Genomic DNA, 62,255 nt, shown 5'->3' with positions numbered 1-62,255 from the left:
TGGAAGAAGTGAATGTTTTCAGATATTTGGATGAGGTTAACTGTAGAACTGATGAAGGAAAAAAGGTGAGTGGTGCGCTGAGGTATCTGTGGAGACAAAAAACATTATCCATGGAGGCAAAGGAGGGAATGTTAGAGAGTATAGTGGTACCAACACTCTTACATGAGTGTGAAGCTTGGGTTGTAAATGCTACAGCAAAAAGGTGACTGGGGGCAGTGGAAAAGTCCTGTCTAAGGGCAATGTGTGATGCAAATATTATGCAGAGGATTCGTAGTGTGGAAATTAGGAGGAGGTGTAGACTTACTAAAAGTATTAGTCAGAGGGCTGAAGAGGGGCTGTTGAGATGGTTTGGTCATTTAGAGAGAATGGAACAAAGCAGAATAACTTGGAGAGTGTATAAATCTGTAGGGAAAGGAAGGCAGGGTAGGGGTCAGCCCCAAAAAGGTTGGAGGGAGGGAGTAAAGGAAGTTTTGTGGGCGAGGGGCTTGGACTTCCAGCAAGTGTCCATGAGTGTGTTAGGTAGGAGTGAATGGAGATGAGCTGTTGGAGTGTGAGCAGGGTAATATTTTGTGAAGGGATTCAGGAAAACCGGTTAGCCGGACTTGAGTCCTGGAAATGGCAAGTACAATACCTGCACTTTAAAGGAGGGGTATGGGATACGTATTGGCAGTGTGGAGGGACATCTGAAATGTCATATCTGGGCATCTCTGCAAAGACAGTGATTATGCATGAGTGATGGTGAAAGTGTTGAATGATGATGAGTTTTTTCTTTCTTTTTGGGTTTTTCTATCTTTTTGGGTCACCCTGCCTTGGTGGGAGATGGCCAACATGTTAAAAAATTTAAGTATATGCATACAGCCAACAACTGACGACTCAGACTTATGACAGGCTCTCTGACCAGTATGCATACCTAAATAATGTACATTAAAGCTGATTTCCTCTATTGTGTTTATTAAAATACAGCCTCTACTCACTTAATGATGGAGTTCTGTTCCTAAGACCACATCATTAAACGAATTCATCGCTAAGTGAGGAGAATACTATAATGGTAGTGAGTTTGTGTCAACCATCACTGATACTGTTTTAATGCCACCTCTGTACCATTTATAACATTTCTGGTATATATTTAAATGTTTATAGTGTACTGTATACTGAAATAAACAGAATAGAGGAAATCAGCTCAAATATACATTATTTAGGAATGAATACTGGTCAGAGAGCCCGTCGTAAGTCCGAGGCATCGGTAAACAAGTACGTCACTAAGTGAGGAAAGGCTGTATTTAAAAAAAAAATTAAATTGTATAAGTTTCAAAATTCTCTACAATCCTGTAGAAAAACATTATCTTGTGTTTTTTAAGATAGTCCTATTTGATGAAAATTCAGGTGCAAAGTTTTAAGTGCACTGACAAATGTGCTCATACAGAAACTAAACTGAATGGGCACTATTCTGGTCATAAGATGTCACCCACTGAATACCGAAGCCATTCACAAGACTAAGATACATATATTTTGACTTTTACAATTAAACTGGAATCAAAATCTCACACATAAATGGTCAACACTACACCTACACACTCGAATTTCACTCTCCACTGTAGTCCAGTTAGGAGGCAGCTTTACTGAATGTATAAAGCTGTGCCGCAAAGAATTTTTTAAAGTTATTTGAACTATTACAAAATGATGGGAATGGGTTTAGTAACTCTGGTCACAGGTCAACTGTTCTCAGAATTTGGTCCTTATTACCATGCATGTGTTCAAAATTTGAATCTGACAGAATGATGGATTCTTGAGTTATGAGCGAATGAATACAAAAATGGGAGGCAGAAAAAAATCAAGACAACCACTAGCAGGTCATCATTCAGATTTATTTATTTCCATTGGGTTAGCTCTAAACCCATAAGGGTCATATAGTGCTTGGGAACTGGAAGGTATACGGGACTGATCCAAGGAAGGGCTGGATATATCCAGTTCCTTGGATCAATGGATACAAAAAGACTTAGCAAGCATTACATTACTGCAATTAAAAATTTTACATGATAAATTAGCTCAGTTCCTGTAGCTACAAACAAATAATTACAAATATGTTAACAGATCCCTGGTATATATTGTAAATAGTAGCACATTATAACTTTTATGGGTTTAGTGCTTCCCATAAATATGTAGAGTATATAAAATTAGTGCATATTACATAGATTGTAATACTCACTTGTGCTTAGTTAATCTTAAGTTAATTTTAAGCCAGCCCGTAATGCTATGCATAGTATAAGTGGCTTTGGCATGCTGCTCTTATCTGTATTTTTTTGTACCTCTGTATGTGTGCTCAAATTGGAAATAAAATAAAATAAATTGTAAATACGTAGAGAGTATTAACCATGGTGTCCTTACATGGGCTGCCACTGATATCTTCTGCCTTGTATCAGTGATTTTACTCTCCTGTACAGATAGGTGGGGAAAGTCTCTGAGGCAAGGCAGAAGACTGTCTTCCAACACTACATAGCTCCTGATGATGCAACTGAGTGCAAAAGATCTAGAACTAAAGATTTCCATCCCCATGTGGTTTGTTCTGCATTGTTAAGATCGCCTGCTTGCGATTGTATTTCAGTATACCATCAATAATATGATAAGAGCCAGTATAGATTTTAATCTGGAGGAAGAATATAGTGAAATAAAAATAATGTATATTTGCATCCTTTATGACTTAAGAAATCGTAATGACACGATTGCAAATAAACCATACCCCCGGCCGGGATTGAACCCGCGGTCATAGAGTCTCAAAACTCCAGCCCGTCGCGCTAGCCACTAGACCAGCTAGCCACAATAAGATTCATCCAACTAGGTATATTTCTACACCATAGGAAAGTTAGCACAGGCAGGTGCCTGTGCTAACTTTCCTATGGTGTAGAAATATACCTAGTTGGATGAATCTTATTGTGGCTAGCTGGTCTAGTGGCTAGCGCGACGGGCTGGAGTTTTGAGACTCTATGACCGCGGGTTCAATCCCGGCCGGGGGTATGGTTTGTTTGCATCCTTTATTTTTAAAATATTATGTTCAACTCTTAAATCATTTTTTTAAATGTACAGTCATCAAAATACATTTCCAACCGTGCATTAACATTGCATGAGATACAAGCATGATTCTCCAGCTTCCCACAAGTACAAGTGTGTTTGTTATAAATGGTACAAGACCAATTGTAGCGAACCTTGCAAGTTTACACAGATATATTTAAACCTTATACAGGTATACAAGAAATACTGTAATTAAGCTTTACAGGTACACACTGAGAAATACTTAATATCAAGATTATATAGAGATTATCTATTTTTCAGATAATGTGAAACTGCTATCTCACTATTAGTTGACATACACTTGTGACTTTACACTGAAAAATACCAAGATGTGACTGATTATGTGGTTTCTCCTCAATACATCTAGAAATCTGAAATACTATACAAGAACAGAGCACACAGTGCACAAGCAAGATCAAAAATGTGACCTGTTTCAAGAGTTTTTCTACTCTTGCAGCTTAACCTGAGACCAAGCTTAACTGATTAGCCCAGCTCTTGCTGCCATTACAACCTGGCTGATAAGGTACCTTCACTGGAATTTCTAAATGTTGAACATAATGTTTTTCTATGACATAATGAAAGACTGAAACGTGGAGATGATGTGAGACAGTGATGGAGTGAATGATGGTGAAAGTTTATCTTTTTCGGGCCACCCTGCCTTGGTGGAAATCGGCCAGTGTGCTAATAAAAAAAAAATAAAAAAAATATTTTATTACATATGAACTACATTTTGTTTGTTTTTTAACATCTGATTATAATTTCTCAGGGTATTCTACCTAGTAAAGATAGAGATAGTACCTGGCAGAACTGAAATCTATTAGAAATTTGATCTGTTAGAAATCTGTAAATTCACTTCCTACCTTATAGCTGTTATTCCTTTTGATCTCACTTCATAAACCATCACTCCATGGTCATATCTGTTATATGATTTTGTAAAATCCATGAATATTACACAACTGTATTTTTGTTCTCTGGCTCCTTGGTGATTTTATCATAGTGTTAAGTAACTGGGAGATATATAATAATTTTCCTAGTTTAACCCAATGATGGCTTGGGGTATAAGGCTTACTGTATATGTCCTCATAAAACTGGTAAATTCACTTCGAATGATTTTTAATGGCTTTCATGTGAGTGATGCTAATGCATAAGGCTTATAGTTTTCCATAGAATTAATCTAATGCTGTGGCTGTAGTTTCTAGGATCTTTAGCATCTAAACTGACTTGGCTCTCTCCATGACACAGAGTACAGGGAGCAGAAGCGGACTTGGTCATAAAACCAGCGCAGGCATCCATCACCTATCAGGTTGGCTCATTAACTGCTGAGGGCCAGAGGCATGTTTTCACGACTCAGCTAAGGCGTGTTCCATTTTTGTTTCAATCTTTGTGCAGCAACTATGACTTCAGTTTTTTGTGACATCTTTTTCATTTTTTTTTTCACCCAGCCCAGCAGCCCACTGAGCATTGCCCAAATGCCCGTATGGCCAGTCCGCCTCTGACAGGGTGTGCCTATACTAAAGGAAGTACTACTGTGGTAGAAGGTTACTCAGCAGTCAGAGCCATAAAAAATATATGCAACACACACACATAATAAAAACAAAGAATATAACAGTAAAATCAATAAACAAACACTCAACACACATAAATACTATCATACCTGGTTAAAATAATCTGCATTAATTAAATGCCCCATTAAAGCATTAGTAATGTCTGTAACCATTTCTTCTATAATGTCTGTATGTATTGCCTTTCAGTTAATTTTTTTTTTGCTCTTTCTCAGGGGTACATGTTTTGTACAGACTATAAACTTTTATATTCAACTCTTGCATGCAATGACTCTGAATTTGTGTGCTGAGGACACTTTTCTAGGAAATGTTTGATAGTTTCTAGTGTACAGTTTACTGTCTTCTTCAATGCCTTAATTTCAAGTTTTATAATATGTAAACCATTAAACAGCGGTCAAGTTCTTGAAAAATACATAAAATTGTCAACCCTGAGTAAATTTCTCAGTCTACACAGCATGAGTATTACTTACATGATACCGGCAGATCCATCCTCAGCCCTGACTCGTACCATCTCATGAAGGGGCGAGGATGAGAATACAGACAGGCCAGGGCAACTTAACATACAGTACAGGCAAGGCCAAGATAATTAAATGTAAAAACAAGGCCTGGGCAACTTAATGAGAAACTGAAACAAAAACAAAAAACTTGGTGTCATACTACTTTAATGAAAATAAAATTATTTGAAATTCTTAAAGATGAAATTCTTCAGGAGACAAGCTAACATATCAAGTTCTCATTGTATGAAAATTTGGTACTTTCTTTATAACCAGTAACAAAACTTAAACTATAGAGGGGGAGACTATATTTTCTTCAACTTTACACAGAGTTATCAAGGAACAATGATGAATGTGCTCAATTAAGACTACAAGAGAAAAAGATGCCAGAAATTTTCAATACAAGTACATATACCTAATAAAAAGGAATTCTCTGGCCATTATCACTTTTATTCTAATGTACTTTCAGTTATGCTTTTATATACAGGTACATCTACCTTGTTAATACAACACTCACTTTGCAGCACTTCGCTTATATGGCGCTTTTCAATTATACTTATGTTCGTTATTTTCAGCACTTGTCTTGCTCTTAAGATGGTTTTCAGCAAATTTAAAAAATATATATTAATTTTACTTTTGCATCGTTATTTTATGCCTAGTGGTATTATGCACTTAACAAGTGATAGTGTAAACATGTTTTTAGGCTTTTATATGTACGGGCAAGTGAAAAAGACTGTGATTCACTTTAAGGTGATATTCACTTTACAGCAGCAGCCTAGAACCTAATCTGCTGTATAAGTGAGGCATGCCTGTATTACATTAACTTCAAATAATGGCCTGCCATGCACTATGCAGGCATTAGCGCATGAAGAGTAATTATTTGTTTATTTACTTATTCAATGACTAGTTATTACCAAGTGAGAGAGTAATTGTGGTAGGGGACTTGAATGCTAAAGTAGGAGAAACTTTTAGAGAGGGTGTGGTAGGTAAGTTTGGGGTGCCAGGTGTAAATGATAATGGGAGCCCTTTGATTGAACTTTGTATAGAAAGGGGTTTAGTTATAGGTAATACATATTTTAAGAAAAAGAGGATAAATAAGTATACACGATATGATGTAGGGCGAAATGACAGTAGTTTGTTGGATTATGTATTGGTAGATAAAAGACTGTTGAGTAGACTTCAGGATGTACATGTTTATAGAGGGGCCACAGATATATCAGATCACTTTCTAGTTGTAGCTACACTGAGAGTAAAAGGTAGATGGGATACAAGGAGAATAGAAGCATCAGGGAAGAGAGAGGTGAAGGTTTATAAACTAAAAGAGGAGGCAGTTAGGGTAAGATATAAACAGCTATTGGAGGATAGATGGGCTAATGAGAGCATAGGCAATGGGGTCGAAGAGGTATGGGGTAGGTTTAAAAATGTAGTGTTAGAGTGTTCAGCAGAAGTTTGTGGTTACAGGAAAGTGGGTGCAGGAGGGAAGAGGAGCGATTGGTGGAATGATGATGTAAAGAGAGTAGTAAGGGAGAAAAAGTTAGCATATGAGAAGTTTTTACAAAGTAGAAGTGATGCAAGGAGGGAAGAGTATATGGAGAAAAAGAGAGAAGTTAAGAGAGTGGTGAAGCAATGTAAAAAGAGAGCAAATGAGAGAGTGGGTGAGATGTTATCAACAAATTTTGTTGAAAATAAGAAAAAGTTTTGGAGTGAGATTAACAAGTTAAGAAAGCCTAGAGAACAAATGGATTTGTCAGTTAAAAATAGGAGAGGAGAGTTATTAAATGGAGAGTTAGAGGTATTGGGAAGATGGAAGGAATATTTTGAGGAATTGTTAAATGTTGATGAAGATAGGGAAGCTGTGATTTCGTGTATAGGGCAAGGAGGAATAACATCTTGTAGGAGTGAGGAAGAGCCAGTTGTGAGTGTGGGGGAAGTTCGTGAGGCAGTAGGTAAAATGAAAGGGGGTAAGGCAGCCGGGATTGATGGGATAAAGATAGAAATGTTAAAAGCAGGTGGGGATATAGTTTTGGAGTGGTTGGTGCAATTATTTAATAAATGTATGGAAGAGGGTAAGGTACCTAGGGATTGGCAGAGAGCATGCATAGTTCCTTTGTATAAAGGCAAAGGGGATAAAAGAGATTGCAAAAATTATAGGGGGATAAGTCTGTTGAGTGTACCTGGTAAAGTGTATGGTAGAGTTATAATTGAAAGAATTAAGAGTAAGACGGAGAATAGGATAGCAGATGAACAAGGAGGCTTTAGGAAAGGTAAAACTTTGTCCTTAGTTATTTATTTACTTATTTATTTAGCATATCATTTTCAACTTACAATGGGTTTATTTGAATGTAACCCCATCATAAGTCAAGGACTACCCTTAACATGACTCTTCTCTTCCTGTACTATAATCCACATACATAGTACCCCATGTACTCTAGTGTATTTACCTGTACTATAATCCACATACATAGTACCCCATGTACTCTAGTGTATTTACCTGTACTATAATCCACATACATAGTACCCCATGTACTCTAGTGTATTTACCTAACACACAATAAATCTGTGGATTTATTTTTACAAGGTTAATTAGTTAAAGTATTCATCCATCAAAATTAAAATCCTTTCACTAAATAATGATTTTAAATTTAGGTTACTTTGCTACTATATTATAACTAAACTCAAAATGTAACTAAAACTACCCAGTATTGCTATTATTATTTATAATTCTTTGTTGTGTATAACTGGACCTCTTATAAGTTGTCGTGTGACAGGTACTGGCAACAAGCATAGTAGAAAGACACAGCAAATGTTATCAAATCATGACTTGACAAAGCTTTACATAGAGCAGAACACTGTCACAACAAAAGCTTGTCCACCAACATAGGTTTTGTCTTCTTAACTTACAGGTTAAAGGGATTTGATTTATATTTCCCTAATGCATTCTTTGCTATAGTGCTCTGGTTTTGTTTTCTGTATAGTGTTGTAAATATCAAACACTTATTACCCATAAAACTTTACAACTAATTCTATTACTGTAATTAAATGTAGTTGAAACTTTACCAGAAATATTGCACAGAAAATGGTCTCCAGTTTGACTTTTATTTGTAGTTTGGCAAACAACAATTACACTGTATACTATATTTTTACTGCTGTTATTATTATTATTATTACTGATGATAGTAATAATAAATAAAAACAACAATAATAATAATAATAATAATAATAAAATAATTATAACATACAGTTCAATAAAATTGTATTAAAAATGGCTAACATAACTATAATACTGTACCAGTACAGTACTATCATACTACTACTACTATTACCCCAGTACTATTATTATAGTAAATACTACTACTACAGTACTACTGCTAGGACAAAAGATCACCGATTATCCAGCATTCTCGGGGATGAAGGAACAAAGGATTTTCGACTACATTTATCAGATGATCACTTTTTGTTTAATAATCCTTTTTGTTACACATTCCTTTTTACCATTATCCGTGTAGGTGCCAGAGCAAACAAGACCACCGGATAACATTAAATGCCGAAAAATCATTTGCAGATAATCAATGATCTACTGTGCTGCAGTACCACTCATACAATTACTTTTGCTGTAACTGCTGCTGCTTCTAATACAGGTACTACTGTAATAATAATGATAATAACACAGTGAAATAATAAGAGACTGAGTGTGACACTGGCCATACCGAGGACTTACATCGCAGTGTGAATATCATCTTATGCTGGCATATCTTCATGACTGTGGACTTACTTCCACTGTCATAAAACCTCATTGGTGTTACCATTCCAATACTTATGAGGAGAGATGTCAGATACAGCATCGCAGGGAGCCTTACTTTGTGCATTATTGACTTTGGATTTCCTCTGCAAGAACTGTGGAAGAGAATTCTGGTCCAGACGGTGCATGTACGAGAGGAAGATGGTCCACATAAATGATGCTATGGAGACAACAACTACACGATTCTTCTCCGCAACATATGCAAAGTTGACAGTTTGTAACACTGGCCAGATGCAGACACCAGTCTGAAGGGAATGGGTAAAATAAGTATGTACAAAAGAATGAGAATCATTCTGAATATACAGTATTTATTATATTTTAGTATTTATACAGCACATTATTTATACTCTAGTAATATTCAAATATACAGAAAACATTCATAATTTGTGAGGGGGTTTTGCTCCTGAAAACTGCTCTACCAATGGATTCCGCAACTTATGGACTGAAAAACATGTAAAAAATAGGGTTGTGTTCATCGCACCTACTTTTCTAAGGCCTGGGGAAAGTAAGTTGTTGACTCAATTATAAGAGTTGATTTCTATCATAATATTATTGGTATAAAAAACAAGAGGTTGATGAATTAGACAAAAGTACAACACTTAGATACCTTTATTTTGAGATTTCATCAACCAGTGCCTTTTTCAATTCAACAGAACTTATTAACTGAGACAACATATTCTTTCCACAGAAAATAGGAAGCATGAGCATGTATGGCCCACACAACATCCAACAGTTGATGCGTTACACAAATTCTTGTTTGAAATAGAGTAAAGAGTAAAGAAATAGCTTTATCTTACCTTCCATTCCTTACTCCTTGTCTTTATTGGTACAGAAATGTGTAGATATAGTTGATGTAGCTCTTATCAACCAAAATGACTACCTGTGGCCTCTGTCTTCACTACATTAAACTACACAGTTTCTCTTAGTAACTTGTTCACACTTTATTTTTATCGCCAAGATATTCAACAATGCAGCTAGGCTAGGTAAACAAGGGTTATACTGTAAGTATAGTGTAATTATGTTAACACGAGCTGTAGCAACATACCAGCCATAACCACCACCACCGCCACCACCATAATCACCCACCTCTACTCTTGCTGAGAAATTGTAAGAGTTTCACACCTAATTCTCTTCTTGGCACCTCCATCACCATTTTTATTCCTTTTGGGTGCCATGATTAATTTCCAGAGATGAAGCAAAGTGATGATACAAAAGAAAATAGAAAAAAAAGAGACGACCACAGAGAGCCTATCACATGGTACCTGTCTAGAGAGACTGACAAATATGTAATTTATTAACCCCAGAAGTGATGGAAGGGGCACTCCATCACTTCTGGGGTACCACTGGAAATGAAAAAGTACATTTAAATCTCAGACTATTGAAAACAATACAAAAAAATACTTTAACTCTCTTCACTAGACAAGTGCCTTATGGAAACAAAAGCGAGAAACATAAATAGTGATGATAATGGTACTGTCTTCACTTATTTATCAATAAAAACTTATAAAGAAATTTTAAGTCATAATATATATCTCATTCTGCTACATACACAACACTCAGAATAATTTGAATATCAATGCATGGACATTATGCTACTGCAGAAAATGTCATATTTAATAATGTCCATTTTTTTAGTACATACTCTGTTCAGGTTCAGACCAAAATCCTAAATATTGCAAATGTTGTTTTATTATTGTACTGTACTGTATTAAAAATACAGGGGTAATAGACTAACAAAAGTTAGCCTATTACTCTTGTACTAAAGCATTATCTACAATGATTATCTTATTAATTCTTACATTTTAATTATTAACACTACTGTATGCTCAGTACTCATATATCACTAAGTACATCCTTTATGATACAATGGACGGGATGACAAAGAACTGTACCTTCCAAGTAGGTATGAGTTTCTCCCTCCACTCCTGCACACACTTAGCCCATGGCTGGCCCTCCAGTATGGTGATGCCCAGGAAGAACTGCGAAATACCCACTGGTGCAAACAGAATTTGCTCCAAGCCAGCCTGGAGGATGCAAATTCTTACCCATATATCTCATCAATTATTGAATTTAGAAACATTACAAATAAATACCTACACTCTGATCTCCTTACATGTCAAAAGTTATAGTACGGTACCTCACATAATCAAAATGTGACCTAATTATGGTCAACAATTTGCGAATACCATTAGCTTTGCTCACTATTTGGGGCAAGTCTCAGGATGAATTCTGTATAAATAAAACTGACCATTTAAAAATTCCTTAAAAGAAAAAATGGTTAATTTCTTCATATACGAACTGAAATATTTTTTTCTTTCTTTTTTCTTTTTTAACACATCGGTTATCTCCCACAGAGGTAGGGTGACCCAAAAAGAAAGAAAATCCCCAAAAAGAAAATACTTTCATCATCATTCAACACTTTCACCTCACTCATACATAATCACTGTCTTTGCAGAGGTGCTCAGATACGACATTTCAGAAATCCCTCCAAACTGCCAATATCCCAAACCCCTCCTTTAAAGTGCAGGAACTGTACTTCCCATTTCCAGGGCTCAAGTCTGGCTAACTGGTTGCCCTGAATCTCTTCACAAAATATTACCCTGCTCACACTCCAACAGCTCATCAGGTCCCAAAAACCATTCGTGTCCATTCACTCTTATCTAACATGCTCTGATATGCTCTGTTGCTATCCACCTCAGTACATCTTAAAATTAATCCCTGTTCATTCCAAACGCAAAAATACCTCCATTTTGACTTTTTTTTTACACACCAGCCATCTCCCACAGAGGTAAGATGACAAATTTTGTCTTATTCTCTTGTATCTCTACACACTCTTGTCCCTAATATTTATTAGTAATTTTATGGCATTCAATTTATGTCAACTACTGCATATACTCATCAAATTACTTCTTCTACAATAAAACATAAATATAATGACCCCTGTGTCCCACAGGAAAGTGTCCTTGGCCCTCTTCTCTTTCTCCTGTACATAAATGACCTACCAAATGCTTCGCAATTACTCAAACCCACACTATTTGCAGACGACACTACATACGTCTTCTCTCACCCGAGCCAAGTCATGCTAGCCAATACTGTAAATACCGAACTACAGAAAATATCTACCTGGATGAGGACTAACAAACTTACACTAAACATTGACAAAATCTACTTCATTCAGTTTGGTAACAGAGCTACAGATGTCCCTCTTAACATAATGATAAACGGATTCCCTATCACATAGCTAACAGAGGGAAAATTCTTAGGAATCCACCTTGATAATAGACTCAAATTTCATACACATATACAACAAATTTCTAAGAAAATTTCCAAGACCGTAGGCATATTATCGAAGATACGGTACTATGTTCCACAGTCAGCCCTCCTGGCCCTATATCACTCTAATTTACCCTTATCTCACCTATGGAATTTGTGCATGGGGCTCAACAACAATTAACCATCTCAGACCACTAATTACCCAACAAAAGGCTGCAGTCAGAATGATAACAAATTCCCACTACAGGCAGCACACTCCACCAATATTCAAAACACTAAACCTACTCACCATACAAAACATCCATACTTATTACTGCACCTATTACATACATAGAACACTTAACTCTGATATTAACCCTCCCCTCAAACATCTCCTTACCAACCTCAACAGAATACATGATCATAACACAAGGCACAGATCACTCTTTGATGTTCCTCGTGTCCATCTCACACTATGCAAAAACTCAATGCACATAAAAGGCCCTAAAATCTGGAATTCATTACCTGTAAATATAAAAGAAACTCCATCTGTTTATAAATTCAAGTCTCTTCTCAAAGATCACTTACTCACCCAAATACTGAATAACTGACCCTTATAAATTGTATATCTTAAATGTTTCTCATAATTATATCACATAAATGTGATATAACTTTGTTATTTTTTTAAATACACTACCTAACAGAATACTTTCTCATAATTATATCACATAAATGTTAAACCTAAGACCCAATCTAACTTTGTTATTTTTTAAATACACTACCTAACAGAATACTCCATTCTACTGAATGTACAGCAATGCAAGCAACCATATGACCTGTCTTTGTAATACTCATTTGTGCTTTATTGTTATCTGTTTACAATAATGTTTTATCACTGATTACATCATTGCTTAGTTAATCTTAAGTTAATTTTAAGGCTGCACGTAATGCTATGCATACAAGTGGCTTTGGCATACTGCTCTTACCTGTATTTTTTTGTACCACTGTATGTTCAAATTATTAAATAAATAAATAAATAAATAAATTCTGATACAATGGACATAATATTTAGCCAGACAAAGGCTTGATTTAACAAACTAAGTCATTATGCCAAGACTTTATTTTTAGCAGTAGTGTGTTTGGTAAGCTCTCTGTACAACAGACCAAGTCTTTTACATTAAAATTTTGTCTGTTCAAGAAGAATCAATTTTATAATTTTGATGTAACATACTCAATTCATTTCACACCCCATCCCCCTATTAGTCCATTATATAGTAAAACGATACAAAATATGATTCAAAATTACATGGAGCATTTATTCATATACATTTTTCTTTTTTGCTATTGCTAGGATAATTTGTTACTGTAAATATCAAGGTTGGCAGTTCTTTTGATCAACTTAAAAAAAAATTCTAGGTTCTGTCTGTTTTATGGTATTCACTGAAAATTCTTTCTTCAGCTATTATGACTCACCACTTCGTTTCATACCATCTTTCCATCAACAGACAGTGATGCAGCTCACCGGGCCGCAGGGGCGCTGACTCCTATAACCCTCTCCAGGTATACTCCAGGTATACACCTCAAACTTCTTTCTACAGCAACAGTCTAGCATAATTATATCACATTATCTATTAATGAGTAGTTGAGTGGGGAAGTCAGTCAATACTTAAACTTTGGCAAACAATGCCATGAAATCCAAAAAAAAAAATCTACTGAAGGTAGCGATGGGTATAAAAACAATTAGTGATGACAATATTGTCAGGAGCAATAAATTACTAAATGTAAAAATTACTAAATGTATAAAAGAAGAAAAACTTTCTAACGAAAGGATTTCTTCTTGTTTAGGTCACTTTCCTCAGTGGGAGACAGCCAGCGTGTTAATATTGCACTAAGAACTCAATATACGTACTGTATAAAAGATTATTCTGTATTACATGTCTGTGTACCCAATACACAAATAACCAGCACATAGAGGAGAGAAAAACTTATGATGACATTTTAGTCCGACTTGGACCATTTACAAGTCACACTGACTTGTCAGTGGTCGAAGTCAAACCGAAACGTCGTCATAAGCTTCTCTCTATGTGTGGATTATTTGTGTATTGTGCCAGTCATGGTACTGTGCCTTTTTGTTCTATATACTAAATATTTGGAGGAATTTTTATTTTATTATTTTTTTACCATTACTATGTTAGGTTCACTGCGATTATCCACAAGTCTCAATTATTGTATGACAAAGTAACTAGCAAAGACCTTACCTTGACGACTGCATGTTTAACAGTGTTCCCTCTGACGATTTTACTCGCTAGCCTCACCCAGACGTACACTGTTGGAGCTGTGACAAACGTCCCCAGAACGAGGTAACGCAGAGACTCTACTGGATCGTACTTATCACGGGTTTTGTCAAGGGACTGTTGTACCAAGTTAGACGTGGGCCACAACACAGAGTATGTTACCATCCCTCGCAAAACTGGGAACTGCTCTCCAGCTCTTTTAATTGCTTTCAATAGTTTTGCCATTATTGAATCAAAGCACTTTTTTTTACAGAAGTAGCATTGAAAAAATAAAAATATTTCTAATTTTGTGAAAGTCAGAAGTAAATCCTAAGAAAATGTAACACACTACTTGTATTACTGTATCAGTTTATAGTGTTCTGGGATGGAGTGTATTTTTTGATGTCCACAGATATCCACATAGTACATATGATGTCCATGGAACTGTTACCAGAGTCTCCTTCACCTGGGAAATATAAATTTCAAACAAGGGCAATGGAGCAAAAATCATGAGATCCACAAAGATCTGTACTGGATGTGATGAGGATCCCAATTTATTTAAATGACTTACCTGTTGTAATTATTATATTCATTAGGAAGAGCTAAACCTGTAGGGGGTCACACAGTGTCTGGGGGACTGGGAAATAATGAGGCTTAATTCAAGAGAAAAGTAGCTCCAAAATTCTTGGATCAAGAGCCCTTTCCTAGCATGCCGGGCTCCAAGAGTAGAAAGACTTGGAACTCATCAAAGATTCAGAAGATATAGCATCAAGTCATCGCCATGAAGAGTCATGACAGGTACAAAATTACAGATACTGGCAGATGATGATAAACTTTATTTCTGTAATGTATGGCTTATATTTAGTTCAAGAAAAGTGATAGTACTGACGTGCTTTATAGAAAGTCCCTGGTTATGCAGAGCATTTCCGCCACTGAAACATCTGCGCAATGAACATTAATAAATTTTATTTCAGCATGATACAATGTTCGTACAATGGTGAACGACATTTAGGTGTGCAAGGTGTGAGAGCAAAACAGAAATGCCTAGTCATGCTAGGCATGATAGTGGCCCTCTCTGTAATTAGTATTTCATAATATGTAAACCACACGATATCCTATAATATGTAAACCACGCATTGTAATCTTTATAGAGAATAAACTTGACTGATTGACTGATGAGAGAAAAAGAGCCTTTGAGATGACATGGATAAAGTACTTAAGTAAATGAAGTCAAATATGCATGATTTAATATTAGAGTAAATTGTTATTACACACATTACAAAGGCTATAATTTTTACAATTATCTTACATAGTAAAGTGGGTGTTAATTATTTGGTATAACCTAATATATATTCAAACAGAATATTGTAAATACAGCAGAGTGGGTATGTTATATTAGAAATACAGCAGAGTGGGTATGTTGGAAATACAGCAGAGTGGGTATGTTGGAAATACAGCAGAGTGGGTATGTTGGAAATACATCAGGGTGAATACTATAGACCTAGTCATGCCAGTACTGTGATTATAAATAATATCTGATAAAGAGAAAGATAATGGGCCGATTATAGATAGCAGATTATTGTGAGACAAACATGTAACCAGTACAGTTAACAACCACCAGTACATAGTTAACAACCACCAGTACATAGTTAACAACCACCAGTACATAGTTAACAACCACCAGTACATAGTTAACAACCACCAGTACATAGTTAACAACCACCAGTACATAGTTAACAACCACCAGTACATAGTTAACAACCACCAGTACTTAGTTAACAATGACCAGTACACAGTTAACAACCACCAGTACACAGTTAACAACCACCAGTACTTAGTTAACAATGACCAGTACACAGTTAACAACCACCATCACACAGTTAACAACCACCAGTACATAGTTAACCACCATCACACAGTTAACAACCACCATCACACAGTTAACAACCACCATCATGCAGTTAACCTCCAGTACACAGTTAACAACCACCAGTACACAGTTAACCACCAGTACACAGTTAACCACCAGTACACAGTTAACAACCACCAGTACACAGTTAACCACCAGTACACAGTTAACCTCCAGTACACAGTTAACAACCACCAGTACACAGTTAACCACCAGTACACAGTTAACAACCACCAGTACACAGTTAACAACCACCAGTACACAGTTAACCACCAGTACACAGTTAACCACCAGTACACAGTTAACAACCACCAGTACACAGTTAACAACCACCAGTACACAGTTAACCACCAGTACACAGTTAACCACCAGTACACAGTTAACCACCAGTACACAGTTAACCACCAGTACACAGTTAACCACCAATATACAGTTAACAACCACCATCATACAGTTAACCATCACACAGTTAATAACCGCCATCAGAAATAACAAGCACCACCACAGCTAACAAGCACCATAACAGCTAACAAGCACCAGCACAGCTAACAAGCACCAGCACAGCTAACAAGCACCAGCACAGCTAACAAGTGCCAGCACAGCTAACAAGCACCATAACAGCTAAGAAGCACCAGCACAGCTAACAAGCGCCAGCACAGCTAACAAGCACCATAACAGCTAACAAGCACCATAACAGCTAACAAGCACCATAACAGCTAACAAGCACCATAACAGCTAACAAGCACCAGCACAACTAACAAGCACTATAACAGCTAACAAGCACCATAACAGCTAACAAGCATCACTGTTAACAAGCACCACCACAGGTTTTTAAAAAGCACCATAACAGCTAACAAGCACCACCACAGGTAACAAGCTCCACCACAGCTAACAAGCACCACCACAGCTAACAAGCACCACCACAGCTAACAAACACCAGCACAGCTAACAAGCACCACCACAGCTAACAAGCACCACCACAGCTAACAAACACCAGCACAGCTAACAAGCACCACCACAGCTAACAAGCATCATTGTTAACAAGCATCACCCCAACAAGCATCACCACAAGCACCACCACTGTTAACAAGCACCACCATAGCTAACAAACACCAGCACAGCTAACAAGCACCAGCACAGCTAACAAACACTAGCACAGCTAACAAGCACCACCACAGCTAACAAGCACCACCACAGCTAACAAGCATCACCACAGCTAACAAACAGCAGCACAGCTAACAAGCACCACCACAGCTAACAAGCACCACCACAGCTAACAAGCATCATTGTTAACAAGCACCCCCACAAGCACCACCACAAGCACCACCACTGTTAACAAGCACCACCACAACAAGCACCACCACTGTTAACAAGCACCACCACAACAAGCATCACCACTGTTAAGCACCACAACAAGCACCACCACTGTTAACAAGCACCCCCACAAGCACCACCACTGTTAACAAGCACCACCACAACAAGCACCACCACTGTTAACAAGCATCACCACTGTTAACAAGCACCACCACTGTTAACAAGCACCACCACTGTTAACAAGCACCACCACTGTTAACAAGCACCACCACAACAAGCACCACCACTGTTAACAAGCACCACCACTGTTAACAAGCACCACCACAACAAGCACAACCACCGTTAACAAGCACCACCACTGTTAACAAGCACCACCACTGTTAACAAGCACCACCACTGTTAACAAGCATCACCACTGTTAAGAAGCACCACCACTGTTAACAAGCACCACCACTGTTAACAAGCACCACCACTGTTAACAAGAACCACCACAAGTACCACCACTGTTAACAAGCACCACCACTGTTAACAAGCATCACCACTGTTAACAAGCACCACTGTTAACAAGCACCACCGCTGTTAACAAGCACCACCACTGTTAACAAGCACCACCAGTTAACAAGCACCACCACTGTTAACAAGCATCACCACTGTTAACCAGCACCACCACTGTTAACAAACACCACCACTGTTAACAAACACCACAACTGTTAAGTACCACCACTAGCACCACCACTGTTAACAAGCATCACTGTTAACAAGCACCACCACTGTTAACAAGCACCGCCACTGTTAACAAGCACCACCACTGTTAAGCACCACCACAACAAGCACCACCACAGTTAACAAGCACTACCACTGTTAACAAGCATCACCACTGTTAACAAGCACCACCACTGTTAACAAGTATCACCACTGTTAACAAGCACCACCACTGTTAACAAGCACCAACACTGTTAACAAGCACCACTGTTAACAAGCACCACCACTGTTAACAAGCACCATCACTGTTAACAAGCACCACCACTGTTAACAAGCACCACCACTGTTAACAAGCACCACCACTGTTAACAAGCACCACCACTGTCAACAAGCATCAACATTGTTAACAAGCACCACCACTGTTAACAAGCACCACTGTTAACAAGCACCACCACTGTTAACAAGCACCACCAGCTAACAAGCACCACCACTGTTAACAAGCACCACCACAAGCACCACCACTGTTAACAAGCACCACCACAACAAGGACCACCACTGTTAACAAGCACCACCACTGTTAACAAGCACCACCACTGTTAACAAGTATCACCACTGTTAACAAGCACCACCACTGTTAACAAGCACCACCACTGTTAACAAGCATCACCACTGTTAACAAGCACCACCACTGTTAACAAGCACTGCCACTGTTAACAAGCATCACCACTGTTAACAAGCACCACCACTGTTAACAAGCATCACCACTGTTAACAAGCACCACCACAGTTAACAAGCATCACCACTGTTAACAAGCATCACCACTGTTAACAAGCACCACCACTGTTAACAAGCACCACCACAGTTAACAAGCATCACCACTGTTAACAAGCACCACCACTGTTAACAATCACCACCACTGTTAACAAGCATCACCACTGTTAACAAGCACCACACTGTTAACAAGCACCACTGTTAACAACCATCACCACTGTTAACAAGCACCACCACTGTTAACAAGCACCACCACTGTTAACAAGCATCACCACTGTTAACAAGCACCACCACTGTTAACAAGCACCACCACAACAAGGACCACCACTGTTAACAAGCACCACCACTGTTAACAAGCACCACCACTGTTAACAAGCACCACCACTGTTAACAAGCACCACCACTGTTAACAAGCATCACCACTGTTAACAAGCACCACTGTTAACAAGCACCACCACTGTTAACAAGCACCACCACAGTTAACAAGCATCACCACTGTTAACAAGCATCACCACTGTTAACAAGCACCACCACTGTTAACAAGCACCACCACAGCTAACAAGCATCACCACTGTTAACAAGCACCACCACTGTTAACAAGCACCACCACTGTTAACAAGCATCACCACTGTTAACAAGCACCACACTGTTAACAAGCACCACTGTTAACAACCATCACCACTGTTAACAAGCACCACCACTGTTAACAAGCACCACCACTGCTAACAAGCATCACCACTGTTAACATGCACCACCACTGTTAACAAGCACCACCACTGTTAACAAGCACCACCACTGTTAACAAGCACCACTGTTAACAAGCATCACCACTGTTAACAAGCACCACCACTGTTAACAAGCACCAACACTGTTAACAAGCACCACTGTTAAGCACCACCACTGTTAACAAGCACCACAACTGTTAACAAGCATCACCACTGTTAACAAGCACCACCACTGTTAACAAGCACCACTGTTAACAAGCACCACCACTGTTAACAAGCACCACCACAAGCACTGCCACAACAAGCACCACAAGCACCACCACTGTTAACAAGCACCACCACTGTTAACAAGCACCACCACTGTTAACAAGCACCCCCACTGTTAACAAGCACCACCACTGTTAACAAGCATCACCACTGTTAACAAGCACCACCACTGTTAACAAGCACCACACTGTTAACAAGCACCACCACTGTTAACAAGCATCACCACTGTTAACAAGCACCATCACCACTGTTAACAAGCACCACCAGTTAACAAGCATCACCACTGTTAACAAGCACCACCACTGTTAACAAGCACCATCACTGTTATCAAGCACCACCACAAGCACCATCACTGTTAACAAGTACCACCACAATAAGCACCACCATTAACAAGCACCACCACAAGCACCATCACTGTTAACAAGCACAACCACAACAAGCATCACCACTGTTAACAAGCATCACCACTGTTAACAAGCACCACCACTGTTAACAAGCATCACCACTGTTAACAAGCATCACCACTGTTAACAAGCACCACCACTGTTAACAAGCACCACCACTGTTAACAAGCACCATCACTGTTAACAAGCACCACCACTGTTAACAAGCACCACCACAACAAGCACCACCACTGTTAACAAGCACCATCACTGTTAACAAGCACCACCACAACAAGCACCACTACTGTTAACAAGCACCACCACTGTTAACAAGCACCACCACTGTTAACAAGCACCATCACTGTTAACAAGCACCACCACTGTTAACAAGCACCACCACAACAAGCACCACCACTGTTAACAAGCACCATCACTGTTAACAAGCACCACCACAACAAGCACCACCACTGTTAACAAGCCCCATCACTGTTAACAAGCACCACCACTGTTAACAAGCACCACCACTGTTAACAAGCACCATCACTGTTAAGCACCACCACAAGCACCACCACTGTTAACAAGCACCACCACTGTTAACAAGCACCACCACTGTTAACAAGCATCACCACTGTTAACAAGCACCACCACTGTTAACAAGCACCACCACTGTTAACAAGCACCACCACAACAAGCACTACCACTGTTAACAAGCACCACCACTGTTAACAAGCACCACCACTGTTAACAAGCACCAGAACAAGCACCATCACTGTTAACAAGCACCACCACAACAAGCACCACCATTGTTAACAAGCACCATCACTGTTAACAAGCACCACCACAACAAGCACCACCACAACAAGCACCACCACTGTTAACAAGCACCACCACTGTTAACAAGCACCACAACAAGCATCACCACTGTTAACAAGCACCACCACAACAAGCACCACCACTGTTAACAAGCACCACCACTGTTAACAAGCACCACAACAAGCACCACCACTGTTAACAAGCACCACCACTGTTAACAAGCACCACAACAAGCACCACCACTGTTAACAAGCACCACCACAACAAGCACCACCACTGTTAACAAGCACCACAACAAGCACCACCACTGTTAACAAGCACCACAACAAGCACCACCACTGTTAACAAGCACCACAACAAGCATCACCACTGTTAACAAGCACCACCACAAGCACCACCACTGTTAACAAGCACCACCACTGTTAACAAGCACCACAACAAGCACCACCACTGTTAACAAGCACCACCACTGTTAACAAGCACCACAACAAGCACCACCACTGTTAACAAGCACCACCACAACAAGCACCACCACTGTTATCAAGCACCACAACAAGCACCACCACTGTTAACAAGCACCACAACAAGCATCACCACTGTTAACAAGCACCACCACAACAAGCACCACCACTGTTAACAAGCACCACCACTGTTAACAAGCACCACAACAAGCATCACCACTGTTAACAAGCACCACCACAACAAGCACCACCACTGTTAACAAGCACCACCACTGTTAACAAGCACCACCACAACAAGCACCACCACTGTTAACAAGCACCACCACAACAAGCACCACCACTGTTAACAAGCACCACCACTGTTAACAAGCACCACCACAAGCACCACCACTGTTAACAAGCACCACCACTGTTAACAAGCACCACAACAAGCATCACCACTGTTAACAAGCACCACCACTGTTAACAAGCACCACAACAAGCATCACCACTGTTAACAAGCACCACCACAACAAGCACCACCAGTGTTAACAAGCACCACCAGTGTTAACAAGCACCACCACTGTTAACAAGCACCACCAGTGTTAACAAGCATCACCACTGTTAACAAGCACCACCACAACAAGCACCACCACTGTTAACAAGCATCACCACTGTTAACAAGCACCACCACAACAAGCACCACCAGTGTTAACAAGCACCACCAGTGTTAACAAGCACCACCACTGTTAACAAGCACCACCAGTGTTAACAAGCATCACCACTGTTAACAAGCACCACCACAACAAGCACCACCACTGTTAACAAGCACCACAACAAGCATCACCACTGTTAACAAGCACCACCACAACAAGCACCACCAGTGTTAACAAGCACCACAACAAGCATCACCACTGTTAACAAGCACCACCACAACAAGCACCATCACTGTTAACAAGCACCACCTCTGTTAACAAGCACCACAACAAGCACCACCACTGTTAACAAGCACCACCACAACAAGCACCACCACTGTTAACAAGCACCACAACAAGCATCACCACTGTTAACAAGCACCACCACAACAAGCACCATCACTGTTAACAAGCACCACCTCTGTTAACAAGCACCACAACAAGCACCACCACTGTTAACAAGCACCACCACAACAAGCACCACCAGTGTTAACAAGCACCACCACAACAAGCACCACCAGTGTTAACAAGCACCACCACTGTTAACAAGCACCACAACAAGCATCACCACTGTTAACAAGCACCACCACAACAAGCACCACCAGTGTTAACAAGCACCACCACAATAACACTTGTAAATAGGTCAAGGACAGGAGCCACGTATTCAAAACACTCCAAATTATTTTCCTCAGCACCTCCAGGTTTAGCGCTTCAAAGTCTAACCAAAGATACTAATTATTTTTTCTTCTTTTCGATGATCATTGATAATTTTTTTAACGAAATTCAAAAAGAAAAAATTCCTACATTATAGAAATGAACATTGACCAGCTGGAGCCTTTATCCGGGTTCATTATCACCAAGCTGAGGTCCATGAAGCTAATGTTTTTTGTATATTCACGGTGAGGGCTTGATCCGTATGGGTCTACCCCCTCTGGAGAATGAGGGCAGTCGAGGTTGATCCGAGGAAGTGAAAGGTAGGCTCTAGTTCTTGGGACCAAGAAACTCTAATCTGCTTTAAGGCAGCTCCCCTCAGGGGACCGAAATCAACACTTATTGAACCTTTCAGTTAATATTTTTTTATATATGTACACTTATATGTGGATTTGCAAGAAAATTCTATTCGTGTACGAAAATGCTGATGATCTTATAGACTACTGCCTGAAATTGTACAATATTTGCTTAAATCTCTTATTTAAATTAAGTGAAAAGTCATGATACCGAAACTCGGACACCGTCACGATCACTCCACTGGACCGGTCCTTCAAGTAGTACCTAGTGACGCTCATGGTACCTACTGTTGTCAGTGGTACTTAGTGGTGTCAGTGGTACCTAGTGGTGTCAGTGGTACCTAGTGGTGTCAGTGGTACCTAGTGTTGCCAGTGATACCTAGTGGTGCCAGTGGTACCTAGTGGTGTCAGTGGTACCTAGTGGTGTCAGTGGTACCTAGTGTTGCCAGTGATACCTAGTGGTGCCAGTGGTACCTAGTGTTGCCAGTGATACCTAGTGGTGCCAGTGGTACCTAGTGTTGCCAGTGATACCTAGTGGTGTCAGTGGTATGTAGTGATACTCAGTGATTAGGAAGATACTGTAGAACATGTCTTAGTCTATGGTATCTTACTAGGTATCCCTCAAGGAAGACCTTAAAAGAGTTGTCTGCATTTCTTTTTTTTTTTTTTTTTTGCTTTTCTTTATTATTTTACTCGTAACTCGAGAACCGCTCATGCAGTCATCTTAAAAACTGCAATGTGTGTGTACGGTAATAAGGACCAGATTCTGGGACCAACTGGTATGGCAATACAAGGACCCCAATGAAAAAATACATGGACCTTAATGGAGGTAAGTCACTTTAACTTGACTCACGAAATCATCATGATAGTCTGGAATTTTGAGACTCTGACCGTGGGTTCAAACCCTATCCGTAATATGGTTTGTTTGCAATCGTGTCATTACGATTTCGTGAGTCATGTTTACGGCTTTGAGGGGACTTGAGCTAGAGCTCGTCACGGCCACGCTAGCGGGAGATTTGCCTGTAAAAATCTTGCATTTGTGGACATAGTGGTGCCTATGTTAACCTTCCTATGGTGTAGAAATACATAGTTGGACGAATCTTATTGAAGCTAGCTGGCCCAGTAGCTAACGCGACGGTCTGGAGTTTTGAGACTCTCTGGCCACGGGTTCAAACCCTACCCGTGATATCTACCTGGAGTCTACCTAGAGGACATTCTGGGGATCAACGACCCCTCGGCCCGGTCCATGACCAGGTCTGCCAGTGGATCAGTTCCTGATCATCGAGGCTGTTACTGCTGGCCGCACGCAATCCAACGTACGAACCACAGCCCGGCTGATCCGGCACCGTCTTTAGGTATCTGTCCAGCTCCTTCTTGAAGACAACCAGGGGTTTTCCCATAATGCCCCTTATTGCTGGTGGGAGGCTGTTGAACAGTCTTGGGCCCCGGACACTTATTGTGTTTTCTCTTAGTGTACCAGTGACGCCCCTACTTTTCAATGGGGGTATGTTGCATCGCCTGTTAAGTCTTTTGCTTTCGTATGGAGTGATTGCTGCGTGCATATTAGGGACCAGTCCCTCCAGAATCTTCCAGGTGTAGATTATGATATATCTCTCTCGCCTGCGCACTAGTGAGTACAAGTCAAGTGCTTCCAGTAGTCAAGGTGTTTGATGGAACTTATATGTGCAGTAAAGGTTCTCTGTACATTCTCTAGCTCTGCAATTTCACCTGACTTGAATGATTTGTTAAGTCACTTTGTCTGACTTTTTTGGGCTGTCTGACTTTTTTGGGTATATCCTCCCTCCAGGAGGGTATACCTGGAGGGTGTTCAGGGGTCAGTGCCTCCGCAACCCAGTCCATGACCAGTCCTTGTGGTGGATCAGGGCCTGATGAACCAGGTTGTTACTGCTGGCCACACACAAACCAACATATGAACCACAGCCCAGTTGTGGATAATTTACGCTATGTATGATAATTGTACATACATGTATGTGTGCCTGAATATACTTACTGCAGGAGTTTTGTGACCAAAGTTATTGAACTCATTCCTAGTATTACCTGGAGTTTACCTCGAGAGAGTTCCGGGGGTCAACGCCCCCGCGGCCCGGTCTGTGACCAGGTTTCATGGTGGATCTTGCAATGACTCAGATAACTTGCAAAACTCTCAACAGGACAGCTTCCAAAGTTCAATAATTGAACGACGGTGGAGAGTGAAAGTCAGGTGTGTAGTAGGTACATAGTTGACCATTTTATGTGTAAAATAGTGCAAAAGTTGGAATACTGTTTAGTCATCAAGATTAAAATATATGCATCTTCATCTGAATGGCTTCAATATTTAATAGGTGATTCATCTTATGGACAGGAAATTTGCCAATGCAATAAATGTTTCTTTAAAACTTGGAATTATTGGAATTTTTATCATAGACTATCTTAAAAAACACGCAAAATAACAACAAATCTTAGATTATTGCAGAAAATTTTAAGATTGGTATAAAAAATGAAAGAAAATTAAAAAATGCATTGAAAAACTTTCGTTTTCATAGCGTATTTAAATTTTTTTGAGTTGAGTGAACCCTTATATACTGGACATTATGGAAGAGCCATCCATCTGTTAGCTACAGTTTTCTTAGTCCATCCAAAATATTCTCCAATAAACAACTGGAGTATATCTGAATGGCTTAAAATTTTATTGGTTGATTTATTATAAAAATGAATAAAATTTTGGAGGGTTTAGGCTTTATAGGTACAAATTTAATAATATTTTAACCTGGTTAATAAACTTAAAATTGTTGGAGGTCTGTGTAATAGTTGAGGAACACAGCTAACACAGCTAACACAGCTAACACAGCTAACACAGCTAACACAGCTTGTGGTCAGCTTTAAGCTTTTAGTGCTGTTGTTTATCTCAGAAGCTTCATCTTTCATCAGAAAAATAGTTTCATGAAACAAGTGGATAATGTCCTTCTTGATAACAAGTCAAAGTTTGACTGCGTGATACCTGCATGATACCTGCGTGATACCTGCGTGATACCTGCGTGATACCTGCGTGATACCTGCGTGTCACCTGCGTGATACCTGCGTGACACCTGCGTGACACTTGCGTGACACCTGCGTGATACCTGCATGATACCTGCGTGATACCTGCGTGATACCTGCGTGATACCTGCGTGTCACCTGCGTGATACCTGCGTGACACCTGCGTGACACCTGCGTGATACCTGCGTGATACCTGCGTGATACCTGCGTGATACCTGCGTGATACCTGCGTGATACCTGCTTGACACCTGCGTGACACTTGCGTGACACCTGCGTGATACCTGCGTGATACCTGCGTGATACCTGCGTGATACCTGCGTGATACCTGCGTGATACCTGCGTGATACCTGCTTGACACCTGCGTGACACTTGCGTGACACTTGCGTGACACCTGCGTGATACCTGCGTGATAAATGCGTGATACCTGCGTGATACCTGCGTGACACCTGCGTGACACCTGCGTGATACCTGCGTGATACCTGCGTGATACCTGCATGATACCTGCATGATACCTGCGTGATACCTGCGTGACACCTGCATGACACCTGCGTGATACCTGCGTGATACCTGCGTGATACCTGCGTGATACCTGCGTGATACCTGCATGATACCTGCGTGACACCTGCGTGATACCTGCGTGATACCTGCGTGACACCTGCATGATACCTGCATGATACCTGCGTGATACCTGCGTGATACCTGCGTGACACCTGCGTGACACCTGCATGATACCTGCGTGACACCTGCATGATACCTGCGTGACACCTGCGTGACACCTGCGTGACATCATGACCTCTCCAACAAATTTGTATATTACGCATACCTGACTTCTCAGATACCTGACTTCTCAGATACCTGACTTCCCAGACACCTGACTTCCCAGACACCTGACTTCTCAGATACCTGACTTCCCAGACACCTGACTTCCCAGACACCTGACTTCCCAGACACCTGACTTCCCAGACATCTGACTTCCCAGATACCTGACTTCCCAGATACCTGACTTCCCAGACACCTGACTTCCCAGACACCTGACTTCCCAGACACCTGACTTCCCAGACACCTGACTTCCCAGACACCTGACTTCCCAGACACCTGACTTCCCAGCCTTGCTTCCCAGACACCTGACTTCCCAGACACCTGACTTCTCAGACACCTGACTTCCCAGACACCTGACTTCCCAGCCTTGCTTCCCAGACAGCTGACTTCTCAGACACCTGACTTCCCAGACGCCTTACTTCCCAGACACCTTACTTCTCAGATACCTGACTTCCCAGACACCTGACTTCCCAGACACCTGACTTCTCAGACACCTGACTTCCCAGACACCTGACTTCCCAAACACCTGACTTCCCAGACACCTGACTTCCCAGCCTTGCTTCCCAGACACCTGACTTCCCAGACACCTGGCTTCCCAGACACCTGACTTCCCAGATACCTGACTTCCCAGACACCTGACTTCCCAGACACCTGACTTCCCAGACACCTGACTTCCCAGACACCTGACTTCCCAGACACCTGACTTTTCAGACACTTGACTTCCCAGACACCTGACTTCCCAGCCTTGCTTCCCAGACACCTGACTTCCTAGCCTTGCTTCCCAGACACCAGACTTCCCAGACACCTGACTTCCCAGACACCTGGCTTCCCAGACACCTGACTTTCCAGACACCTGACTTCCCAGACACCTGACTTCCCAGATACCTGACTTCCTAGACACCTGACTTCCCAGCCTTGCTTCCCAGACACCTGACTTCCCAGACACCTGACTTCTCAGACACCTGACTTCCCAGACACCTGACTTCCCAGACACCTGACTTCCCAGACACCTGACTTCCCAGCCTTGCTTCCCAGACACCTGACTTCTCAGACACCTGACTTCCCAGATACCTGACTTCCCAGACACCTGACTTCCCAGACACCTGACTTCCCAGATACCTGACTTTCCAGACACCTTACTTCCCAGACACCTTACTTCCCAGATATCTGACTTCCCAGACGCCTGACTTCTCAATCACCTGACTTCTCAGACACCTGACTTCCCAGACACCTGACTTCCCAGACACCTGACTTCCCAGACACCTGACTTCCCAGCCTTGCTTCCCAGACACTGACTTCCCAGACACCTGACTTCCCAGGCACCTGGCTTCCCAGACACCTGACTTCCCAGATACCTGACTTCCCAGACACCTGACTTCCCAGACACCTGACTTCCCAGACACCTGACTTCCCAGACACCTGACTTCCCAGACACCTGGCTTCCCAGATACCTGACTTCCCAGACACCTGACTTCCCAGACACCTGACTTCCAAGACACCTGACTCCCCAGACACCTGACTTCCCAGACACCTGATTTCCCAGACACCTGACTTCCCAGACACCTGACTTTCTCTCTCCTCTTTATCAGAGGAACACTCAAATTCCTCACACACTAGTTTTTTTTACCACCTGGCTTTAGAACCTTGATTCATTACCTGGCTTTAGAACCTTGATTCATTACCTGGCTTTAGAACCTTGACTCATTACCTGGCTTTAGAACCTTGACTCATTACCTGGCTTTAGAACCTTGATTCATTACCTGGCTTTAGAACCTTGACTCATTACCTGGCTTTAGAACCTTGACTCATTACCTGGCTTTAGAACCTTGATTCATTACCGATTCATGGCCCGGTGGCCTGGTGGCTAAAACTCCCGCTTCACACACGGAGGTCCCGGGTTCGATTCCCGGCGGGTGGAAATTCCGACACGTTTCCTTACACCTGTTGTCCTGTTCACCTAGCAGCAAATAGGTACCTGGGTGTTAGTCGACTGGTGTGGGTGGCATCCTGGGGGACAAGATTAAGGACCCCAATGGAAATAAGTTAGACAGTCCTCGATGACGCACTGACTTTCTTGGGTTATCCTGGGTGGCTAACCCTCCGGGGTTAAAAATCCGAACGAAATCTTATCTTATCTTATCTTACCTGGCTTTAGAACCTTGATTCATTACCTGGCTTTAGAACCTTGATTCATCACTTGGCTTTAGAACCTTGATTCATTACCTGGCTTTAGAACCTTGATTCATTACCTGGCTTTAGAACCTTGATTCATTACCTGGCTTTAGAACCTTGGTTCATCACCTGGCTTTAGAACCTTGATTCATTACCTGGCTTTAGAACCTTGGTTCATCACCTGGCTTTAGAACCTTGATTCATCACTTGGCTTTAGAACCTTCATTCATTACCTGGCTTTAGAACCTTGGTTCATCACCTGGCTTTAGAACCTTGGTTCATTACCTGGCTTTAGAACCTTGATTCATTACCTGGCTTTAGAACCTTGGTTCATCACCTGGCTTCAGAACCTTGATTCATTACCTGGCTTTAGAACCTTGGTTCATCACCTGGCTTCAGAACCTTGATTCATTACCTGGCTTTAGAACCTTGGTTCATCACCTGGCTTCAGAACCTTGATTCATTACCTGGCTTTAGAACCTTGGTTCATCACCTGGCTTTAGAACCTTGATTCATTACCTGGCTTTAGAACCTTGATTCATCACCTGGCTTTAGAACCTTGATTCATTACCTGGCTTTAGAACCTTGGTTCATCACCTGGCTTTAGAACCTTGATTCATTACCTGGCTTTAGAACCTTGATTCATTACCTGGCTTTAGAACCTTGATTCATTACCTGGCTTTAGAACCTTGATTCATCACCTGGCTTTAGAACCTTGATTCATTACCTGGCTTTAGAACCTTGATTCATCACCTGGCTTTAGAACCTTGATTCATCACCTGGCTTTAGAACCTTGATTCATTACCTGGCTTTAGAACTTTGATTCATTACCTGGCTTTAGAATCTTGACTCATTACCTGGCTATAGAACCTTGATTCATTACCTGGCTTTAGAATCTTGACTCATTACCTGGCTTTAGAACCTTGATTCATTACCTGGCTTTAGAACCTTGACTCATTACTTGGCTTTAGAACCTTGACTCATTACCTGGCTTTAGAACCTTGACTCATTACCTGGCTTTAGAACCTTGATTCATTACCTGGCTTTAGAACCTTGACTCATTACCTGGCTTTAGAACCTTGATTCATTACCTGGCTTTAGAACCTTGACTCATTACATGGCTTTAGAACCTTGATTCATTACCTCGCTTTAGAACCTTGATTCATTACCTGGCTTTAGAACCTTGACTCATTACCTGGCTTTAGAATCTTGACTCATTACCTGGCTTTAGAACCTTGATTCATTACCTGGCTTTAGAATCTTGACTCATTACCTGGCTTTAGAATCTTGACTCATTACCTGGCTTTAGAACCTTGACTCATTACCTGGCTTTAGAATCTTGACTCATTACCTGGCTTTAGAACCTTGACTCATTACCTGGCTTTAGAATCTTGACTCATCACCTGGCTTTAGAATCTTGACTCATTACCTGGCTTTAGAACCTTGATTCATTACCTGGCTTTAGAACCTTGACTCATTACCTGGCTTTAGAACCTTGACTCATTACCTGGCTTTAGAATCTTGACTCATCACCTGGCTTTAGAATCTTGACTCATTACCTGGCTTTAGAACCTTGATTCATTACCTGGCTTTAGAACCTTGACTCATCACCTGGCTTTAGAACCTTGACTCATTACCTGGCTTTAGAACCTTGACTCATCACCTGGCTTTAGAACCTTGATTCATCACCTGGCTTTAGAACCTTGGTTCATCACCTGGCTTTAGAACCTTGGTTCATCACCTGGCTTTAGAACCTTGGTTCATCACCTGGCTTTAGAACCTTGGTTCATCACCTGGCTTTAGAACCTTGGTTCATCACCTGGCTTTAGAACCTTGGTTCATCACCTGGCTTCAGAACCTTGGTTCATCACCTGGCTTCAGAACCTTGGTTCATCACCTGGGTTCAGAACCTTGACTCATCACCTAGCTTCAGAACCTTGGTTCATCACCTGGCTTTAGAACCTTGGTTCATCACCTGGCTTCAGAACCTTGACTCATCACCTGGCTTTAGAACCTTGGTTCATCACCTGGCTTTAGAACCTTGGTTCATCACCTGGCTTTAGAACCTTGGTTCATCACCTGGCTTCAGAACCTTGGTTCATCACCTGGGTTCAGAACCTTGGTTCATCACCTGGCTTCAGAACCTTGGTTCATCACCTGGCTTTAGAACCTTGGTTCATCACCTGGCTTTAGAACCTTGGTTCATCACCTGGCTTCAGAACCTTGGTTCATCACCTGGGTTCAGAACCTTGGTTCATCACCTGGCTTCAGAACCTTGGTTCATCACCTGGCTTCAGAACCTTGACTCATCACCTGGGTTCAGAACCTTGACTCATCACCTGGGTTCAGAACCTTGGTTCATCACCTGGCTTCAGAACCTTGGTTCATCACCTGGCTTTAGAACCTTGGTTCATCACCTGGCTTTAGAACCTTGGTTCATCACCTGGTTTTAGAGCCTTGGTTCATCACCTGGCTTCAGAACCTTGGTTCATCACCTGGGTTCAGAACCTCGTATCAATACTGTTATACCATTATTACTTAATGGGGGATTTTACAGCGCCTTGGGTAAGTATGGAAGACATTTAGGCTTAATTCAGGGAATTGGAGAACAGACCCAATTCCCTGGATCAAGAGCCCCTCATCAGCATCAATGAACCTCCCTAGAGAGGGTCAATAGCCAGTTTATTCAGGAACCAGTACACTTAAATACATTACATAAATTATCATATATAGCAGTATATATGTACATTACCTACCAGGGTAACTTATTCCCTTATAAGCTGGACAGGCCCATGAGTGGGTGTGGCTTAGGCCTACCTAATATGGACCGTTAGGCCTATAGCAGTGTTCCTTTGTTTCTGTGGTCTTGTGTGACTGTGGTAATCTGGTACTTGTGAGTCAGTCTATTAATTTATATCTAAAAATGTCTAATATCAAGTTGGTTGTTGTGATGGGTATTGTTTTATGGTAAGTAACCTAAGTCAGTGTAAAATAACGTGATGAAGCAACCTTTCTCCGCCAGGGGTAGATATGGGACTGACATACCTCTACTTGTTGATAAATGGTTCAAAGAACCGTCTAGTTGATAAATTAGCCACATGTGTAACACTTGGGTGTCTTTATTGAGGAAATGTTTCGCCACACAGTGGCTTCATCAGTCCTGTATGAAGACTGGTGAAGATCAGGAGTTTGAGGTAATCAGTTCCTCAACCTGGAGTTGATTACATTAACTCCAGGTTGAGGGACTGATTACCTTAGACTCCGCTTCACCATTCTTCTTTGTATAGGTGACCCCGTGGCCTGGCTGGCAAAGCTCTCATTTCACACTCGGAGGTCCCGGGTTCGATTCCCGGCGGGGTGGAAACATTTCGATGCATTTCCTTACACCTGTTGTCCTATTCACCTAGCAGCAAGTAGGTACCTCGGTGTTAGTGGACTGGTGTGGGTCGCATCCTGGGGGACAAGACTGAGGACCACAATGGAAATAAGTTAGACAGTCCTCGATGACGCACCGACTTTCTTGGGTTATCCTGGGTGGCTAACCCTCCAGGGTTAAAAATCCTGACGAAATCTTATCTTACCTGACTGATAAAGCCAGTGTGTGACGTAATATTTCCTCACTAAAGATACCCAAGTGTTAAACTTGTGTCTAACACACCTGACAGTCCTCTTTGTTAACATTAACAGTGTTGGGTCAGTAGACTCACCTCCCAAAATAGACCTAATTATTTATTATCTCCCCCAAAATGCCAATATATAAGAAAGCCCAACATAGGCTAATATTTACTGTACAGCCGAGTCTGAACTACGTCATTAACATATTTTTTTTGTAACCACAAGCAAGCTACCCACACCTCCACACACTTTATACACGTGTACGTCAGGTACATACTGGAGTACGCAGCACCAGTGTGGAACTCACACCTGGTCAAACATGTCAAGAAATTAGAGAAAGTGTAAAGGTTTGCAACAAGGCTAGTTCCAGAGCTCAGGGGAATGTTCTATGAAGAAAGGTTAAGGGAAATCGGTTTGACAACACTGGAGGACAGGAGGGTCAGGGGAGATATGATAACGACATACGAAATACTGCGTGGAATAGACAAGGTGGACAGAGACAGGATGTTCCAGAGATGGGACACAGAAATAAGGGGTCATAATTGGAAGGTGAAGACTCAGGTGAGTCAAAGGGATGTTACGAAGTATTTCTTCAGTCATAGAGTTGTTAGGAAGTGGAATAGTGGAGGCAGGAACTATACATAGTTTGAAGACAAGGTATGACAAAGCTGATGGAGCAGAGAGAGAGCGGGAGGACTCAGTAGGGGTCAGTGAAGAGGCGGGGCCAGGAGCTAAGTATCAACCCCTGCAACCACAATTACGTGAGTACAATTATTCCCTATACAAATTAATATTAAGGGAGAATATTGGCAATAATAACAGGCACATGTAAGCAAGATGGCACCCAGGTAGACCAATCAGGTGCCAGAACTGAGTCACGTGACATGGCCAGCCAATCAGAGGTCAAGAGAGGATGAGGGTGAGGCAGTGTATAACATGTGTCCACTTGAGTGACATCTACTGCATCTCGCTCCGCATAATTCAACTTTTTTACCCCATAAATTAACATAATATAGCACCCAACAGTGTGAGTATCAGTGGTTGGTAAAGGCAACCTCGCTTGTTTAGACCACGTTGAGTATTAAGGTTAAATAAGAGTTCTTAGGTGTTGTTAGGTTAGGTTACGTTTTGCTACATTACGTTTTACTAGGTTACGTTAGGTTAGGTTTTGCTAGGTTAGGTTTTCTTAGGTTACGTTTTGCTACATTACGTTTTACTAGGTTACGTTAGGTTAGGTTTTGCTAGGTTAGGTTTTCCCAGGCCTGCAGATCACGCCAGGCCTTGCCAGGCCATGCCAGGCCTTGCCAGGCCTCCTTGCCAGGTCACGCCAGGGCCTTGCCAGATCACGCCAGGCCTTGCCTAGGCCATGCCAGGCCTTGCCAGGCCATGCCAGGCCTTGCCAGGCCACGCCAGGCCTTGTCCTTGTCACGCCAGGCCCTTGTTCCAGGTCACGCCAGGCCTTGCCCAGGTCACGCCAGGCCTTGCCTGGCACGCCAGGCCTTGCTTGCAGGTCCACGCCAGGCCTTGCCTGGCCTGCATGGCCAGGTCCTTGCCTTGGCCACCGCCAGGCCAGGCCCCTGGCCAGGCCAGGCCACGCCAGGCCCCAGGCCAGGCCACGGCTGGGCCCTCCAGGCCAGGCCTCCCCAGGCCAGACTAGGCCAGGCCTGTTAGGCCAGACTTCCAGGCCAGGCCAGGCCACGCCAGGCCCCAGGCCAGGCCAGGGCCTGTTCAGGCCAGGCCAGACTTCCAGGCCAGGGTTTTCTAGGCTAGGCTAGGTTAGGTTTTCTAGGCTAGGTTAGGTTTTCTAGGCTAGGTTAGGTTTGTTAGGTTTTCTAGGCTAGGTTAGGTTAGGTTTGTTAGGTTAGGTTTTCTAGGCTAGGTTAGGTTAGGTTTGTTAGGTTAGGTTTTCTAGGCTAGGTTAGGTTAGGTTAGGTTTGTTAGGTTAGGTTTTGCTGGGTAATGAGTGCCACAGTATTGATCAATTCACTAGTGGGCAAAACATCTACAAATCAGGATACCCAGATGTTGCACACGTGTCAAATTCTTCATCTTGTGGGTAATTTACACCATTTATGTACAACATTGGATTATCCTGGTGGGTAAGTTACACTATAATAATTGTACTTATGTGTACCTGTGCCTAATTAAATTTACCTTTCAGGTATCAGCACTCCTGTGTAATACCTACTTATATTTCAACATTTATATTTATTATTTATTATATTATTTTTCATCTTATGTAGATATTTATCACCATGTGTGCCTGTGCATACGTATGGATTATTATTATAATCAAAGGGGAAGCGCTAAACCTGGAGGATTATACAGCGCCTGGGGGGGGATGTGGAAGGCATTCAGGCTTAATTCGGGGAACTGGAGCACAGTTTCAATTCCCTAAATCAAGAGCCCCTCACCAACATCAAGGAACCTTCCTTGAGGGGCATACGTATGGAAATAAGTCACTTTGACTTTTTTTGGATTATCCTAAGTGATTTACACATATATTACTATGTATGATAATTTGTGTAACTGTACTGATGTGTACCTGTGCCTAAATAAACTTATTAAAAAAATCTTGAGTTTAGTTAGGGAAAGCTATACATAAGTACAATTTATTTATAATTTATAATTTGAGCACACTTACAGAGGTACAAAAAAAAATACAGATAAGAGCAGCTTACATAGTGTCATTTACTTAGAATAACTCCAATAAAGTTCAAAGTGACATATCCATTGGGGTTCTTAATCAAAAGTACAGGGTCTCCATGTTAACTGAATTGTATATAACACCCCAGTGAAGGTAGGTCACAATGTTGGACTTTGTTGGGTCAACCTAGGGTAAATTTGCATTATTTACTCTTTAATGGACCCATAACAAGTGTGTGCTCTCAGGACCATTGTAAAAAAATAGAAAATATTTACTCAGAACTTTAATAAAAACTTGTAGCTATGGGCTTTTCCACGTAACAAACAAACATTATAAACTTGGCATTGTAACTACTGTATCATCTTGGAAAATAAACAGTGTCATGTATTATTTTCACGGGGAAACTCTAAATCGGTATGGGCCATTCAGAGTCTCTGAGATGGAAAATAATCGGGGTTAATACATAAGGTCAACTCCAATTCCTTTGATCAAAAGCTCCTCACCAGCGTTAAGGCACTCTTGAAGGAATACATGCTCGAGAAAAAATTTTAAGCAAATTTTTTGTATAGGTGTTACATGCATAAAATACCAAGTTTTGACAAGTTATGATGGCACACAGGTGTTATGGACACAAAATAGTATGGTATTATGTAGTATATTATGCCTGAAATACACCACATGCTAGTGGCTTTCTTCTGTGCTTAACAGTATTTTATTAAATGTAAAGTACATTTTGTATACTGCAGAAAAGAAATAAAGTTGTATAACCTAGGATAGCTTGCTAAAGGCAAATCGAGTTCTTCTCACTAGCACCGAAATGGCCTCAGGAATTGGATTTACCTTTTAGAATGAAAATGGAGTATAACTTGCCACCAGGCCACGGGGCCTGGTGGCAAAAGCTCTTGCTTCACATGACGAGGGTCCGGGTTCGATTCTTGGCGAAGGGGTGGAAGCATCGGAGGTGTTTCCTTACACTGGTTGTCTCCGTTCACCTATCAGTAAAATGGGCACTTGGTGTGAGTTGCATCCTGGGACAAAACTGACCTAATTTGCCTGAAATGCTCAGCATAACCAAGGGGCATTCTGTATATATGTAGTAGTATGTCATTGATGTCAGTTAGGCCTGTATACCATGTACATGTACTTGTAGTAAATAAAGATATTATATTAACAAGGAGAGAAGATAGGAAGCCTGCATTATCTCAGACTGTGAGCAAGCATTTAACACTTTTTGATAGTGACACAGGATAGCTTAAGTTAAGTCAACATGAAGTTTAGTTTGTGTGTATCTGGAGTTTACCTGGAGAGAGTTCCGGGGGTCAACGCCCCTGCGGCCCGGTCTGTGACCAGGCCTCCTGGTGGATCAGAGCCTGATCAACCAGGCTGTTACTGCTGGCTGCACGCAAACCAACGTACAATTACTAATCTGAGTAGCTTTTGTTCAGATTAGTAATCTGAAGGGTTACCAACCCAGGATGACCAATACATCCAGTTCATCAGTCTTTCTGACTTATTTGTATTGTAGTCCTTGAAACCTTTTCCCCAGGATGCAACCCACGCCAGTTATCTAACCCCCAGATACCTACCTGCTGCTAGATGAACATGGACAGCAGGTATAAGGAAACTATTAGTTACTGACAACTACTCTGTGGCATTCTGCCTTTATTATATAAGTTAATACATGCATTTCCTTAAGGAAATAAGTCACGTTGTCTGACCTTTTTTTGGGTTATATTAGGTAATTTACATATATTACTTTGTATGATAATTGCACTTGCGTACCCGTACCTAAATAAACGTACTTAATTTCAATATGGGCTCTTGATCTAAGGCACTTGCTCTGCTGTTCTCTTCTTGGATTGAATCTGAAGGCCTCCTATTCCTCATGCTTCTAAATGACCCCTATGGTTTTAGCAGTCCCCATGAATATTATAATAATAATCAATACATACATGCAACCTATGTACAACATGGAACAAGTATTTGGAAGATATAAGGAAAATCAGTGCATTTATTTAGGTCGCACAATACCCAGAAGTGTCTCTCGGGCATGGCCGAATGTCACCAAAGATAGGTGGCATTTTCAGGTTTAATATAACCTGACCAAATGTTACCTGACCTATCCTAACTTAATGTCACCTAACCTAGCCTTAACTAAACAATATCTAACCTAGCATCAAATCAAATTCAAAAATCAAACCAAAATAAACCTAATCTAATTGATTTTTATTAGTATCTCCCAAAATAAATAAAAAAAATTCATGAGAAATACTTATCCCACGATGTACATAAGTTGTATACATATATTGAAAAGTATAAAACAACGTCTGCCGAGTAGTTGTAGGTAACTTATATAACGAAGAAAACATGGCCAAAGTTTTGACTCGTCCAGGATCAAACCCCAGTCCCTTAGTGTGAACTTAATTTTCATTTTCATTTTCATTTTCATTTTCATTACATAGGTAATATCTTTTAGATACAGTTCAAAGAAATGTCCACTTTTTTGCAGAATTTTCACATATGGCGATGAACTTAGACACAGCAACAGCACGCCTTCGAGGTGACTACATGCACATCAAACGTGAACCTTTGCCTTATATCACTGCTGAACCCCTGCCTTCTAACATTCTTGAATGGTAAGGACATACCTGGATACGTATTAGGAAAGAACTATATGGACATGAACTGTTCCCCTTTAAGATAATTAAATTATGCATTACTATGCTATACACTAGTCATGTATAGTACTGTATATACAACTATTTATTATATTTTATACTTGTGGGGAAATGTTAAACCATTAAGAGTCATATTGCACCTTGGGAATGGAAGGTAGTCTGGTTTGTAAGATAAAAGGAGAGGGTAGCTACCATTACTTGGATCAAGAGCCCTTCACTGGCATCAGGGCATCCCTTCCCCTGTATTAATTCATGTTATTTGGGGTCTCTCCCAAATTCCTTCTAATATCATCTAGTAATTCATATCCACCATGTGAGTTTGTTGTGAATTAATTCTTTTTATCTATACATATTCACCAGGTGCCAGATCAACCAGGCTGTGATGGATATGTGGGGCAGTGGGCCTCCAGCAGCAACAGCCTGGTTGATCAGGCAAACACCGGACAAGCCTGACCCATGGCCGGGCTCTGAGAATAGTTAAACTCTCGAAACTTTGAAGGTAAAGGTACATCAAAGGCGGGAATATTTTGAGGAACTTTTAAATGTTGACGAAGAAAGGGAGGCGGTAATTTCATGCATTGGCTAGGGAGGTATACCATCTTTTAGGAGTGAAGAAAATCAGGACGTGAGTGTGGGGGAGGTGCGTGAGTCATTATGTAGAATGAAAGGGGGTAGAACAGCTGGAATTGATGGGATCATGACAGAAATGTTAAAAGCAGGGGGGGATGTAGTGTTAGTGGTTGGTATTTTTGTTTAATAAATGTATGAAAGAAGGGAAGGTACCTAGGGATTGGCAGAGAGCATGTATAGTCCCTCTATATAAAGGGAAGGGGGACAAAAGAGATTGTAAAAATTATAGAGGAATTAGTTTACTGAATATACCAGGAAAAGTGTATGGTAGGGTTATTATTAAAAGAGTTAGAGGTGAGACAGAATGTAGGATTGTGGGTGAGCAAGGAGGTTTTAGAGTGAGTAGGGGATGTGTAGATCAAGTGTTTACATTGAAGCATATATGTGAACAGTATTTAGATAACGGTAGGGAAGTTTTTATTGCATTTATGGATTTAGAAAAGGCTTGTGATAGATTGGATAGGGGAGCAATGTGGCAGATGTTGCATGTATATGGAATAGGTGGTAAGTTACTAAATGCTGTAAAGAGTTTTTATGAGGATAGTGAGGCTCAGGTTAGGGTGTGTAGAAGAGAGGGAGACTACTATGGGGTTGTAAAGGAAGTAAATGCTAGGGTGAGGGGTGGGATTGAATTATGGGAAATCAAATACAAAATGGGAATTGACACAGTTACTTTTTGCTGATGATACTGTGCTTATGGGAGATTCTAGAGAGAAATTGCAAAGGTTGGTGGACGAGTTTGGGAGTGTGTGTAAAGGTAGAAAGTTGAAAGTGAACATAGAAAAGAGCAAGGTGATGAGGGTATCAAATGATTTAGATAAAGAAAAATTGTATATCAAATTGGAGAGGAGGAGTATGGAAGAAGTGAATGTTTTCAGATACACCTACCATCCGATTTACGACCTGCTTGACTTACGACGATACACCTACCATCCGATTTACGACCTGCTCGACTTACGACCACTCGACTTACGACCGTGTTTTTTATGCCAAATTTCTGGGAAATAAACAACTATTTGTGTTGTACACAGTGTTTATCCTAAACCTTACAGTATAAAATACACTACTAACAACATAAAAAGTAAAGTAAAACATGAAATACCCAAATAAAACAATAAAATAGTCATTACAAAAATATTTTGTTGATATTCAGTAGTAAAGTTCGACTTACGAGCATTTTGACTTACGACCGGTTTCTCGAAACCAAACTCGGTCGTAAGTCGGATGGTACCTGACGTGTCAGTGGATGAATTTATGAAGGATGAGGTTAATCATAGAATTGATGAAGGAAAAAAGGTGAGTGGTGCGTTGAGGTATATGTGGAGACAAAAAAACGTTATCTGTGGAGGCAAGGAAGGGAATGTATGAAAGTATACTGGTACCAACACTCTTATACGAGTGTGAAGCTTGGGTTGTAAATGCTGCAGCGAGGAGGCGGTCGGAGGCAGTGCAGATGTCCTGTCTAAGGGCAATGTGTGGTTTAAATATTATGCAGAAAATTCGGAGTGTGGAAATTAGGATAAGGTGTGGAGTTAATAAAAGTATTAGTCAGAGGGCTGAAGAGGGGTTGTTGAGGTGGTTTGGTCATTTAGAGAGAATGGATCAAAGTAGAATGACATGGAGAGCGTATAAATCTGTAGGGGAAGGAAGGCGGGGTAAGGGTCGCCTCAAAAGGGTTGGAGGGAGGGGGTAAAGGAAATTTTGTGGGCGAGGGGTTTGGACTTCCAGAAAGCGTGCGTGAGCGTGTTAGGAGTGAATGGAGATGAATGGTATTTGGGACCTGACAAGCTGTTGGAGTGTGAGCAGGGTAATATTTAGTGAAGGGATTCAGGGAAACCAGTTAGTTTTATATAGCTGGACTTGAGTCCTGGAAATGGGAAGTACAATGCCTGCACTTTAAAGGAGGGGTTCGGGATATTGGCAGTTTGGAGGGATATGTTGTGTATCTTTATACGTATATGCTTCTAAACTAAAGCCTAGGGAAAGTATGGATTTGTCAGTTAAAAACAGAGTAGGGGAGTTAGTAGATGGGGAGATGGAGGTATTAGGTAGATGGCGAGAATATTTTGAGGAACTTTTAAATGTTAAGGAAGAAACAGAGGCAGTAATTTCATGCACTGGTCAGGGAGGTATACCATCTTTTAGGAGTGAAGAAGAGCAGAATGTAAGTGTGGGGGAGGTACGTGAGGCATTACATAAAATGAAAGGGGGTAAAACAGCTGGAACTGATGGGATCATGACAGAAATGTTAACAGTAGGGGGGGATATAGTGTTGGAGTGGTTGGTACTTTTGTTTAATAAATGTATGAAAGAGGGGAAGGTACCTAGGAATTGGCAGAGAGCATGTATAGTCCCTTTATATAAAGGGAAAGGGGACAAAAGAGACTGTAAAAATTATAGAGGAATAAGTTTACTGAGTATACCAGGAAAAGTGTACGGTAGGGTTATAATTGAAAGAATTAGAAGCAAGACAGAATGTAGGATTGCGGATGAGCAAGGAGGTTTCAGAGTGGGTAGGGGATGTGTAGATCAAGTGTTTACATTGAAGCATATATGTGAACAGTATTTAGATAAAGGTAGGGAAGTTTTTATTGCATTTATGGATTTAGAAAAGGCATATGATAGAGTGGATAGAGGAGCAATGTGGCAGATGTTGCAAGTATATGGAATAGGTAGTAAGTTATTAAATGCTGTAAAGAGTTTTTATGAGGATAGTGAGGCTCAGGTTAGGGTGTGTAGAAGAGAGGGAGACTAATTCCCGGTAAAAGTAGGTCTTAGACAGGGATGTGTAATGTCACCATGGTTGTTTAATATACTTATAGATGGGGTTGTAAAGGAAGTAAATGCTAGGGTGTTCAGGAGAGGGGTGGGATTAAATTTTGGGGAATCAAATTCAAAATGGGAATTGACACAGTTACTTTTTGCTGATGATACTGTGCTTATGGGAGATTCTAAAGAAAAATTGCAAAGGTTAGTGGATGAGTTTGGGAATGTGTGTAAAGGTAGAAAGTTGAAAGTGAACATAGAAAAGCGTAAGGTGATGAGGGTGTCAAATGATTTAGATAAAGAAAAATTGGATATCAAATTGGGGAGGAGGAGTATGGAAGAAGTGAATGTTTTCAGATACTTGGGAGTTGACGTGTCGGCGGATGGATTTATGAAGGATGAGGTTAATCATAGAATTGATGAGGGAAAAAAGGTGAGTGGTGCGTTGAGGTATATGTGGAGTCAAAAAACGTTATCTATGGAGGCAAAGAAGGGAATGTATGAAAGTATAGTAGTACCAACACTCTTATATGGGTGTGAAGCTTGGGTGGTAAATGCAGCAGCGAGGAGACGGTTGGAGGCAGTGGAGATGTCCTGTTTAAGGGCAATGTGTGGTGTAAATATTATGCAGAAAATTCGGAGTGTGGAAATTAGGAAAAGGTGTGGAGTTAATAAAAGTATTAGTCAGAGGGCAGAAGAGGGGTTGTTGAGGTGGTTTGGTCATTTAGAGAGAATGGATCAAAGTAGAATGACATGGAAAGCATATAAATCTATAGGGGAAGGAAGGGGGGTAGGGGTCGTCCTCAAAAGGGTTGGAGAGAGGGGGTAAAGGAGGTTTTGTGGGCAAGGGGCTTGGACTTCCAGCAAGTGTGCATGAGCGTGTTAGATAGGAGTGAATGGAGACGAATGGTACTTGGGACCTGACGATCTGTTGGAGTGTGAGCAGGGTAATATTTAGTGAAGGAATTCAGGGAAACCGGTTATTTTCATATAGTCGGACTTGAGTCCTGGAAATGGGAAGTACAATGGCTGCACTTTAAAGGAGGGGTTTTGGGATATTGGCAGTTTGGAGGGATATGTTGTGTATCTTTATATGTGTATGCTTCTAAACTGTTGTATTCTGAGCACCTCTGCAAAAACAGTAATAATGTGCGAGTGTGCTGAAAGTGTTGAATGATGATGAAAGTATTTTCTTTTTGGAGATTTTCTTTCTTTTTTGGGTCACCCTGCCTCGGTGGGAGACGGCCGACTTGTTGAAAAAAAAAAAAAAAAAGCTTCTAAACTGTTGCATTCTGAGCACCTCTGCAAAAACAGTGATTGTGTTAGGTGAGTGTTGAATGATGATAAAAGTATTTTCTTTTTGGGTCACCCTACCTCGGTGGGAAACTGCCGACTTGTTAAAAAAAAAAAAAACTGATATGTGTATCCTCTTCCAGGCACTATGTAATAGACGGCCCAAAACAGAGTCCATATGAAGGTGGGTGTTATCACGGCAAATTGGTGTTTCCTGCTGATTATCCTTTCCGCCCTCCTAGCATCTACATGATCACCCCCTCTGGTCGCTTCAAGACCAACACGCGTCTTTGTCTCTCTATCTCAGACTTCCATCCAGACACCTGGAATCCAGCTTGGTCGGTGGCAGCTATACTTACAGGACTTTTGTCATTTATGGTGAGATAGTGATTATTTTCCTGCTACTTTAAATTTACTGTATTCTGTATCTAGTTGCTGCTTGTTATTCTTTCCTGCTGTAGAACAACTGACTTGCAAGTTTTTACTTTTATTCTTTGTTATAAGCTTTTATCTAGAAGGATATTCAGGAAGAACATAGTAGAAAATATATTTTTTAAAAGAAAAATGATAAAGATTAAGTTTTTCATAAGAGTTGTGTTTGTACTATACTGTAACCAATATGCTGAATGTGAATTGATAAGGGTAGTTATTTATTTAAGTCGAAAGGTTAGAAATTGTTTCCTTTAGTTCTGTCAGACATCTGGGATCATACCAACCTCTTGGGATTAAATGCAGATCATCGATAATTCAACTCCCTCAGTTGATGGGGAGGATGTGCATTGGATTTTTACTACACCGAACAATCACATATTTTTATGGTGCTTTTTTATTCTTTTGTTAGCATTATATGTTTGAGTCAAATCAAACAAGACTGCCAGATGATATTCAACGTTGACTTATCGATCACTGGATAATTTGATGACTTATTATATAATGCAGTTATTAGCCACATATTTTTATTATCTGTCAATATTCTGTGCTGTATTCATAAGCTTAGAAATATCCACGTATATACAGCCTCTTCTTACTTAATGACAGAGTTCCATTCCTGAGACTACGTTGTTAAATGAATTCGTCGCTAAGTGAGGAGCATACTATAATGGTAGTGTGTGTGTGTCAACCATCTTTGATATTGTTTTAATGTCACCTTTGCACCTTTATAACATTTCTGGTATACTTTTAAATGTGTATACAGTAGTGTACTGTATATTGAAATAAACAGAATACTAGAGGAAATCATCTCTAATATATATTATTTAGGTATAAATACTGGTCAGAGTGCCCGTCATAAGTCCAAGGCGTCTGTAAATAAATAAGTCGCTAAGGAGAGGCTGTATACTATGTATAATTTTTTTATTTGTATTAACGCATTGGCAGTTTCCCACCAAGGCAGGGTGGCCCAAAAAAGAAAAACTCTCATCATTATTCACTCCATCACTGTCTTGCCAGAGGCATGCTTAGGGAGCAGTCAGGCAATTTTCCGCACGCTTTCAAAAAAAAAAATAGAAAAATTATGGAAATTGAGTTATTTATACAGAAAAATAGCTTAACTCTTTGGCAACACAATGGTACAAGAATCAATGTTCTATGACGTTTTTACAAGAAATTAGTCATTTATATCAGGTATGGTGACGGCGATATGGGTAGTGTGTCTGCTCACAGCCCATATATTTTTTGGAATTTTTTCCTTGTTTTTTATCGCTTTTTCTTGCATTATTCTTTCTAATATAATAACTGACTATGTGTATTTGTCATCATATAAGAGTAGGGGGAGCTTATCCGTAAAGTGCCAGCCAATCAGGAAGCATCTGGGAACACTCGGCCATATTCTCGCTCCAGAGAGCCAGGAGAAATCACTTCATTATTACGCTTATATCAACTTATATATCAACTCTACGGCTTATTTATCTATCAGAATTGATCTAATATGACATAATAAACACTATAAATAACATACAAACATGTTATATACTCTAGACTGAATAAAATAGGCCATAATATGGCGAGAGACCACCAGGAATATTTTGATATAAATGAGTTACTCCTCTCATATGTTGTCTTTGAGTAAGAGAAAACGGTGTTTTGAAGAGGATAACTGTACTAGAACATCAGTTTACTAAGAAATACACCCAAACAAATGCGATTTTCGCGAAAAAAAAAAAATTTGAGATGGTGGGCCGGCCGGCGTTCCAGGCCAATATCTTGGAAGTAACTTATTCGCTTATTGTACCTATTTCTTCCTTTATTACTTAATTAAATGGAATAATATTCACAGAAATTATAGAATAATGATTTCTCTAATTTCCTTTGGATCATTTTTGGAAATATTCCAAATATTTTGGGAGCTATGTGGGAGTAAAGGACAGATGTTTTTGCAACATTCCAAGAACTAACAAACTTTATTTTTTTGTGAAATAAAGATAAGTTATTTAGAGGAAAGGAAACACTGGAAAATTCGTATTAGCATTGTTCTCTCAGCACCAAGTGTCCAAACAACCTTATGTCGTCCCATATAGGAATAAATCGCCCCCATGGGCATTTTCAGTAAATCAGTCCTTTTTCAGTCTTTTCTCAGTTGTTGTTTGAGGTATATTTTTGATAAATATTTTCAAGAAAGAGTGAAAACACTTTGTCTTGTGCACCAAAACTGTAGGAAATCGGACGGTAAACAAAAAAAAAATTTAATGCCTGACTGCTCCCTTACACTACAGTTATAAAACTGCAAGATTAACACCCCTCCTTCAGAGTGCCAGCACTGTACTTTCCATCTCCAGGAATCAAGTCCGGCTTGCCGGTTTGCCCTGAATCCCTTCATAAATGTTACTTTGCTTACACTCCAACAGCATGTTAAGTCCTAAAACCATTTGTCTCCATTTGCTCCTAACATGCTCATGCACACTTGCTGGAAGTCCAAGCCCCTAGCACACAAAACCTCCTGTACCCCCTCCCTTCAACCTTTCCAAGGCCTACCCCTACCCTGCCTACCCTCCACTACAGATTTATACACTCTTGAAGTCATTCTATTTCATTCCAACCTCTCTACATGTCCAAACCATCTCAGTAACTCCTCAGCAATCTGGATAATAGTGTTGGTAATCCCACACCTCCTCTTAGTCTCCAAACTAAATATTCTCTGCATTATATTCACACCACACATTGCCCACAGACATGACATCTTCACTGCCTCCAGCCTTCTCCTTGTTGGAACATTCACCACCTGTGCCTCACACCCATACAAGAGTGTTGGTATAACTTTACTCTCATACATTCCCCTTTTGTTTAAATTACCTGAAATGCTGTGGATGGACCCATTCAAGGAAGGTTCCTTGATGATGGTGAGGAGCATTCGATGCAAGGAATTGGACATGTCCTCCCATTCCATGGATTGAACCTGATTGCTTCTCAATGCTCCAGGTGGTGTGTAACTCCTACAGACTTAGTTCTTCCACCTAAATAATAATAGTAATGATAGTAATAATAAATAATAATTAAGAATAAAAATAGGCTTACTATGATCTTTTCATATGTTATTTGTGTATGGTAATACATTTTCAAAATAATGCATTATTATAATTTTTTAATGTAATTAGAAATTACACTGAGTAGGTTTGCAGTTAGTGTATAAATTAAAAAAAAAAAAGACCCGAGTTATGTCAAGCCTTTCAGGTTGATTAGGAAGTGACTATGTGGAGGGTCCCCTAACTAGCCTAGTCCCTCATCTTGACTGACCAAGTATTGCGCATGTCATCCACAGTGCCACAGCAATGTTGTGTATATAGGTGATTAAATATAGGTGATTAAATGGAGAGGTAGAGGTATTGGGAAGATGGAAGGAATATTTTGAGGAATTGTTAAATGTTGATGAAGATAGGGAAGCTGTGATTTCGTGTATAGGGCAAGGAGGAATAACATCTTGTAGGAGTGAGGAAGAGCCAGTTGTGAGTGTGGGGGAAGTTCGTGAGGCAGTAGGTAAAATGAAAGGGGGTAAGGCAGCCGGGATTGATGGGATAAAGATAGAAATGTTAAAAGCAGGTGGGGATATAGTTTTGGAGTGGTTGGTGCAATTATTTAATAAATGTATGGAAGAGGGTAAGGTACCTAGGGATTGGCAGAGAGCATGCATAGTTCCTTTGTATAAAGGCAAAGGGGATAAAAGAGAGTGCAAAAATTATAGGGGGATAAGTCTGTTGAGTGTACCTGGTAAAGTGTATGGTAGAGTTATAATTGAAAGAATTAAGAGTAAGACGGAGAATAGGATAGCAGATGAACAAGGAGGCTTTAGGAAAGGTAGGGGGTGTGTGGACCAGGTGTTTACAGTGAAACATATAAGTGAACAGTATTTAGATAAGGCTAAAGAGGTCTTTGTGGCATTTATGGATTTGGAAAAGGCGTATGACAGGGTGGATAGGGGGGCAATGTGGCAGATGTTGCAAGTGTATGGTGTAGGAGGTAGGTTACTGAAAGCAGTGAAGAGTTTTTACGAGGATAGTGAGGCTCAAGTTAGAGTATGTAGGAAAGAGGGAAATTTTTTCCCAGTAAAAGTAGGCCTTAGACAAGGATGTGTGATGTCACCGTGGTTGTTTAATATATTTATAGATGGGGTTGTAAGAGAAGTAAATGCGAGGGTCTTGGCAAGAGGCGTGGAGTTAAAAGATAAAGAATCACACACAAAGTGGGAGTTGTCACAGCTGCTCTTTGCCGATGACACTGTGCTCTTGGGAGATTCTGAAGAGAAGTTGCAGAGATTGGTGGATGAATTTGGTAGGGTGTGCAAAAGAAGAAAATTAAAGGTGAATACAGGAAAGAGTAAGGTTATGAGGATAACAAAAAGATTAGGTGATGAAAGATTGAATATCAGATTGGAGGGAGAGAGTATGGAGGAGGTGAACGTATTCAGATATTTGGGAGTGGACGTGTCAGCGGATGGGTCTATGAAAGATGAGGTGAATCATAGAATTGATGAGGGAAAAAGAGTGAGTGGTGCACTTAGGAGTCTGTGGAGACAAAGAACTTTGTCCTTGGAGGCAAAGAGGGGAATGTATGAGAGTATAGTTTTACCAACGCTCTTATATGGGTGTGAAGCGTGGGTGATGAATGTTGCAGCGAGGAGAAGGCTGGAGGCAGTGGAGATGGCATGTCTGAGGGCAATGTGTGGTGTGAATATAATGCAGAGAATTCGTAGTTTGGAAGTTAGGAGGAGGTGCGGGATTACCAAAACTGTTGTCCAGAGGGCTGAGGAAGGGTTGTTGAGGTGGTTCGGACATGTAGAGAGAATGGAGCAAAACAGAATGACTTCAAGAGTGTATCAGTCTGTAGTGGAAGGAAGGCGGGGTAGGGGTCGGCCTAGGAAGGGTTGGAGGGAGGGGGTAAAGGAGGTTTTGTGTGCGAGGGGCTTGGACTTCCAGCAGGCATGCGTGAGCGTGTTTGATAGGAGTGAATGGAGACAAATGGTTTTTAATACTTGACGTGCTGTTGGAGTGTGAGCGAAGTAACATTTATGAAGGAATTCAGGGAAACCGGCAGGCCGGACTTGAGTCCTGGAGATGGGAAGTACAGTGCCTGCACTCTGAAGGAGGGGTGTTAATGTTGCAGTTTAAAAACTGTAGTGTAAAGCACCCTTCTGGCAAGACAGTGATGGAGTGAATGATGGTGAAAGTTTTTCTTTTTCGGGCCACCCTGCCTTGGTGGGAATCGGCCGGTGTGATAATAAAAAAAAAATAAACTAAAATAAATAATTACATCATGATAGCACATTTGGAATATTTTTTTTTTGTGTATGTGTAAAAAAAAATATTTTAAATTAGTTTTCTCTTGTAAAATATGCTGGTTACCAAATACTTTTTTAATGAAAAATTACTAGTGAGAATGGAGCAAAAAATTGTACCAAAGTAGAAAAAAGCTGTAGGGAAAATTTGGATGCAAATTATGTGTGAAAAAACCATACCACGGGTGGGGTTAGAACCTGCGATCAGTCTCTCAAAACTCCAGACCGTCGCATATGTTTGCAATCGTGTCATTACGATTTCGTGAGTTATGTGTGAAAATACTGTAGGTGAGGGAATAGAATTGCAAATGGTAATCCAATAATATGTTTATCTAACCCAAGACAGACAAGACCATATGAGTTTTTCTAATTAACATGTTTGGATAATTCTTTTGATTATAGGGTGATTCAGTTTTATTAGTTTTCTCTTTAGCAATAATGATAAAAAAGTCTTTTTTTTTTAATTAGTAATCCAGGAGAGTTAATAAGCTTGGATAATTTTTAATCTAAGAAAGCCAAGCAGTGTAGCTTATTTTCCAAGGATGTAACCTACAATGGTCTTCTAATTCCTAGGTATGTGTTTACTGCTGGGTAACAAGAGCACCTTGTGTTGGGAAAAATGGTCTGTATGTCCTGCCTTTCCCAGGGTTGTGCACTCTACTGTAGCTCTCCCTCTACTGCTGAATAGAATGGAATAATCTTAGACAAAATAGAGAGGGCAGTATTTGTTTTGTCTCCATGGGGAAGTGGAACAGAATTCTTCCTCTGTATGCCATGCGTATCGTAAGAGGCAACTAAAATGCCGGGAACAAGGGGCTAGTAACCCCCTTCTGTATAAATCACTAAATTTAAAGAGAAACTTTCACTATTCTTTTTGGGCCACCCTGCCTCGGTGGGATACAGCCGGTTTGTTGAAAGAAGAAGTATTTGTTTCGTTTGTGTTTTGAATGATTAAAGTAATTACCAACTTGTAGCTACAGAAGCAGAGCTATGCTCATGGTATCCCATTTTCATTACTATGTTCATGTAATATTTTAAAATTTCCAATGGACATAGCACTTACTGCCTCTTTCAGTTTATTCCATTCTTCTACCAGTATTTGTAACAAAAATTTTCCTAGTACCCCTGCAGCTCTATTTTTTGTTAATTTATATTGGCAGCCGTTTGTTATCTCTGACGATACTAAAAAACTACTGTATATCTTATCCTTTTATAATCTTGTATATTATCATGTCTTCCCTTTTTCCTCCCATCATCTAGCATGATCTTTAGTGTTTTCAGTCTTATCATAACTAGTATTTTCTTGCTCTGGTATCCATTCTGTAGTTCTTTTGGCTTTTCTATTTGTTCCACATGTGCTGTAAGGTGTAGGCACCAAAAAGCAGCTGCATATTTCAGTTTTTGACCTAATCTTCATTGTAAACAGCTTTTTCAGCCTTTCTCCATCTATACATTTGAAAGTGAACTGTACAAAAGAAAATGATTACCTAGGTAAGGATTTGCATAGTATCTTGCTGTTGCAGAATATAAAAATGGTGTAGTAAACCCTCAATTTAACAGATTACTGGGGGAAGTGAGTGGCTGGTAATGGTGATTGTGGTGGATAGACACGAGATTGTTTTGCCATGTTCTGCAACTTAGACTTTGTCAATCATTTCTGAATTGATTAACCCCACAAACTTTTGTCTTGTATTTCCAAAATCCAGTTGAATTGAGAGTTTACTGTACTGTTCTTTATATTATATGTATATCTGAAGGATTGCCATTATCTGTAAAAGGTTGAGAAATTTGCATAATTTGGCACAGTGAAAAAAAAATGCTTGAATATTTTATAATCACATACTGCACAGACAAAAGTACTGTATTTTACTAATAAAGATGTATCGCATCTATTATTTTTACACCCACAGCTCGAGAAGTCTCCAACGTATGGTAGCATTGACACAACTGATGAAGAAAAAAGAGAATTTGCTAAAAAAAGTTTGAGTTTTAACTTGAAGGACAAGATCTTCATTGAATTGTTCTCTGATAAGGCAGGAGTAAGTCAAGATCTTCAGTAAATGCTTCATTAATTTATATATATATGAATGACTTATGTGTTGAAATGGAAAAAAGTTTCTCTGTTACTCTTCGAAGTTAGTTAATAAAGTGAATAATATTTTAAATGTGTTTAGTCTCCACAGTGAGTGTTAGAGGCTTCTTGGAGTTATCATCTAACTAGGATTTTCATATCATTTTCCTCAATAAATTCCCAATTTTTGAATGTGACCACATGGAGAATATTCCCAGCTTTTCAGGTACAGTACCCTAAAGTATTCCAATTAATCATATATTCCATTGCAGTAGTTAATTTAACACACGAAATCTAATTTTAGTATTAGTTCGATTGTTATCATACCCAAGTGTTTATTTTTTTAAAGTGAAGCAAGTAGTTGTTGTGAAGTAATGGTTCCAGCAGTGATTGGGTTTGTACATCTTCTCTGCTTTGAAGCAAATTAAAACCTGCTTCAGAAATTCTCAGTCGAAGAAGATTCCAAAGTTTTCCCATCTATCAGTTGAAAAGGATTTACAGTATTGCAAAATCTTCAGAGCAAGCCTGAATTTTTCATTAAAGTTATTGACCATTTGCTCAACAATAAAAAAAAATTCCATTGAACTATAAATTAATATAAGCAAATATTTATTAGTATTCATATTTCAAATTAATTAAAAAGTTTGCAGGTGTCATTTGTTTACTCTAGCTATTTTTTCATGACATGCCATTGTTACTTACCTATATAGTAAAAATGAGAGAGCAGAGCTTACAAGATTATCCCAAGAGATAGACCACCCAAATAATAATCTGGCAGTACAGTAGAGAACAGAGTAGGCAAGTAGTAGCAGTAGTAGAAGTGTGATATTAATCAGTAAAGTTGTTTAGGTTTGGAGACGGTTGGGATGCCTAGTTTGGAGTGAAAAGAGGAGGATTAGTACTATCCTTGACATATGTACAATGCCTGTCCTCCTCTGAAAGTCTTACCTTGAATGCAGAGTCCCTCAGTAACTCCATAGGTGAAAAAAATACACACATGTACAACACTTGGGTATCTTTTTAATGAGGAAATGTTTTGCCACACAGTGGCTTCATCAGTCCATACAAAGGAGAATGGTGAAGAACAAGAGGAGTTTGAGGTAATCAGTCCCTCAGTCTTGAGTTGATGTAATCAGTCCATTAATCTTGAAAGAAATACAGCATATGTGCAAAGAAGTGGCTTATATACTGTAGGCAGGAGAGGTGCAGCAGTCATAGGTAGTATCACATTTGACAAATCCAGATGTGGAAGTAGGTTATGTCTAAAGGTTAGGCAAGTGAAGAACTCCCTGTATTAAGATTCCAAGATGTTGCTGTGTCTGACAGGAATGTAGATGAATGGTTCAAAGAACTGACAAGTTGATAAATTAGACACATGTGCAACACTTGGGTATCTTTAATGTGTTGCACATCTGTCTAATTTATCAACTTGTCGGTTCATTGAACTATTCATCTACATTCTTGTCAGACACAGCAACATCTTGGGATCTTAATACAAGGAGTTCTTCACTTGCCTAACCTTTAGACATGACCTACTTCCACATCTGGATTTGTCAAATGTGATACTTCCTACGACTGCTGCACCTCTCCTGCCTACAGTATATAAGCCACTTCTTTGCACATATGCTGTATTTTTTTCAAGATTGATGGACTGATTGCATCGACTCAAGGCTGAGGGACTGATTACCCCAAACTCCTCCTGTTCTTCACCATTCTCCTTTGTATGGACTGATGAAGCCGCTGTGTGGCAAAAAGTTTCCTCATTAAACATACCCAAGTGTTGCACATGTGTCTAATTTATCTACTTATCAGTTCTTTGAACCATTCATCTAACTTCTTAGGTGAAACCAATTTCTTTTTTTTAACACAGCCGTTTCCCACCAAGGCAGGGTGACTGATTTAAATCAGTGAAACTGATTTACTGCTATAAATTCCTGCTTTCTTGTGTTGTGCCTACCACTCTTTTGCCTTTATAATCAATACCCATTTGCCTATAGTGCTGAATGAGCCACATAGGCTTAACCCTTTGTGTGGCTAATAATACTATAATTCTACAAGTACATACAGCACCTTCTTGGTGTTGGTTACTTGTGAAGTGGCTATTATCATTTTACCCTAATGACTAATTCATTGCTCTCTTTCCAGGTTAGACATAGAACAAGGACTAGTAAAAGTAAGACCCATTCGAAAGCCAAAGCTTTGGCATCAGCAGCACCTAGGTCGTCTTCACCGTCCCAGGCACTGAATACATGCCAGAAGACACAACCACCTCAGCCACTGAAGTCTTCAAGAACAAAGAAGTGATGGAGAAGAATAAAAAACAAGTTGACAACCTAGAGGAACCTCTCAGCATAAGTGAGCACAGTGACTAATGGGGAGCTATTGCAGAAAAAATGACTAATGGGACAGTTACAGACCCCTCTGCTACCAAAGAGGAGTCCTCCACAACCATAAAGTGAAAGCTTTTATTATCCTCACAGAAAAGTTTACCTGACTAAATCCAGCAGAACCTTGTTTGCCCTGGCATAATTTAGTGCGACATGACAAGTTCTGACTTAATACATTTTGGCCTGGCTCAATCCAGCATCGTACAGTAAATTTGTGAGAAAGGTGGCTGCAACTTGATTGATAGTTAAGGTTTTCAGGGAAGTAGATTGAAATAGATCAACACAAATTAAACTGGGTTAGTCTTGGTCAGTTAATTTTGTATTAGAGAAGTCAGTACTCATTTATAGCTGAGAAAGTTTTTAGTTTTCTTCCCTTTCCTTCTTTTTATCCCTTCACAAAATAAACCAATTTTTCGACTTTATACTCGCCTGGCAGACACTTCCAAACTGGTTGAGTCATACCAGGCAGAAAGAAATGAGCTGCCATCCTCCTTGGTCAATGCTGTATAGTTTATTTTTTGGTCTGGTCAAGGTTCCAGTCAGTTGGCATAATCAGGCCTAATGCTATTGTAATCACAGTTTGTTCTCACTTGTTATACAAGTTATAGTATTGTATATCATATAACTTAAGGATTTTTTTTTTTTTTTTTGTTTGTAAGAGTGGTTTTGCTCATGTTCTTATGAGATATACCTAATATCAAACCTAACATTTTATTTTGCTTCAGGTGAATCATACCTGACCTTTTATATTCCTCCAAGTAACACTATTAACAATTGAAAAAGCCCACCCCTGTACATAGTATGATTACCATTTGCCTACAGTACATTGCAAAAAATGCACTACTGTATTGATGGCTACTTTCTTGTAAGTATAGTAGAAGTATCCATCTGGAAAGTAGTACCACTTTTTAACACAGTGCAATTTATCATATATACTTTGATAGGGCTTTTTCAATTAATTATTTTAATGGACAAAAATATAATATGATAGTAATATTTGATTTTAGGGACATTTTATTATAATATCACCTTGATAAATTGTAAATTTAAATGTTTTGTAAGGATCACATATTTAAGACTGAAGAGGACCTGTGTTTTTGAGAATGTACAAATGTTTCCTAGGATGATGTAAACTGCCCAGACAATGACAACGCATTGTATTTTTGTCTGGTGTATAGAGAATATATATTTACTCTTGTAACCTTCATACTGTATTCTCCTTGATAATATAAAGGAAAAAATCTCATTATGAAGTGTTTCCTTAATCCTGTCGTGAAATTTGTGCACTTAAAAACACTGCATTATAAAGTTTAATATGAGATGATGATCTTGGGCTACTATCTTGTTCTTTCAACAAACCGGCTATATCCCACCGAGGCAGGATAGCTTACTTTTACAGAATATTTGTTGCTTATTATTATAAACACATTGGCTGTCTCCCACCAAGGCAGGGTGGCCTGAAAAAGAAAAACTTTCATCATCATTCACTCCATCACTGTCTTGCCAGAGGTGTGTTTATACTGCAGTTATAAAACTGCAACATTAACACCCTTCAGACACTGTACTTTCCATCTCCAGGACTCGAGTCCGGCCTGCCAGTTTTCCTGAATCCCTTCACACTCCAACAGCACGTCAAGTCCTAAAAACAATTTGTGTCTATTCGCTCCTAATACACTCACACATGCTTGCTGGAAGTCCAAGCCCCTCGCACACAAAACTTTCTTTACCCCCTCCCTCCAACCTTTCCTAGGCCAACCCCTACCCCACCTTCCCTCCACTACAAAGATCCTTTCCTGTTTGTCCAATACAATATGTTAAGTGTCAGTGGTAGTGCCATGAAGGCTTCAGCCAGTCCCTACTAATAAAAATAATAAAACTGCATCTAGTCCCTCTTATTCCAATCAGATAGCTACTCCTAAGCCTCTCGGTATGGAAATTCTGGTGCTGTCCATTTCGAGCACTGTTTGGGCTTAGCGCTTTGTTTTGATTATGATGATAATCAAGCACTGTTTGTGCAGAATAGTAAAAGGGACAGTGATCATTGTCACCTTAAGGAAGTTGTGTGCACTTTTTTGTTGTTTTTCACTCTTAACCTTCACAGGGCACTTGAGGTTTTTAATTCATTCTGGTGTTGGTTATTTTAACTTGGTGTAATGGTACTTATTTGTGTTAGCATCACTGTATGACTGTAGTGGGTCATATATCTTATGTCCATAGCTCTCATAGCTTGATAATTTTATAATTTTTCTTAGTATGTACTGTACATCATTACCTTTTTTATTAGTATGAGTGCTGTGTGGCTTACATGGTCAGTGTTCTGTACACTGATGTGGCCGGCACACATTGTTGTGCCGGCCAGGCGTCTTAATTACATAATTGGGCCCAGACCTGCCTGTGATGACAAAGGGTCCATCAAATCATGCAGCCAAGGCATGTCCCGGAACTGGCTCCAAAGCTAACACCTCCTCTCAAACACTGAAGGAGCAAGGAGCTGCCCTTCAGTCGTACCGGTGCTTCATGGCTCTCTTGACTAGCCTTGAGGTTGTCTGCTGCCATTTGTCTCACCTGGTCCAGTCGTTTCCTGAAAGAGAACATCTTCCGGTGGGGAAGCCTCATTTGCACCGCCCAGCCAATGCTCCTTGAGAATAGTCAGTGGCCATCCCCTCACTGGATGACCATAGACAAGCTCAAAGGGACAAACTGAGAGATTCTTGGGCACTTTCCCACAGGGCAAACAAAAGAAGGGGGATCCCCTCATCCCAATCACTAGTGTTATTCATACAATAAGCTCACATCATTGTCTTAAGAGTTTGATGAAGTCTTTCTACTACTACCTGAGACTGAGCATGATAGGCAGTTGAAAATTTAGACTGTACATTTAACCCCTTTAACACATTTCTAAATTTCGAGGTAAAGTTAGACCCTCGATCTGTTTGTACCTTCCGAGGAAAGCCAACATGGGAAAAGAACTTCATCAAAGCCCTTAAGACTACCCGAGCTGTTATCTTGCATAGTGGGATTGCTTCTGGACACCTGGTAGTGGAGCAAATAATTGTAAGTAGATAATTACATATTTCCCATTCTGGTCCTTGGGAGCAGGCCAACTACATCCACTACCAGCTGCTGAAGGGTTCACTTGGTGCTGAAATAGGCTGAAGGGGAACAGGTTTAATGCTTTGATTAGGTTTCCCAATAAATTGGCAGACATGACAGGTCTTTATATAATCTACCATCTCCCACAGCCGAGGCCAGAAGAAGTGCCTGGAAACCCTAGATACTGTTTTAGCAATATCTAGGTGGCCACCTAGAGGTGTGTCATACACTAAGTTAAGAACATGGTTTCTATAAGGCTCAGGCACCACGACCTGGTGAAAAAAACTTTTCTCTCCTTCTACTGGTACTACAACCGAAGGTGCCTTCTTCATTAGTATACCTTTCCTGAAATAGAAGCATTTAAAGTGCAGCAATTAATTGCATCATAGTAGGCCCAATCTCCCTCACACTACAGTGGACCCCCGGTTAACGATATTTTTTCACTCCATAAGTATGTTCAGGTGCCAGTACTGACCGAATTTATTCCCATAAGGAATATTGTGAAGTAGATTAGTCCATTTCAGACCCCCAAACATACACGTACAAACGCACTTACATAAATACACTAACATAATTGGTCGCATTCGGAGGTAATCGTTAACCGGGGGTCCACTGTACTTCCTGGATCCCTGCACTGATTAGGCTCGACTCGGGTTGGGGTATCCTTTTGTTCAGTTGACTGCAGTTCAACATCAGAAAATAGGGTTTCCAAACCTAAGTCCTCACCATTCTCATGAGAAATATCAGGCTTACCCTTGGTAGCCTGGTCACAAGACCTACTTCTTGTGATGGCACCAACAGGGAAAAGATCTGGCAGGGTTTCCCTGGCCTCCTTCACCCAAACTTTGGGGTCTGGTTTCCCCCACACTAGTGGTTCCTCACTGTCTAATAGACCCATAACATTATTCCCCAATAAGAGGTTAACCCCTTCAAAGAGAATTTCATCTGAAATACCTAGAGGGAGACAGCCAACTTGGTATGCAGATTCTACCCATAATTTGTGTACAGGTGTTCTTATGGTTGAACCTGTAATACCCTTCAATAATATATCTACCCCAGTATAGGTATCCTTAGACACTCCAGCACGCAGCAAGGAGTAGGTGCTACATCCATCTCTCAAGGACAGTATGTTCTCAGCCCTGCCCACATCCTTATGCAAGGCAACTGTGAACTTACTAGAAAATACCTGCATCCTGGGGTCTAGATCTAAAAGGTTCCTCCTCACCTTACTTGGTATAATTAGGTATTCCAGACACAGTTACTTAAATACATCAATATGTGTTGGGTCTTATAGTCCCACAACAGGTTATCAGGCTGAACATACACAGTGTATATTTTGTGTGCCCTCAAGAACAGTGTAAAATATGTATGATATGTAAAGCCTAATTCCTTCAAGGGAGGTGCCTTAATGTCGGTGAGGAGTTCTTGAACCAAGGAACTGGGCTTATCCTCCTCTTCCCTGGATTAAATCTGATGGGATCCCTAGATGCTGTATAACCTTAATGACCCCTCAAGGGTCATTAAGGTTATACTGCATCATTAAGGTTGTTCAGAATGCTTGATTACCAACATTCTGAACTGAGCTTAAATGCCTTGCATTCTGACTCAAGAAATCATAATGACATGATTGCAAACAAACTTCCATTCCCCCACCCATGGGCACTGTATAATCCCTACGGGTATAGCGCTCCCCCTGTAATAATAATAACAGTAATGAAGACAAGATACATAATCTATAATACAGATACAATTTTATTTCCTTTATATGGTACAAAATAATATATTTTACAAGTAATAACTGTGTACGAATGGTATACAATACCGACAAGATGAGATTAAGACACATGTGCAACATCTGGGTATCTTTATTGTAGACGTTTCGGCGAAACGTCTACAAGTAATAACTGTATGATTCTTACAGGTTTACTGCTTAGTTATGATTATAATAATAATACAAGTAATAAAACTCTTGTAGGCACAAAAGAAAGCCACTAGTATGCAATGCACATCAGGCACAAGAGACAGCAAGTTGAATATACAACTAGTATTACGTAACCAGGTAATAAATGGCCTGCGAGACCTGGTCATAATGGGAAATGGAGCAAACAAAACTCAGCAGTAGACTATAATGTATATTTGTCTTCACCAGATATACATATACAGGTATGTACAATATGTACAGATAGAATAGTAAGTGGTGACAGATGGCAAAGCAGAAGCCAGAAAGTGTGCACCATGCTCAACCAGCAGCTAGGCAAGTCTACCAGTGCTTACCACAAGTGAACCATGTTGTTTCAGTTTTGGTGGGCTTGCCTGTGATTGACCAATGAACCAAGGTACTGATTTAACAACGGGTACTCCATTGATCGTTAAACCCTTAGCACCTGCTTCGCTGGTTGGGAGGCAGCTTATCTGGGAGTGTGACATACACTGAATAAATCCTAACATACTCTGCATGCCACAACTAGTGATGAAGGGATCCCAATCAAGTCAGTCAAAAAAAAAATCTTTTTCACATGATACAATGTACAGAGATTGTTATATGACCCTTGTGGGTTTAGCACTTAGTTTTAATTATAATAATTGTACAGAGATGTGTGACATTTAGCTGTGCATGCAGAAAGGCTATAGCTATGCAGAACATTTTGGGCAAGCCTGAGCCTACTGACTTTTTTGGGTTATCCTAGGTAATTTATCCTTAGTTTATTTATCCTAAGTAAGTTTATTCATGTACAGGTACACATCAGTATAATTATCATACATAGTGTAAATTACCCATCAGGATAACCCAAAAAGTCAGTTAAGGATCACATTGGAAATAAGTCACTTTGACTTTTTGGGTTGTCCTAAGAAATCTACATATGTTGCTATGTATGATAATTTATGTAACTGTATTTATGTGTATCTGTACTTAGATAAACTTACATAAGTTGTGAGGTACAAACAAAACCAAATACAACTGGTGTGGGTTTAGCGCATCCCACTGGTAAAAAAAACCTATAAAGACTTAGTTACCCCAATAGAAATAAGTCACTGCCTGACTTTCATTGGTGTTATAATAACATAAGAAAGAAGGAACACTGCAGGAGGCCTACTGGCCCATGCCAGGCAGGTCCAAGTCTCCTACCAGGTTAAGCCAATGCCCCAACCTAGTCAGGTCAGGTCACATTCACCTAAGGAAGAAGCAGGATCCTAGGTAACCTACACATATGCTAACATATGTGTATCTGTACCTAGATAAAGTTACTTATTTACAAAGTATATTTAAATTAGGCGGGTGTCAGTATATTCATAGTTGCACCATAAACATGAAATAAATGAGCCAGTTCTTGCGTAATATATTAAAAAAAAGTTCATGGTGCAATTAAATACTCAAATTAATCTCCATTGGCAAGAGAAGGTAATAATATATGAGAGAGTGAGTATAATATATAAGGGATGATTTTAATAGTGTTGAGAGTCCAGCAGCTGACACTCTCCCTCACACCTGACGTCTCTCCCAGCTGAGTCGGCTGACGTGCTTAGTCTTGTGTTTAGCTGACATCCTGACTCTGAGCTGATGTGCTGGCATCTCTCCCTGCCTCTCCTGACATCCTGGTTCCTCAGCTGACTCCTGCTTCTACCTCAGCTGACGACCAGGTCTCCCAGTACAGGTCTCACAGCTGACGTCCAGGCATCACAGCTGACGTCCAGGCATCACAACTGACGTCCAGGCTTCACAGCTGACGTCCAGGCTTCACAGCTGACGTCCAGGCTTCACAGCTGACGTCCAGGCATCACAACTGACGTCCAGGCTTCACAGCTGACGTCCAGGCTTCACAGCTGACGTCCAGGCTTCACAGCTGATGTCCAGGCTTCACAGCTGACGTCCAGGCATCACAGCTGACGTCCAGGCTTCACAGCTGACGTCCAGGCTTCACAGCTGACGTCCAGGCATCACAGCTGACGTCCAGGCATCACAACTGACGTCCAGGCTTCACAGCTGACGTCCAGGCATCACAGCTGACGTCCAGGCATCACAGCTGACGTCCAGGCATCACAACTGACGTCCAGGCTTCACAGCTGACGTCCAGGCATCACAGCTGACGTCCAGGCATCACAGCTGACGTCCAGGCTTCACAGCCGACGTCCAGGCATCACAGCTGACGTCCAGGCTTCACAGCTGACGTCCAGGCTTCACAGCTGACGTCCAGGCATCACAGCTGACATCTAGGCATCACAGCTGACGTCCAGGAATCACAACTGACGTCCAGGCATCACAGCTGACATCCAGGCATCACAACTGACGTCCAGGCATCACAGCTGACATCCAGGCATCACAACTGACGTCCAGGCATCACAGCTGACATCCAGGCATCACAACTGACGTCCAGGCTTCACAGCTGACGTCCAGGCATCACAGCTGACGTCCAGGCATCACAGCTGACATCCAGGCATCACAGCTGACGTCCAGGCATCACAGCTGACGTCCAGGCATCACAGCTGACGTCCAGGCTTCACAACTGACGTCCAGGCATCACAGCTGACGTCCAGGCATCACAACTGACGTCCAGGCATCACAGCTGACGTCCAGGCATCACTGCTGACGTCCAGGCATCACAGCTGACGTCCAGGCATCACAGCTGACGTCCAGGCATCACAGCTGACGTCCAGGCATCACAGCTGACGTCCAGGCATCACAGCTGACGTCCAGGCATCACAGCTGACGTCCAGGCATCACAGCTGACGTCCAGGCATCACAGCTGACGTCCAGGCATCACAGCTGACGTCCAGGCATCACAGCTGACGTCCCCCACACCAACACAATATCACCATCACTATGAGACTTTAATGTTACTCTGAGGTAGGTACTTGTACTTAGGTGCTAGTCTTTATTAGGTACTAGAGTCTTTATAAGGTACTTGTATTTAGGTACTAGTGTATTAGGTACTTGTATTTAGGTACTAGAGTATTAGGTACTTGTATTTAGGTACTAGAGTATTAGGTACTTGTATTTAGGTACTAGAGTATTAGGTACTTGTATTTAGGTACTAGAGTATTAGGTACTTGTATTTAGGTACTAGAGTATTAGGTACTTGTATTTAGGTACTAGAGTATTACGTACTTGTATTTAGGTACTAGAGTATTATGTACTTGTATTTAGGTACTAGAGTATTACGTACTTGTATTTAGGTACTAGAGTATTAGGTACTTGTATTTAGGTACTAGAGTATTAGGTACTTGTATTTAGGTACTAGAGTATTAGGTACTTGTATTTAGGTACTAGAGTATTATGTACTTGTATTTAGGTACTAGAGTATTAGGTACTTGTATTTAGGTACTAGAGTATTAGGTACTTGTATTTAGGTACTAGAGTATTAGGTACTTGTATTTAGGTACTAGAGTATTAGGTACTTGTATTTAGGTACTAGAGTATTATGTACTTGTATTTAGGTACTAGAGTATTAGGTACTTGTATTTAGGTACTAGAGTATTAGGTACTTGTATTTAGGTACTAGAGTATTAGGTACTTGTATTTAGGTACTAGAGTATTAGGTACTTGTATTTAGGTACTAGTGTATTAGGTACTTGTATTTAGGTACTAGAGTATTAGGTACTTGTATTTAGGTACTAGAGTATTAGGTACTTGTATTTAGGTACTAGAGTATTAGGTACTTGTATTTAGGTACTAGAGTATTATGTACTTGTATTTAGGTACTAGAGTATTATGTACTTGTATTTAGGTACTAGAGTCTTTATTAGGTACTTGTATTTAGGTACTAGAGTATTAGGTACTTGTATTTAGGTACTAGAATCTTTATTAGGTACTTGT

At 40.5% G+C, this 62,255-nt stretch overlaps 3 protein-coding genes across 7 annotated transcripts in view; 2 read left to right on the top strand and 1 right to left on the bottom strand.

Annotated features, from left to right (window-relative positions):
• Nucleotides 1-3,015: 3,015 nt before the first annotated feature.
• On the bottom strand, nucleotides 3,016-23,148 carry LOC128697570 (PXMP2/4 family protein 4). 5 transcript variants are annotated; one of them, XR_008408325.2, is made up of 4 exons: nucleotides 14,432-19,176; nucleotides 10,814-10,945; nucleotides 8,841-9,166; nucleotides 3,016-5,253 (listed from the first exon to the last, which is right to left on the bottom strand). XR_008408325.2 is itself a non-coding variant. In XM_053789365.2 (4 exons), the coding sequence occupies exons 1-4, from the start codon at nucleotides 14,690-14,692 to the stop codon at nucleotides 5,243-5,245; spliced, it is 591 nt and encodes a 196-aa protein (XP_053645340.1). In that variant the 5' UTR covers nucleotides 14,693-17,954; the 3' UTR covers nucleotides 3,016-5,242. The 5 variants fall into 5 exon arrangements, 4 of the variants coding, with proteins under 4 accessions (XP_053645340.1, XP_053645338.1, XP_053645339.1 ...); XM_053789365.2 differs by having other exon boundaries at nucleotides 8,980-9,166; nucleotides 14,432-17,954; XM_053789363.2 differs by lacking the exon at nucleotides 3,016-5,253 and adding an exon at nucleotides 23,098-23,148 and having other exon boundaries at nucleotides 7,408-9,166; nucleotides 14,432-14,912.
• A 10,842-nt stretch (nucleotides 23,149-33,990) lies between these two features.
• LOC138853951 (ubiquitin-conjugating enzyme E2 J2-like) lies at nucleotides 33,991-54,596 on the top strand. The gene is made up of 5 exons (XM_070093890.1): nucleotides 33,991-34,141; nucleotides 38,271-38,397; nucleotides 43,272-43,506; nucleotides 50,803-50,931; nucleotides 53,109-54,596. Exons 2-5 carry the CDS (start codon nucleotides 38,282-38,284, stop codon nucleotides 53,265-53,267), a joined length of 639 nt encoding a protein of 212 aa, XP_069949991.1. The 5' UTR covers nucleotides 33,991-34,141; nucleotides 38,271-38,281; the 3' UTR covers nucleotides 53,268-54,596.
• A 6,535-nt stretch (nucleotides 54,597-61,131) lies between these two features.
• Nucleotides 61,132-62,255, top strand: part of LOC138853950 (ubiquitin-conjugating enzyme E2 J2) — a 21,406-nt gene continuing 20,282 nt past the window's right edge. Inside the window, exon 1 of the mRNA XM_070093889.1 lies at nucleotides 61,132-61,286. The gene's annotated coding sequence lies outside the window, so the exon portion shown is untranslated. The remainder of the gene's footprint in view (nucleotides 61,287-62,255) is intronic.

Source organism: Cherax quadricarinatus, chromosome 44 (assembly GCF_038502225.1).
Source record: "Cherax quadricarinatus isolate ZL_2023a chromosome 44, ASM3850222v1, whole genome shotgun sequence".
In the NCBI taxonomy this organism is placed as follows: domain Eukaryota; kingdom Metazoa; phylum Arthropoda; class Malacostraca; order Decapoda; family Parastacidae; genus Cherax; species Cherax quadricarinatus.
Note: the sequence above shows the minus strand (reverse complement) of the source record. Positions and strands in the feature narration are given on the sequence as shown.

Coding starts and splice junctions, on each gene's coding strand:
- LOC128697570 (XM_053789363.2), bottom strand. CDS start 14,692: ATGGCAAAACTATTGAAAGCAATTAAAAGAGCTGGAGAGCAGTTCCCA. Junction 10,946..14,431: donor TTAAACATGCAGTCGTCAAG/GTAAGGTCTTTG, acceptor TGCATCCTCCAG/GCTGGCTTGGAGCAAATTCT. Junction 9,167..10,813: donor AACTCATACCTACTTGGAAG/GTACAGTTCTTT, acceptor CATTCCCTTCAG/ACTGGTGTCTGCATCTGGCC.
- LOC138853951 (XM_070093890.1), top strand. CDS start 38,282: ATGGCGATGAACTTAGACACAGCAACAGCACGCCTTCGAGGTGACTAC. Junction 43,507..50,802: donor CAGGACTTTTGTCATTTATG/GTGAGATAGTGA, acceptor TTACACCCACAG/CTCGAGAAGTCTCCAACGTA. Junction 50,932..53,108: donor TGTTCTCTGATAAGGCAGGA/GTAAGTCAAGAT, acceptor CTCTCTTTCCAG/GTTAGACATAGAACAAGGAC.